Here is a 72089-nt window from a genome sequence, read left to right on the forward strand (position 1 = left end):
AGCTTATGAATATGTAAAACTGTTTACAAAAATGATGGCACATTAAAGGTAGTTGGTGTTCTCAGTAACTTGAACCAGATCTGAAATTTGAGCAGTGAGGTTCATTTATTCCCACGTTCTGCTCTTTTCCTCCTCAGGTTGAAGCACATCCCTAACACCATACAGATCTACAGAACTTGGGAACCTCCCAGCCATCAGGAAAATAATCTTGTTCTTGGATTTTATTCACAAGGTTCGATAGAAATAGATCCACACATGTTAAATGCTATTGTGCAAACCTGTCGCTTAAACTTGTAACTTGGGAAGCTCATTCAATAATACAGACATGGGTGATTTATGTCCCAGGGGACTGAACTGTGTGCGAGTTTTTGTTAGATTTTGACCACAATTAGTTGATTGAGGTGTTAGTGAAGTGCTGGAACAAAAAACACTTGGCTATGGCTGTCATGACTTCAATTGACTAAATACAGTTACCATTTTATTGTGTTAATCTATGCAGGTTTGTCATATGATTTCCAGGAACCTGGTGAAGATGTATACAATCATAATACAAGACAGGACATTTCCCTGCATCTAGTTTGAGGCCTGCTACCAGCAAGAACATGGAGCACTCTATGTCAGTAAATCATGCATATTGTTTATATACTGTATATATAGCTAATACTCCACTCATATGCAGAGTGAGAAGCCCTACGCACCATACACTTGTCTACTCCTGGAGTAACTCCCTGTCCGAGAGATTGATTAGAGAGTTTTGGGCCATTGGGAGGTCAGGGGTGAGGTCTTAGGAGTGAGAGTGAAGTTACAGACATGAAGATACAACTTGAAACCCTCTGCCCCTTTTACTCATCCAGTTGACTGATTGGAAGGCACCCTTATAGTCCTCAATAATCAACATATACATCTTAACTCTCTTGCAAGAGCATTCAGTACCTCTATCCATCTCTCTACAGGTGCTAGAGACAGAATATTCCAAGGACCTCCAGAGCCTTCAGATCAACTACCTGCGATCTCTCCAAAGAAGTAAGCTCCACTGGTGCTAATATACTTGATGCGCTATGTAAACCTTCTTCACTATTGTTGTCTGTCTGTGTGATGACACATATCATATTATTGTCACACCCTGACCATAGAGAGCCCTTGGTTCTCTATGGTGTTTAGGTCAGAGCGTGACTAGGGGGGTGTTCTAGTTTTTCCATTTCTATGTTGGTGCTCTTAGTATGGTTCTCAATTAGAGGCAGATGATGTTCATTGTCTCTAATTGGGGATCATACTTAAGGGTTCCCTGTTCCCACCTGCTTTGTGGGATATTGTTTTTGTGTGTGTGAATGTTGCACCCCGGCTATCACGGTCGTTGTCTGTTTATTGTATTTTTTTTAATGTTTCACTTTAAATTAAAGATGTGGAACTCAACTCACGCTGCGCCTTGGTCCGTCCATTATGACGATCGTGACAATTATCCAGGGCCACTGGTTGGATTTACTGTACTCACTCCAAAACACATGTACTCTCCTCCCACTAAAAGTCTCCCAGACTTTAAAAAAAACGAACGTGTCCATCCCTCTGTTCCCAGGTGAGTCTGCCGGGCCATGGAACTCTAGAGCAGAACATCAAGAAACCTGCCACCACGTTGTCAGCTGTAAACAGTTCCCTGTGGAAGGATGCAACTATCAAGGCTTCCAATTTGGGGGATGACCATCAAATGCAATAAAGTTTTGTATAAACTACTTGTTCATTTTTTTTATAGGTTACAAAACAATTACTGTTTCTTAGCCTGTTCTCATTTTTACTAACTACTATGGTAGCTTAAACATCTGACAATATGCAGACTTTATCCATCAAGACAACACTTAGAGCTTATAATTCAAAAAGGTTAAAGTCTCATATCCAGGGTGAAGAAAATGTTTTATGTATAAAGGACATCACACAGGTGTGCCAACTGAAATACCCTGCTCAAAAAAATAAAGGGAACACTTAAACAACACAATGTAACTCCAAGTCAATCACACTTCTGTGAAATCAAACTGTCCACTTAGGAAGCAACACTGATTGACAATACATTTCACATGCTGTTGTGCAAATGGAATAGACAACAGGTGGAAATTATAGGCAATTAGCAAGACACCCCCAATAAAGGAGTGGTTCTGCAGGTGGGGACCACAGACCACTTCTCAGTTCCTATGCTTCCTGGCTGATGTTTTGGTCACTTTTGAATGCTGGCGGTGCTTTCACTCTAGTGGTAGCATGAGACGGAGTCTACAACCCACACAAGTGGCTCAGGTAGTGCAGCTAATCCAGGATGGCACATCAATGCGAGCTGTGGCAAGAAGGTTTGCTGTGTCTGTCAGCGTAGTGTCCAGAGCATGGAGGCGCTACCAGGAGACAGGCCAGTACATCAGGAGACGTGGAGGAGGCCGTAGGAGGGCAACAACCCAGCAGCAGGACCGCTACCTCCGCCTTTGTGCAAGGAGGAGCAGGAGAAGCACTGCCAGAGCCCTGCAAAATGACCTCCAGCAGGCCACAAATGTGCATGTGTCTGCTCAAACGGTCAGAAACAGACTCCATGAGGGTAGTATGAGGGCCCGACGTCCACAGGTGGGGGTTGTGCTTACAGCCCAACACCGTGCAGGACGTTTGGCATTTGCCAGAGAACACCAAGATTTGCAAATTCGCCACTGGCGCCCTGTGCTCTTCACAGATGAAAGCAGGTTCACACTGAGCACGTGACAGACGTGACAGAGTCTGGAGACGCCGTGGAGAACGTTCTGCTGCCTGCAACATCCTCCAGCATGACCGGTTTGGCGGTGGGTCAGTCATGGTGTGGGGTGGCATTTCTTTGGAGGGCCGCACAGCCCTCCATGTGCTCGCCAGAGGTAGCCTGACTGCCATTAGGTACCGAGATGAGATCCTCAGACCCCTTGTGAGACCATATGCTGGTGCGGTTGACCCTGGGTTCCTCCTAATGCAAGACAATGCTAGACCTCATGTGGCTGGAGTGTGTCAGCAGTTCCTGCAAGAGGAAGGCATTGATGCTATGGACTGGCCCGCCCGTTCCCCAGACCTGAATCCAATGGAGCACATCTGGGACATCATGTCTCGCTCCATCCACCAATGCCACGTTGCACCACAGACTGTCCAGGAGTTGGCGGATGCTTTAGTCCAGGTCTGGGAGGAGATCCCTCGGGAGACCATCCGCCACCTCATCAGGAGCATGCCCAGGCGTTATAGGGAGGTCATACAGGCACGTGGAGGCCACACACACTACTGAGCCTCATTTTGACTTGTTTTAAGGACATTACATCAAAGTTGGATCAGCCTGTAGTGTGGTTTTCCACTTTAATTTTGAGTGTGACTCCAAATCCAGACCTCCATGGGTTGATAAATTGGATTTCCATTGATTATTTTTGTGTGATTTTGTTGTCAGCACATTCAACTATGTAAAGAAAAAAGTATTTCATAAGATTATTTCTTTCATTCAGATCTAGGATGTGTTGTTTAAGTGTTCCCTTTATTTTTTTGAGCACTATATATATCCCAGACAAGACTTAAGAATAGGACAAATAGGCAGCCAAAGTAAGATTGTTTTTGCAGTAATTGGTCTTCTGATCAATCAGATGTGAACAGATCTGTTGTGATTGGTCAAAGGACCAATTAGTGGGGAAAAAAAGGTCAGAATTGGGCTGCCTGTCTAAACGCAGCCAGGGACAAGTGAATATAAGTCAGTTCTTGTATTCGCAGCAGTTTCCATGAATTTGAGTGGTTACATACAGTACATGTTAAATGGCTATGAGATAGAGATAAGAAGACTTGCTGTAATCAAAGGTAAAGAACCACTGAAGGCCCCAGTATTCAGGCAGGCAGCTTGTAGCAGATGCGTTACAGCATGCAGTGGCCTGATAGGGAGATGACAATAAATACATTATGTACGTTTCACCACCAAAGCCGTGTTAGCATTTACTGCACGTTGCTGAACGATCAAACCATTTTGTTAGTGTCATTGATATAAATGGGCAATTCAAATACAGTTCATAAGCATTGACTGTGATACCTCTAGGGTCCTTTGGTGGTCTGGCAGCATGCATGCTTTCTAGTAATCTTACTCCCTCTCCACCTGAAATGCAACAAAAACATGAACAACAATAATACTAGTCAGTCAGTAATTTGGCTAACAAGGCTAATTAAACACTCACAGCCAAATGATACCCAACCAGCCTAATAGTCTATTTGCAGTGAAATTTGGAGGGGCAACTTTTTCAGTCACCAATTAATCAATAAACAGTGGAATGAAGTAGTTTGACAAGTGTCAGTAACTCAAAACGTAAGTCAGTAACAAGCCTTTAAAATATAGCTTCAAGTATGTCTATATTGTTTTATAGAAACCTAGCTAACATTAGCTACACAGCAGTGACGATGATGGGAGTTAACTAGCTAGCCCGGTACATTTATAACCAACTTCATCAATCAGATGGTTAACTAACTAGAAAATATGTGACTGATCGGCTCAAATCGGTGTTATGTAGCAAAATTTGAAATAGTTTTTTTTACATTGGATAAAAGTAGAGACTCAGAGCTACAAAATTGTATATCATACACGGCATTTTTGAGGAACAATGGGAAAGTAATTCTGCTTTGAAAGTTGATAAACTTGTAAACTCACTTTTGAGAAAAGGGCCTTTGAATGTTTTGGCACCTACTGGAGAGTTCTCCTTTGTCTACACCCATTCAGCATTGTTCACACCCTCTTAAACTCTATGGGCTAGGTGGGACGCGGCCCACCTACTCAACAGCCAGTGTAATCCCGTGGCGCGATATTCAAATACCTCAAAAATGCAAAAACTTCAATTTTTCAAACATATGACTATTTTACACCATTTTAAAGACAAGACTCTCGTTAATCTAACCACACTGTCCGATTTCAAAAAGGCTTTACAACGAAAGCAAAACATTAGATTATGTCAGCAGAGTACCCAGCCAGAAATAATCAGACACCCATTTTTCAAGCTAGCATATAATGTCACATAAACCCAAACCACAGCTAAATGCAGCACTAACCTTTGATGATCTTCATCAGATGACAACCCTAGGACATTATGTTATACAATACATGCATGTTTTGTTCAATCAAGTTCATATTTATATCAAAAACCAGCTTTTTACATTAGCATGTGACTAGCATTCCCACCGAACACTGCCGGTGAATTTACTAAATTACTTACGATAAACGTTCACAAAAAACATAACAATTATTTTAAGAATTATAGATACAGAACTCCTCTATGCACTCGCTATGTCCGATTTTAAAATAGCTTTTCGGTGAAAGCACATTTTGCAATATTCTCAGTAGATAGCCCGGCATCACAGGGCTAGCTATTTTGACACCCAGCAAGTTTAGCATTCACCAAAGTCAGATTTACTATAAGAAAAATGTTATTACCTTTGCTGTCTTCGTCAGAATGCACTCCCAGGACTTCTACTTCAATAACAAATGTTGGTTTGGTCCCAAATAATCCATTGTTATAACCAAATAGCGGCGTTTTGTTCGTGCGTTCAAGACACTATCCGAAAGGGTAAAGAAGGGTTACGAGCATGGCGCATTTCGTGACAAAAAAATTCTAAATATTCCATTACCGTACTTCGAAGCATGTCAACCGCTGTTTAAAATCAATTTTTATGCAATTTTTCTCGTAAAAAAGCGATAATATTCCGACCGGGAAATCGTTTTTTATTACAAAGAGAGTGAAAGTAAAAGCATGCTATCCCCTCATGCACGAGCCTCAGTCTAATGGCCCTCTGATAGAGCACTTGCCAAACGCGCTAATGTGTTTCAGCCTGGGGATGGAATTACATCGTTCAGCTTTTTCCCGCCTTCTGAGAGCCCATGGGAGCCGTAGGAAGTGTCACGTCATGCCAGAGATCCCCTGTATTTGTTAGAGATGATCAAGGAGGGCAAGAAATTGTCAGACAGGCCACTTCCTGTAAGGAATCTTCTCAGGTTTTGGCCTGCCAAATGAGTTCTGTTATACTCACAGACACCATTCAAACAGTTTTTGAAACTTTAGGGTGTTTTCTATCCAAAGCCAATAATTATATGCATATTCTAGTTACTGGGCAGGAGTAGTAACTAGATTAAATCGGGTACGTTTTTTATCCGGCCGTGCAAATACTGCCCCCTAGCCCCAACAGGTTAAGCCAGCACCACCCATCTCTTTAAGGATTCACATGTGAGATCATGTGCTAAACAGTGAGTAGGGTAGTAAAGATTAAGACTAAACGTATTAGTAGCCTACAATAAAGAACAATTCCAGGTAAACAGAAAGTATCCAGATAAAAATATTTTATAAATATTAGATGACGCTGACCGAGACACATTTGTCTAACTTAATGGGTCATGTGAAAGAAATGCTATAACCCCCCAGCCACATCCAGATGTGGAAAAGTACTAACCAGCTGTGGGATGTTAACCCCTGTCACAGTGTTGTCGTTCACAACACCAGCAATCTAAGACAAAGTGTTCACTCTGGTCTTTCTGAAGCGCTGCTTGATGAGGCCGAGGCACCAGTCGGGAGCAAACTTGGTGTGGTCTGTGATCAGGAAGTGAAGGTTAAGACACAAGATGCTACACCGCAGACCAATCTGAAACTCATCTCTTGGCATGTTCAGCCCACTCATTATCTCAGCCAATCATGGCTACCGGGAAGGCTCGTAAATGAACAGCTTTATTCGTATTTACAGATGGCATAAAAGTTTGTTATTAAGGCACATGAAAGTTTACCTGTTCGAGAAGTTTACCTGTTCTGCATTTCTGCCAAACGGCTCTCCTGTGAAGTTGTGACTTTTGACATACGCCCAGTTTCCTGAATCAGGTCACATATATTTGTTTTCCCCTCACATCTAAAGCTGCCTGATAAAGCTAGCTAGTTGATAGTAAAGCTAGGATGAATGTCAGAGGCCAGCTAGCTAACGCAATAGCGGCTGTCAATGCACTGGCTGGTCTGGAGTTCGTCTGAAATGTACCATTATGTTTCACATGATGAGCAAACTACTGTCATGCCTTTTCACACACAAAATAGATGAATAAAGATAAGAGACAATTACTTTCAAGTACATTGTTTTCATTTAATTTACCTCATCCTATCTTGCTCATGTGGGGAGCTACTTCCTGAGATTTGATTGATGGAACAATCCAGCCAATGGTTCAGCAGTTGTGGTTTTGGGGAACTGATTGGTCAGGAGTAAAATGTCCTGCCCACAGAGTGCAAATCAGATTTCTACTTGCAAATCTCTTTCTACAAACGTACAAAACTTTGTACAAGCTTACAAATCTCTTTTTAAGGTGACAACAGTGACAGAACTCCGAGTATGCACAGATTTAAAATCTGCAAGTGTATTTTTTATTCACAACAGAATCATTCATACTTGTAAATGGATTTGTAATAATTCTGAAAATAAATTAAACTTGTAACTTGAAATAAATTCAAATGTCAGGTAACAAGTTTGTAACTATTGTTACATTTTTCATACATCATGATACAAGCTTGTAAAATGAAATTACACATCTACGAGTCATACTTGCAACCACGGATCTCAATCTGCCACCACAAAATTCAAAATACAAACTCAAGTAGGTCTGTCATCATTATAATCCCATACTACTGAAAAGTGCGTAGAACATTTTACATTTACATTTTAGTCATTTAGCAGACGCTCTTATCCAGAGCGACTTAGAGTAGTGAATGCACACATTTCACACATTTCATTTCATGCATTTTGCTTTTTAAAAAATATTTTAATTTATTTTGTACTGGCCCCCCGTGGGAATCGGACCCACAACCCTGGCGTTGCACACACCATGCTGGCGTTTGTCACGTCCTGACCAGCAGAGGGAGCAATTGTATTAGTTTTGGTCAGGACGTGGCAGAGATTTTGTGTTACGTGTGAGTTGGTTGTTGGACTCCCAATTGAAGGCAGGTGTGTTGAGTTGCCTTTGATTGGGAGTCCTATATAGTAGTGTGTTATTCCTTGTGGTTGTGGGTAATTGTTTCTGTTCAGTGTGTTATGCTGTCAGTACTGTTTAGCTGTCGGTTGTTTATTGTTTTGTAAGTGTATAGTGTTCCGTTTTGCATTAAAAATTATGAACACTAACTCCGCTGCACCTTGGTCCATTCCTGACGACAGACCTTACAGAATTACGCACCACAAAAGGACCAAGCAGCGGAGGAGGAAGGAGCCACAGGAGAACAGCGTGATCGACTGGACATGGGAGGACATCCTGGACGGCAAGGGATCCTACACTTGGGAGGAGATCCTGGTCGGAAGGAATCGCCTCCCATGGGAACAGGTAGTGGCACTCAGAAGAGTGGAGGCAGCAGGAGAGAAGGAGACAACGGCGACGGTATGAGGGAACACGGCTGGGAAGGAAGCCCGAGAGGCAGCCCCAATAATTTTTTGGGGGAGGGCACAGGGGCTGTTTGTCGGGGCGAGGATGGAGCCCCAGGCCAGCTCCCCACACTAGCCCTGAGGTGCGTCAGCCCAGTCTGACTCGGCCTGTTCCCGCTCCCCGCACTAGCCCTAAGGTGCGTGTCTCCAGGCTGGCACGTCCTGTACCAGCCCCACGCATCAGGCATCTAGTGCGTCAGCCCAGCCTCGCCAGTCAGGAGTCGCCAGAGCTGCCCGCCAGTCAGGAGTCGCCAGAGCTGCCCGCCAGTCAGGAGTCGCCAGAGCTGCCCGCCAGTCAGGAGTCGCCAGGGTGCCCCGCCTGTCCTCCGGTCCAGCCCGAGTGGCCCGCCTGTCCTCCGGACCAGCCCGAGTGGCCCGCCTGTCCTCCGGCCCAGCCCGAGTGGCCCGCCTGTCTTCCGGCCCAGCCAGAGTGGACCGTCTGCCCGGGTCAGCCCGAGTGGCCCGTCTGCCCAGTGCAGCCATCGGCGCCACCGAAGTGGGTGACGCCGAAGGTGGAGCGAAGTCCACATCCCGCACCTGAGCCACCTCCAGGATAGGTGGGTTGGGGAGGGAGGGTGTAGCACAGTGCCGTCATTGACGGCAGCCACCCTCCCTTCCCTCCCTTATTGTTTAGGGGGTATTGTTTATTGGTTTTGTTGGGGTATTGGGGATTTTTTGTGTTTTCTTATTTAACCTGTTGGGGGTAGGGGCAGTATTGACACGGCCGGATAAAAAACGTACCCGATTTAATCTGGTTACTACTCCTGCCCAGTAACTAGAATATGCATATAATTATTGGCTTTGGATAGAAAACACCCTAAAGTTTCTGTGAGTATAACAGAACACATATGGCAGGCAAAAACCTGAGAAGATTCCTTACAGGAAGTGCCCTCTCTGACAAGATCTTGTTCTTCTTGTCTCTGTTTATTGAAGACTGAGGATCTTTGCTGTAACGTGACACTTCCTACGGCTCCCATAGGCTCTCAGAGCCCGGGAAAAAGCTGAATGACATCGAGGCAGCCCCAGGCTGAAACACATTATCGCTTTTGGCAAGTGGCCGATCAGAGGACAATGGGCTTAGGCGCGTGCACGAGTCGACCCCGTGCTTTATTTTCTTTCGTCTTTTTACCTAAACGCAGATTCCCGGTCGGAATATTATCGCTTTTTTACGAGAAAAATGGCATAAAAATTGATTTTAACCTGTTAGGGCTAGGGGGCAGTATTTACACCGCCGGATAAAAAACGTACCCGATTTAATCTGGTTACCACTCCTACCCAGTAACTAGAATATGCATATACTTATTACATATGGATAGAAAACACCCTAAAATTTCTACAACTGTTTGAATGGTGTCTGTGAGTATAACAGAACTCATATGGCAGGCAAAAACCTGAGAGATTCCTTTACAGGAAGTGGCCTGTCTGACAAGGTGTCGTTCTTCTTGTCTCTGTTTATTGAAGAGTGAGGATCTTAGCTGTCCCGTGACACTTCCTACGGCTGCCATAGGTTCTCAGAAGGCGGCAAAAAGCGGAATCGTGGCTTTGCAGGCTCTGGCTGAAAAAAAGTAGCGCGTTTGGGTAGTGGCTGGTTACAGTACTGTGAGACTCAGGCTCGTGCCCGCGTCGACCGAAAGCTGTGTTTTCTTTCCTCTGTTTAGCTAAATGGACATTCCTGGTCGGAATATTATCGCTTTTTTACGAGAAAAATGGCATAAAAATGGATTTTAAACAGCGGTTGACATGCTTCGAAGTACGGTAATGGAATATTTAAAAAAATGTTGTCACGAAATGCGCCGTGCTCGTCACCCTTCTTTACCCTTTCGGATAGTGTCTTGAACGCACGAACAAAACGCCGCTGTTTGGATATAACTATGGATTATTTGGGACCAAACCAACATTTGTTATTGAAGTAGAAGTCCTGGGAGTGCATTCTGACGAAGAACACCAAAGGTAATCAAACTTTTCCAATAGTAAATCGGAGTTTGGTGAAGGCTAAACTTGTTGGGTGTGTAAATAGCTAGCCCTGTGATGCCGGGCTATCTACTTAGAATATTGCAAAATGTGCTTTCACCGAAAAGCTATTTTAAAATCGGACATATCGAGTGCATAGAGGAGTTCTGTATCTATAATTCTTAAAATAATTGTTATGCTTTTTGTGAACGTTTATCGTGAGTAATTTAGTAAATTTTTTGTAAATTCACCGGAAGTTTGTGGGGGGTATGCTAGTTCTGAACGTCACATGCTAATGTAAAAAGCTGGTTTTTGATATAAATATGAACTTGATTGAACAAAACATGCATGTATTGTATAACATAATGTCCTAGGGTTGTCATCTGATGAAGATCATCAAAGGTTTGTGCTGCATTTAGCTGTGGTTTGGGTTTATGTGACATTATATGCTAGCTTGAAAAATGGGTGTCTGATTATTTCTGGCTGGGTACTCTGCTGACATAATCTAATGTTTTGCTTTCGTTGTAAAGCCTTTTTGAAATCGGACAGTGTGGTTAGATTAACAAGAGTCTTGTCTTTAAAATGGTGTAAAATAGTCATATGTTTGAGAAATTGAAGTAATAGCATTTCTAAGGTATTTGAATATCGCGCCACGGGATTCCACTGGCTGTTACGTAGGTGGGACGAAATCGTCCCACTGGCCCTAGAGAAGTTAAGGTGCATTCCGGGGTCTGCACTTTTAGGGGGGGGGTAAACATGCTCTACCAACTGAGCCACAGGGAAGGCCACAGAAAAGGCGTGAGTAAGAATGGTGTAATTTCGTAAGTCGGAATCGGGCCCATAGAGAGGAGTAGCTGCATCTTCGGTAGGGAATTGTACATTGACATTTTAGATTTTATTTTGTGATGATCAGTGAGTGTGTTTTTGCAGCAATAAATAGACCTATGCTCAACAATGTTATCGCTACGGATGCATTTGGAATTTTGTGAATTTCGAGATATTAATTCTGTGCACGGCCCTGCCCATGGACGATCAGCTTGTTGTACCACACCACCTCCAGCTCTACCACCCCTCCATCCCCTTCCTGTTTGTTATACAATGTGGTGGCATTATTTTTAGTGCAGTGGGCTAAATCAGGGTCACACAGTGATTCTTGGTAGTCTTAAACAAATCTACTTTGAAACAAAAGTATACACATCAGACACATGGTTATAAAATAAAACAAGATACCTGTACCATGACATAGAGTTGAAATGTATTACGTTTTGAGATTGTATTCCAATATTACACTTTAAATACATCACAGAAGACTAAAATAAAACAAAACCATTTGATATAGAAACACTGTATTTTTGGCGTAAAAGATTATCATGTGTTTATTAATTATGACATTTAAAAAAATATGAATCACATTCCACCCATGTGGCCACTAGAGGGCACTTTGGTAATTTGACTGCAGGAAAGGGCTAGTAGCGACAGTAACTGTCCAGTGAAAATGAAAACTCATACCCAAGTAAGGTTGCTGAATTTTCATATACTGGTATTTGTGGCCAAATCATAAATTGGACAAAAAATAAAAATAATCTGAAATATTCAAAATGTCATTGCCAAGTTGGTTTGTTTGCAAACATCTGTCCTAGGCAATCACATCACCCTTGTTTATGACTAACTCACACAGATGAGACACATGGCAGCAAACTCCCTTTATGCGTCCAATCAGAAGGGCTTAATGAGGCTGCAGGTTCTGCTGAGGTCTGGACACAGCACATTGGCCCTTTGATCTCACTTGAAAGGAGTTAATTGATCTCTGTGTTGCAGGCACTTTGTGTTGTAGGCCTACTCTTTCAGGAGGGAAAAAAAGATTCTGACTGGTCATCTCACATATGGAGAAATATGAGCGAGAGAGAGATCACATCACACCCTGCTCCATCCTTGCTCAATTACAATAATGTGGCTCACATGGCCCAGATGCCGTGGCAGAGAAGTGAGGAGAGCTATGGGGGGGAGAGGATAGGCCCTGCTCTCCTCTGTGAGATCAGTCATTGCACCACAGCACTCACTGCACTTGGCCAAGATGGTTTTGATATCCCTCTCCCCCTGAGTCCTGTTGGGGCTTGTTAAGGTAGAGGTGTAGGGAGGACCACACGTTCAAGTTCCCCACTAAAAGGCTCAGTGGGACATTCCACTACCTGACGACACTCACAAAACAACAAAGAGACTAGAGGCCTCTAGGTCGACTTCAACCAGTCTTAAAGTACCAGTTAGTGCAATACCACCTCCCTCTACCATGGATGGCCCTATCTAGGTACACAGCTCTAAGGCCATTAAAATAAAGTACAGTGTCAAGTGTGGCTGCAGGTAAAGCAGAAAACATTTATAGATAATATCTATGTTGTTAACCTAAGATAGTAGTTCATAGAACACGTGTAAAGCTACAGTATGATAAAAGACAAAGCTAAACTTTTTGTTTATTCATTTCTATCCTTAGCGGACAAGATAGTACACGTACAAAAGTGTACCTTTGGAAAATAAAAATACTTTTTTTTAGGGTACCACAACAGTGACAATGCTCTTTGTTCCTTTTAAGTGACAAAAATGTACCTAGAAGTTAGAAGTTTTTGGGTGTTGTTTTAACACTGTTGGGTATAAAGCCTTATTTGCATATTTCCCAGGGAGCCTTTCAAGTGAATTTGAGTTACCAGTAAAACCCATGACTGTGTTTGCTAGTGACGAAGAGATGGTTGTTGCATTCAATGGCTTTCAGTCCTATATCCTTCACCAAGTGAGTGTCTAAGTGAACATTTGATCATTGAAATGAAATGCTTTATCACAATTTATTACATACTGTATATCATAAGGCTATGTTTTGACAGCCTAGTTTTACCCCTGTTGGAATCCAGCAAGAGTTAGGATATTCAAAAATGTAAACTTTTAATCACAATCAACCAGTGGTGGAAAAAGTTACTAATGTTCATACTTGATTAAAAGTAAAGATACATTAATAGAAAATGACTCAAGTGAAAGTCACTGAGTAAAATACTACTTGAGTAAAAGCCTAAAAGTATTTGGAATATACTTAAGTATCAAAAGTAAAAGTATAAATAATTTCAAATTCCATATATTAAGCAAACCATTTTATTTTTATTTCTGGATAGCCAGGGGTACGCTCCAACATTTAGACATCATTTACAAATGAAGCATGTGTTTAGTGAGTCTGCCAGATCAGAGGCAGTTTGTGATGACGAGGGATGTTATCTTGATAAGTATGTGAATTAGACCATGCTAAGCATTCAAAATGTATTGAGTACTTTTGGGTGTCAGGGAAATGTATGGAGTAAAAAGTACATACTTTTCTGTAGGAAAGTAAAAGTTTTCAAAAATATAAATAGTAAAGTAAAGATACCCCAAAAAACTATTTAAGTAGTACTTTCAAGTATTTTTAATTAAGTGCTTTACACCACTGCAAACAACCTGCATTTAGAATGATTGTCAATGTAGGGAAAATGTATAATCCATCTAAACGGGAACAACCACCTCAGTAAAGGGTGCAATAATTGACTCTGTCAATCACCACATCCTCATCGGCAGACTCAATAGCCTTGGTTTCTCAAATGATTGCCTCGCCTGGTTCACCAACTACTTCTCTGTTAGAGTTCAATGTGTCAGATCGGATGGCCTGTTGTCCGGGCCTCTGGTAGCCTCTATGGGGGTGCCACAGGGTTCAATTCTTGGGCCAACTCTTTTCTCTGTATACATCAATGATGTCGGTCTTGCTGCTGGTGAGTCTCTGATCCACCTCTACGCAGACGACACCATTCTGTATACTTCTGGCCCTTCTTTGGACACTGTGTTAACAACCCTCCAGACGAGATTCAATGCCATACAACTCTCCTTCCGCAGCCTCCAACTGCTCTTAAATACAAGTAAAACTAAATGCATGCTCTTCAACCGATCGCTGCCTGCACCTGGCCGCCCGTCCAGCATCACTACTCTGGACGGTTCTGACTTAGAATATGTGGACAACTACAAATACCTAGGTGTCTTGTTAGACTGTAAGCTCTCCTTCCAGACTCACATCAAACATCTCCAATCCAAAGTTAAATCTAGAATTGGCTTCCTATTTCGCAACAAAGCATCCTTCACTCATGCTGCCAAACATACCCTCGTAAAACTGACCATCCTACCGATCCTCGACTTCGGCGATGTCATTTACAAAATAGTCTCCAATACCCTACTCAATAAACTGGATGCAGTCTATCACAGTGCCATCCGTTTTGTCACCAAAGCCCCATATACTACCCACACTGCGACCTGTACACTCTCATTGGCTGGCCCTCGCTTCATACTCGTCGCCAAACCCACTGGCTACAGGTTATCTACAAGACCCTGCTAGGTAAAGTCCCCCCTTATCTCCGCTCACTGGTCACCATAGTAGCACCCACCTGTAGCACACGCTCCAGCAGGTATATCTCTCTGGTCACCCCCAAAGCCAATTCCTCCTTTGGCCGTCTCTCCTTCCAGTTCTCTGCTGCCAATGACTGGAACGAACTACAAAAATCTCTAAAACTGGAAACATTTATCTCCCTCTCTAGCTTTAATCACCAGCTGTCAGAGCAGCTCACAGATCACTGCACCTGTACATAGCCCATCTATAATTTAGCCCAAACAACTACCTCTTCCCCTACTGTATTTATTTTGCTCCTTTGCACCCCATTATTTCTATTTCCACTTTGCACTTTCTTCCGCTGCAAATCTACCATTCCAGTGTTTTACTTGCTATATTGTATTTACTTTGCCACCATGGCCTTTTTTGCCTTTACCTCCCTTACCTCACCTCATTTGCTCACATTGTATATAGACTTATTGTTCTACTGTATTATTGACTGTATGTTTGTTTTACTCCATGTGTAACTCTGTGTTGTTGTATGTGTCGAACTGCTTTGCTTTATCTTGGCCAGGTCACAATTGTAAATGAGAACTTGTTCTCAACTTGCCTACCTGGTTAAATAAAGGTTAAATAAAAAAAATAAAAAAAATAAAAATGGACCAAAGTGAAGTGAAATGAAAAAAATGTAAAACTGAAAAGAGGTGCGTGCATATGTATTCACCCCCTTTGCTATGAAGCCCCTAAATAAGATCTGGTGCAACCAATTACCTTCAGAAGTCACATAATTAGTTAAATAAAGTGCACCTGCGTGCAAACTAAGTGTCACATGATCTCATTATATATACACCTGTTCTGAAAGGCCCCCAGAGTCTGTAACACCACTAAGCAAGGTGCACCACCAAGCAAGCAGAACCATGAAGACCAAGGAGCTCGCCAAACAGGTCAGGGACAAATTTGTGGAGAAGTACAGATCAGGGTTGGGGTATAAAAAAAACTAAACTTTGAACATCCCATGGAGCACCATTAAATCCATTATTAAAAAATTGAAAGAATATAGCACCACAACAAACCTGCCAAAAGAGGGCCACCCACCAAAACTCATGGAACAGTCAAGGAGGGCATTAATCAGTGAGGCAACAAAGAGACCAGAGATAACCCTGAAGGAGCTGCAAAGCTCCACAGCGGAGACTGGAGTATCTGTCCATAGGACCACTTTAAGCCGTACACTCCACAGAGCTGGGCTTTACGGAAGAGTGGCCAGAAAAAAAGCCATTGCTTAAAGAAAAAATAAGCAAACACGTTTGGTGTTTGCCAAAAGGCATGTGGGAGACTCCCCAAACATACGGAAGTAGGTACTCTGGTCAGATGAGACAAAAATGTTGCTTTTTGGCCATCAAGAAAAACGCTATGTCTGGCGCAAACACCTCCCATCACCCGGAGAACACCATCCCCACAGTGAAGCATGGTGGTGGCAGCATCATGCTGTGGGAATGTTTATCATCAGCAAGTACTAGCAAACTGGTCAGAATTGAAGGAATGATGGGTGGCGCGAAATACAGGGAAATTCTTGAGGGAAACCTGTTTTAGTCATCCCGAGATTTGAGGCTGAGACGTAAATTCACCTTCCAGCAGGACAATGACCCTAAGCATACTGCTAAAGCAACACTTGAGTGGTTTAAGGGAAAACATTTAAATGTCTCGGAATGGCCTAGTCAAAGCCCAGACCTCAATCCAATTGAGAATCTGTGGTATGACTTAAAGATTGATGTACACCAGCGGAACCCATCCGACTTGAAGGAGCTGGAGCAGTTTTGCCTTGAAGAAAATGCAAATATCCCAGTGGCTAGATATGCCAAGCTTATAGAGACATACCCCAAGAGACTTGCAGCTGTAATATATGAAAAAGGTGGCTACACAAAGTATTGACTTTGGTGGGGTGAATAGTTATGCACGCTCATTGTTTCACAATAAAATATATTTTGCATCTTCAAAGTGGTAGGCATGTTGTGTAAATGAAATGATAAAACCCCCCCCAAAAAATCTATTTTCATTCCAGGTTGTAAGGCAACAAAATAGGAAAAATGCCAAGGGGGGTGAATACTTTCACAGGCCACTGTAATAATGGGTGTGATTTCTGAGAGCGTGTGATGATCGTACCATTATATTCAAAATATTGAGCACAGAAATGTACCATTGTACTAGATTATCCGCACATATACCCTAAAAGGTACCGAACAGTACCATGTGAGATTTTATGTGTACCCCTGAAGGTACATTATGTGTATTTTGATATTTTTGTACACCTAGGAACAATACTGTACCCTAACCGTACTCTTTTGTCTGAGAGTGTAGGATGGGTGTGTTGGGTGTTTGCGTGTGCCGATGCTATAATCAGATTTGTGGTGTTTCGGTGGAAGTTGTGTGTATGCCGTTGCTACATGTCCCTCCAGTGGGACGGACATGTTCTCTGCAGCACATCAAATATAAAAACAGCCCCACATGCTCTGGGATTAATGGCTCCCTATGCTTCTGTTCACATTGGAGGCGGAGTTTATCAATGGGCTGCTATATCACAGGAGACCTGAATGCCTAGCCACCTGCCTGCCTGCACTGGGCCTATAGGGCTGGCCGCCCCTGACAAGCCTCACACCGTCACTCTCTTTACTTCCCTCTCCCTGGTCACCGCAGCACAGGGGAAGCAGGCTTGTCAGAGGGAGAGCGAGAGGCTAAGCCAGTCTTAACACAGCCCCTCAAACCACCTCATAAATACAGACTTCCTTTTCCAATTTCCAACTGGCAGATCCACCTCTGTCTACTAGCTTACACACTGTTCCGTGCCAAAGTCTTGGGTGTGAGGTTAAAAATGACTGTGGTGCATCTGGCCTGACTCTCAGAGGGTGGAGCTTTGAAGTGCTGATCCAGAGTTTAGTTTAATCAGTCAAATCTCACATGTATTGTAGCTGAAAAGAAGATATCACCATGACAACTGTGGTATATAGCAGTGACAGGCATAGCAGGGGAGTTACAAAGAGATGCCTTTAAATAGATCCACAATATGTGCTTAAATCTGCTTAAATACACAACAACCCAAAACCTCTCCGCTAAAGACACATGTGCAAGCCTCTACCCTTTTAATTACAGCATGAGTTTACACAAAACAGGGACAAAATGAAGGCCTATTCCTTTTTGATTTTATAGTGTGGTTTCTGCATATCATTATTATTTTTCAATATCATAAAGTGGAGCCGAGAGAAAAGTGAAACCATATGAGGCAGCTTTTTGAAAGGGCGCTGGGCATGGCTTTTGAAGGAGCTGTGGTTCTGATGGAGGGCCCATTCTGAGCCAATCTGCTGGGCTAGGCTGGCCACACTCCCAAGCTCACCAGCAATACGCCCCCACAAAATTGCCCAAGTGACATGGGCAACCACAGTCTAAGGGTACAAATTCAGCAGGAAAAATCACATATGACCTGCTGTGTTTCTATTCTGGTCTACTTGGATCTATGTTACAATTATTACCTTTCAATCCATGAACAATTAGAGAACAATAGGCTTCTTTTAAAGGTGTCAAGAAAGAAGTCCACAGTCACACTCATGTTGTTTGCAAAACTCTGGGTTTTAACCTGATGGACCAGGTTAAAATGGGTTTAATGCTGACCAGGGTATGATACAACAGATACCATGGCAGGCTGATAGTAAGCATTTATTAAAGGGAGCACATACCCTTGTCATTACCGCTGCTCCATTGTCACATAACAGTGCTCATCCTGCCTTCTCCCAAACTGTATAGAGAGCTTCTCAAACTGTGAAGAGAGCAATGTGGTGGCATTAAGACCTAACCCCTGCTTACTTCTAGAGTAAAACATATGAGTGTGCGTGAAGTGTAGTTGTGTGTAGTTCATTGGGGAGGTGCGTGAGGGTTCTGTCTCGGGCTGTCACTGTACTTTAGGGCTTCACTGATGTGGGGTGATGGGTGTCAACTTCATGAACAACAACAACCACAAGATGTAACAACGGTTCTCAGCGGAGTGTTCCTGAGTCACCTCTATTGGTCAGGTTCAAACCGCCGAACAGGAGACAGACAGCCACAACACAGAGGATTGTCATCTGTTGCACACACCGCGAAACACCTGGGAATACTAAAATCCATTAGGAGTTTTGGTAGAAATGATATTAACACTGCTTACACAGAAATCATACATTCATAAAGGTAACAAGCAAGTCTAATTAAAGAAGCAAGTCATTAGATTCGTGTAATTTCAGAAACTAATTAAATCTGCAGAGATGAGCAAATAGATTCTGATATCTCAATTTCTTCAGAATGACACATTTCAGTAGTTGTTAAATTATATTGATGTAAAGAGACAGAACATGTTATGGAGAGGGGGGGGCATATTTTTGATAACATATTATAATAGGGTCTGGAATGTGGGTGGGGGGGGGCTCTAATGTGGTGGCTCTGATGTCATGAAGCTTTGCTCGTTCTTACTGCAAAGTGCTCATGATGGACTGACTCTGTGATGGATGTGTGTGCTTGCTGAAACAAGTGTTCCTCATACACCTTCAAAGAGAACTGACTACTTGACTAGATCTGTCAGTCTGTCAGTGGGAGCAGAGCAGAGCAGTGAGGCAGCCTCCCATTTATTCTCTGAAGTCTCAGTCACTGCTACACAGCCTCAAACCTACATGTGACTCTGACAACCAAAAGGAGACATGAGATTCAGTGGTAGTCATGAGATTTGTAAGGTGTTTATTCATTCTTATACATCACATAACTGAATAATATGATAATATACTGAATAACAATTGATTTAAAACAAATCAACAATCATATCAATTTAATATGTGTATGACCTATTTGATTGTACTAACTTAGCGTTTCCCAGGACCCCAAGGGGTGCACGTTTTGGTTTTTAACTGAACACTACACAACTAACTCAAATGATCAACGCTTGATGATTAGTTGATTATTTGAATCAGCTGTGTAGTCCTACGGCAAAAACCAAAACATGCACCCCTTGGGGTCCCCTGGACAGAGTTTGGGAAACCCTGTACTAACTCATTATGACATATTTTCCTAAATAAAAACTAGAAAAGGTATCAACGTATTTGGAGATGTGCTACAGGATTAAAAATACGTTTTCTGATAGCTTTACAATATATGAGGTAATTTGGTTACTTTGGCTCTCATCACGCAAACAATAAGTGAGCACAAACAATTAAATGAGCATTAAGCAGAGTTTGCACAGTGTTGTTATGATCACAAATACAAACATTTGACCACAACTCTGAAACATACAGAGCTATGGAGAGATTAAAAATGCACATTTAACAACATTTAGAATAGTTACCTCCAATATTATGATACTTGGAATTTTATGTTACTAACTTCCCATCCTGTTTGTGAGATTTCTGTTAGCCGTTAATTTGAGATAGATTAGAATCCTGTTGACTTCTGATATGAGGGACTACTGTGAATGTGGATTCTAAACTGGACATCAGAGACATCATTCCAGTAAGTGCTTCGTTGTTGTGGAATGAGTGAAGGTGCTGTAGTCTTTTACTCTGTCCCTGTTCCTCTAGAGCGTTCCTCACTCAAAGGCTCTCTCAGTACTGGCTCTGGGTGGGCCTGGGAGGCAGGGAAGTGCTGATGCTGTGCTCCATGTTGAAGTTGTACTCATACTGCCACAGGATAGAAGTATAAAGGGATTTAAAATACAGTATATCCAGTATAAACTGTTTGTATATGAAAACACTTCTTCACCAACAGCATTGAGGTTTGTATAAGAAGCTCTTTCAGTAACAGATCATTATGCCTTTAAGATTACAAGCTGGGTATGGGTTTGGGTATGAAGAAAGCTGAAAGGAGAAATGTGTGCAAATACTGTCCCCTTGTGGAATAAGATGAAAATGTATAATACGGTTATAAAAGTTAAGGGGAAAACCACAGTACTTATGAATTTTCTTCACACCACCCATCTCCCAGATACATGCATCTAATGCACAGTTCTTCCTGGCTTTCTCAATGGATAAAATAATATAAATAACCATTGCAATGAAGGAGAGCAATTCAAATCAGTTTAGAATATATTTTGGGGAAAACAATCCTCCAGTAATCAATTGTGATGTTGTGGTCAAAATATATTTCAAATCATTGTTGAAAGAGTAGTACCACATATCAACTTTTACCATTGCAATTTTACTAAAACAAGCAAGCGCATACCAACTCATCACTTCAATACACTCTGATCTGCAATACTGAATCACTGCACTAGGTGATGCTGCAAGATCATCAAATGCGTTTTAATATCTATATTCAAAGATCCCAACTAAGCACAATGGATTTATTGGGGATTTCCAACCAACACCCCTCTGTCTTTCAGGAAGCTATAAGTTACGAGTCACATGCCACAAGACGGTTAGTTATAATGAAATTCAGCCACAACACCTGGCAAAATAAATAAACAAATAGATGTAAGTGTGAGCGTGTGTGTGGATGATGGATGGGGGAATGGGGTGTTATCAGGGAGAGCATGTATCACTGTCTGCCACTTTTACACACGGGCTGACAGGACAGTGACACACAAGAACATGGGCGGCAATCACCCAGATGAACAGAGCTTCATTTCCTGTCCCTGCTCCACTGCTAAAAATATGTGACATGTTGTCTTCATTAATTCCACCTCTATTTGGAGCTCTCTCTCTTTTCTCTCCTCTCCTTCTCTCTCTGTCTGTCTCTCTCGGTCTCTTACACACTACATGCACCCAGGCACACACACACAGTTTACTGCTGAAACACACACACGTCCATAGGTGCAAATGAAAATGTCTGTCAGATTCATACACACATATGAAAAGACATCCACACTAACAGACACACTCTCACACGCTAACTCTGAAAATCATTAGGCAGCCGCCAAAAACAAACATTTTTTAGCAGTGCAAAGTACATAAAGACGTCAGCTCAAATCGCTTACTAATTAACACTTAAAAAGACACAAATTAGATATGCGTGGATAAAAGCAATTATAATCTCCACAAGTTTGCGAATCATTTGGGAAATGAAAAGAATGCCTAATTGCTGGAACCAACATCATCTGAGAAGTGAGAAGTGATGCCTGTTAGGAAACGTTCTTATCTGTAACATTGTATATGATTGCAACAGTTTTCCTCAATTACACGCGCAAATGTCAAATACCACCTCTCTTTTATGTATGTCTTTAAAGAAATGTATTGGACATCAGTCAGTTAGAATGTCCTTTACCATAATACTCTTTCTTCGCCCTGAAGAGAGAAAACAAACTCCTCCAGTGTACACTGACAGTGACCTCTGCTGGACAACTGAACACCACTCACCATGAACAAGAACGGCCTGTTTGTGTGACTGCATATTATAAAGGCTGCACTAAATACTGCACTGTTTATTCATAGTGGTATTGGATTTGATCCACTGAAAACAAAAAGATCTAGTGCATATTACAAATACTACTTAGCTTTTGATAACTGTAAATATCTGTACATATATGAGCAGGTGTTACTATGTAGTAACTCGAGGTGCTCAGTGACTACATATTTTGGCTTCAACCTTCAACCTAGAACAGAAAACCAGTATCTACATTTTAGAGCCTAAATTTGTATATATATATTTATTTTTTTTACAAAAAAATAAGCACTCCAAAAGCCCTGAATATATATTTGGCATGTGTAATATCAAACTGAAATACGATATTAATTTCCCATCTCTAGAGATATTGTAGTGGGATAATAATGCGAGAGGAGAGAAGTAAAAATAACACAATGGTGAGGGATGTTTCCTCTTGGAAACTAATTATCAAGCTAAGCTGTGACTTCATCCCCATCAGCCTGGCCCCACCATTAATCTTGTGCTGTCGTCCACTTCACTAAATCCTGCGTGTTACACTATCTCACATTTACTTCATCAGTTCCAGCTACCGCTGCGGTAATTAATGATTCCTAGCACTCTTCCCTTCCCCTCCACGGCTCAGCTCGCCATGTGTCCTGCTGCTAATCACACTAACTGAGAGGAGAGGAGAGCTAGCCTACGGGACGAGCTGCCAGGCTGTCTCCATCAGCAGACCGCAGTGGCCACACACACACGCACGCACACACACACACACACACACACACACACACACACACACACACACACACACACACACACACACACACACACACACACACACACACACACACACACACACACACACACACACACACACACACACAATATTAGTACCTGAGTTGACAATGACAATGAGCTCCATTCTCAGAGACCAGATGACAAGATGGCGACTGTGTGATTTCTATACTATGTGACAGTATACAGAGCCAGGGAGCAGAACAGACACCCAGTTTGATGAGGGAGTGTTTGCTCTGTAACACATCTCAAACCCAACAGCACCTGTTCTTTTACAGTGGTCTGTCACTTCCTGGCAGTTCTGATACCCAGATATCGTGCTAATGAGAGAGAGGGGGAGGGGTTTACTCTCCTTCATGCACACACAATAACTGTGTGAGAACACACACATGCACACACACACAGGCACAAGAACACATGCACGCACACACAAACACACACACTTTTCAAATTTTTTTCTTACTAGGAATGCCTGTAGGGTAGCTAGTTGCTCTGTAATAATACACTGTCTGTATTCTTTTCATTTACTCTGCATGAACTTGTATCTCTACTGTCTGTATGCTGGCTGTCTCATTGGGTAAGAAAGATCAAGTAAGGCTAATTGAAACCAAACACATGCAGTATGTGCATCATACTGGCAATCAGTTTCAATAGTGAGAAGACCACCAAAAAAAGAAAAGAACACCAAATGGAATCCAGAGTGTTTTTGTGCAGGACACAGTGAGACTAGTCAGTTCTCAGAGAGAGTGGCTGACCAGGCCCAGTCTGGGCGGGCGTTAATTCAATCTGGGTTTAGTGGAGCCAAAAGGGCCTTGCCCGTCTCAGACACTTAATTACAACCCCCAAGAATGTTTGCTTTGCATTCTGGGCCAACGGTGTCAGTGGCAGCCGAGCGTTGCAGCCCCTACTCACTTCCTCCTCGATCTCTGCCAAGGATTTGATCGTAATGCCCATTAAATTGACTCGCTGCATCTGAAATCAAAAGCAGAGAGAGAAAAAAACAAGAAACACGGCGTTAGGCACATGGCTAAGTAAGCATGCTTAAAATCTTTAATCCTCTCCCTCTCTGTTTCAATACAAAAGGTGATATAGTGACAGCCGCCGCCAGCCAGCCAAATGGACTGCATTGAGCCAGCTCTGCCTGGCTGCATGCATTCATCACTCAGTCTACACTGGAAGAGAAGAGAGGAGAGGAGAGTGCAGGAAGCTGTGTAGAACTGACTGGGGATCAGATCCTGGAGAAGGAAGAATACAGGGTACATACAGTATGTCCTCAATTGAAAAGTGGATGGATAAAAGCTACGTGTAGAGAGCACTTTGTACCTCACAATTTAACAAATTAGAGGCGATGAAAATAAAAAGGCTTTTTAGTTAGCATAATTCAAAAGCTTTGTGTAAACACTCACTTCTTCAGGGGTTCTTGCAAATTTCTCAGAGATTGTGAAGGGCACATCATCCATTGCTGAAAAGAGAAAATAAAATGTTGAGTGGAAACATAAGAGAATAAAAACATGACAACAGGTTTCATACATTTCATACAAAACCAATCATTCCATAATCTTCATACTGAGTATCTCATCCTGGCTAAGTGTAATTTTTTTTATTGAAGAACAGCTCCCCTCAACCCCCCTCCCACCCAACCCTTCCTCAATAGCTTGAAGATGAAAGGTTTTTTTATTCTCCACTGTACTTGAGTACCTCCACCCACCCCCTTCCCTCCTTCCCTCCTTCCCCCAAAACCCTCACCAGCCCGACTCCTCTTTAATTACTCTTGATTATTCCTGATTCTGTCTTGCCAGAGAGATGTTCCACTCCAAAACAAAGACACTCGCGCAGAAAAAGGGGAAAGAAGTGAGACAAAACATTCACCGGATACTGATTTGCATGAAAATAAGCCACAGTGTTTGGCAGGCAAAAAGTGGATTGAAATGAGGACTTGCCAAGAGCGTGGTAGTGTAATTAGCATTTGACCAAACAAACGAGCTTCAACAGAGCTATAATTAAGCAGGCCTGTAATTAAGTGTATGCCCTTTATCATAATGATCATGGTTAAAATGGTGTGATGGCTGCCAGTTGATTATTAATGGTGCAACCCCATACTGTACGCAGCCTGCAAAGGAATCAGAGTGTCACTACTGTCAGGCTAGAGAGCAGCCCTTTGTTTATAAAATACATTAGGGCCCAAATTAACGCAGGGTGACAGGGGACACAAAGGCTCTCGTTCCTTTCCAGACGAGAGGTGGTGACTAACTGCCGCTGCTCGGCTACACCAAATCACGAAGCACACAACTTCTAGCTCCCCTCTCTCTCGCGCTTTCTCTCTGAGGGGCCACAAATATCAAGAGGCCAACCTTCCAACTGCTGTTATTTTACCCATAGTCCATCAGCCTGCTGGCACAGGAAAAGGAACTCAGAAATAAATGTAACCAAATGCTTCTCATGAGTCACAGTTTTGGATCTGATATTAGTCTGTGGAGAATATAACTTAATAACGGTATTTCAAACAATGTCATTTGAATGTTCCTTCATTCTGACACTTATGACTGCCTTTTTGTGTACCTCAACAGTAGGGATCCATTATACTGTACTTTCCACCCATAAATGTGATTTTTACTGCTACAATGAGGTCTTTGTAATCTACCCGTGACCTCACATAATGTAATGACTACAGACCTCTGAGGGAAATACATTGAATATCACCCCTACCTAAAACCCACCCTCACCATTACAAACCACTACTGTAAATCTACACTATGAGTTAGGACGGATGAGAAAATAGACTTTGGCCTCCATTTAACTTCACCCTAAAGCCATTCAGAAAGCCAGCCCTGGCATGTGTGCTTCAACCCGCTCAGAGGAGGACTATTTAGCAGCGGTGCTAGCTGAAGGGCTATCTGCAGCAGCAGGGCTGGGTGATTGGGTGGATATGATGGCTTGTTTAAGCCCATAAAAACAAGTGAATAAACATGTGCTACTGTGTCACCGGGAGCAAAGAGGGAGGCGGGAGGGGGAATATATTAGAATCAATACCCAGCAATGGGAAGTGCAGATTGCACCCTGTTGATGGATCTGTGTGTAACAGACAGATTAATCTAGAGCTGAAGGCTGGGGTGCTTCTTTGTTGTTCAAGGATTACATTTTAAATCAGATCTCACTTAGTATCCCCCCACCATCCATACTGGAGGGTCCATCTCACACCCAGACCAACGGAGGAACTTGGAGACGATTTTACTGGGCGAGAAATTGATACTTTACCAGGCACACGTACATACAGTAGTGGAAAGTGCTGAAGTCATGTTAGTCCAATCTCCTGGTTGAAACACTCCCAGTCTAAAGCATTCACTACCTACTCAAATGGCCAGGGCTAGAGTCTGCTGAGCAATGAATCAAGTTCCAGCAATTTGTGTGAGGAAAACAAATATTTGACCATTGGTCATGTGGTCCAATCTATATTTGTGTAAATGGTGTAGTAAAAATGTGCGCGTTGTAGAGTGATTGTGTATTTGGTATGATGACATTTTCTATCAAATCAGAGTCCATACATGTGCTCTAATTATGACTCCCTAATGAAAATGATGATGGTTATGATGGTGATCATGGCGATAACAACAATGATGATGATGGTGGTGTTAGCGAGTAAGGGCCCTGTGGCCTGACTGATGGTAGTGTAAAGAACGGAGTCAGCACCGGCCCAGAGTGGATCACTGGCTTATTAATGGCTCTATCAGGTGAGATGAGGAATGGCTGCATTGTCATCTCCAGCCCCTGGGCACAGACGAATGGCTGTTTCAGGACGGGATGGGCTCCCTCGTCTGCTGCGCAGAGCACCAATCCCTCACAGTTCTGTAGTTGGATGCGCTGTCACTGTGGACTACAGCTTCAGTCCCGCTATGACCCGTAGCCAGGACTGTAACGCACACAGACACATGTACACACACACACGCACGCGCACACACACACACACACACACACACACACACACACACACACACACACACACACACACACACACACACACACACACACACACACACACACACACACACACACACACACACACACACACACACACAGGGTAATGCTCAGACATTGACTGATTGAGGACTGTGTGGGTGATCGAGCATACCTCACATTACCTGAACCGCAACTCTTAATTAACAATGAAAGAATGTTAAATAACTTTTCTTTCATGCTTCACTAATTCAACATACCTGCACTGATCTGTGTCCACTATAATTACTCAGGTGAATCAAACTGATTCCAGGACCATCTGGGAAAGTACTGAATATTTACTCAAATACAGTCTTATATGCATATCTATTTTTAAAGTGACCATATGAATCAGTAATGTTTGGGTTACTGTAACTAAGACTGTGGTACTTCTACAGAGATACAGTGAGGGGACAGCGGGAGCTGAGTATGAGAAATCTGATGGTAAAAAAAGAACCAGACTGAACCGTTCCCATTGGCCGAAATCTATCACAGACTCAGTTTGAAAAGTTATTATGGGAGTTTCCAGTTTCCATCTAAGCACTTCCCTTTAAAGACATGATATTAACTGTTTATCCTGCCTTGGGGATTTATGCAATAGAAACTTTGTGGACAACCACACCAGTGTCCAACTCCAAATACTTTATTCTAGGTTCCTTGCCATTGTCTCTGCCTCATTTAAGGTAAACGAACAGAGTTTGGATCCACATAGATCAAGAGGAGGAGGACCTCTTCTGCCCACTCACAGCCCTCACCCCGACTAGACACTGACATGAGAAATAGTGGCCAGTCCTGACAGCATCTCTGAGACAGATTGTAGTTTATTTTGTCGCCCGGGCATACCATCTGTGCCATTCCAATAGAGGCTGTTTTCTCAGGCTGCTGTAGGAGAGAGGGCACGAGGCGCAGGGTCCCTCAGTAGCTCTGCAGCCGCGGCAGGTCATTAGTCAAATTGCCTAATGAGAGAGAATACAAATTGCCCCCTACCCTGACAGGAGGTGTCAGAGCTCCTGACCAGTGCTATGAGAACAGATGATCGCGCGTTGCTATTTTCAGATTATTTTAATGACTGTGGCTCTATGATTTCCATTCTTTTCCCCCTATCTTTTTTTAAATTCCTCCAGACAGAATGGGAGTTTGGGGGGGGGGAATCCTATGAAGATTCTGAAAATGTCCCATTGAAAAGCAAAAAAGTGTTACTTTTAATGATTACAGCAAATGAAAAAAGGGTTGCTGGGGATGACAACTGAATATATTAACTTTATTCATATCCTTTTTCACATGCATTACAATTGAGACGTTATTCAAATGATATTCAGGATATAATTTACAACAGGTTCATTTTGGACATTGGACCCTATACACTTACTAATGTAACACTGTAACGCTAGTTAGATTGATGCAGTCACCAAAAATAGATACCAAAACAATATTTATGAAATGGAGACAATTGTAAAATGCCAACACCTATACTGAAAAGAGTGATTTAAATGGTTTTAAGACACACTGCTAGTCCCAGATAGCTTGGAGGGCATGATTCTCAGTGCAGCTAATCATTTGTACCGGTGGATTATATGGGTGTCTCTGTAGACTCCTCAGGGGCAGCAGTGGGGCTGCTAAACACCCAGGTTTACACAGAGAAAGAGAGGAGGGAAAGCGGAGGAGTATTTAGCAAGGAGGGAGTAGAGTTATTTTTCCATCTGTGTGACAAGCAGCCCTTGAAATCTGGTTCTGGGTTGGGAGCCAGGAGGCAGTCCCAGTCGGGCGCTGGTCCATCAGTCTTCCAGAAAGTGGGCACACCTACAGTGACTTGGCCACAAACACTACGGCACAACAGTGGATATTTGGATCTCCACAGTCTAATTTCTCATCATTTCTTCTTTTTGAGGGCCCATATTTTTCTCTCTCTGTTATGGACACTAAATGCATATGATGATACAACAGACACCTACAATTCTGTTAAAGGGTGGCTATAGCATAATGATCAATCATGCATAGAGGACTTATCTGGTCGCACAATCTATTTGTAAAATGCTGTTTGTATTGTGCTACATACTATTTGTATTGTGCTCCATGCTATTTGTATTGTGCTACATGCTATTTGTATTGTGCTACATGCTATTTGTATTGTGCTACATGCTATTTGTATTGTGCTACATGCTATTTGTATTGCGCTACATGCTATTTGTATTGCGCTACATGCTATTGTATTGCGCTACATGCTATTTGTATTGCGCTACATGCTATTTGTATTGCGCTACATGCTATTTGTATTGTGCTACATGCTATTTGCATTGTGCTACATGCTATTTGTATTGTGCTACATTCTATTTGCATTGTGCTACATGCTATTTGTATTGTGCTACATGCTATTTGTATTGTATTTAGGGGACTCCCGAGTGGCGCAGCGGTCTAAGACACTGCATCTCCGTGCTAGAAGCATCACTACAGACCCTGGTTCAATTCCAGGCTGTATCACAACCAGAAATGATTGGGACTCCCATAGGGCGGTGCACAATTGGCCCAGCGTCGTCCAGGTTAGGGTTTGGCTGGGGTAGGCCGTCATTGTAAATAAGAATTTGTTCTTAACTGACTTGTCTAGTTAAATAAAATGTACAAAATTATGCCGTTTGTATTGTGCTCTGTAATTGCAAAGTCAAACATCCCTTTCAAAGTTTCAAAACTCCAATGTAGGCTAACCACGATGATCACTGAGCACAAGTCTGGGAATTGAATAAACATCAGAACTTGATAAGCAGTACATTGTCTTTAAAGACTTAACAGTGACACCAGCATTGAGCCCCAGCTGTGGTTGCTGGTAAATGTGCAGCAGAATCTGTGTATGAATGGGGTACGCCTCTCTGGACAAGTGTTAAAGCTGGCAGAGGGCTGACAGTAAATTGCATGCGCCGGATGGGACACAGCAGAAGGCACAATTACACAAATCCCCTCTTAATTAGCGGTTCTGTGGGCAAACTAACCTGTAATGATGCAAGGGATGTGGTGAGCCCAAAACAACTAACTAGGAACACTCCAGAACACTGGTGAGAGGGTCACATGGCCATGTGCCTTCTGAAGAGGATCAGAGAGTGACGTGTGATCCGTTGTGATCAAAGCAGCTGTACACTATGATAAGTGATGGTCCCCATGCTGCCCTGCTCCCCCCGGCTCCTAGCACTCTCTAAGCGCCTTGCCCTCTGGACTGTGGGCAGAGCAGCAAGCCCTGCGAGGTTGTGGGTGGTGTTATTAAGTTTTCGATGCTCACAGTACCAGGCAATGTAAAGTGGCACCTCACATGGTGAGTAATGAGCTGTGCCAGGGCGGAAGCAGGAGGGATGACAGCCAGAGAGGCTTCCTTGGCAGCCACTAAGCTGGGCCTCAACCAATTCATCATCCGCCTAAACCAATCCACCAATGCCGCAACGCCATTTGTCATTAATTATGCTAATAAACACACCATTACTCTCCTGGTGAAACAGGCAACGGTTATTAGTTAAGGCCTTTCGGATAGGTTGACACATTGAGGCATGTTTGTACACATCAACGTGTACACTCTTAGAAAAAAGGTGCTATCTAGAACCTAAAAGTGTTCTACGGCTGTCCCCATAGGAGAACCCTTTGAAGAACCCTTTTTGATTCCATGTAGAATCCTTTTCCACAGAGGGATCTACATGGAACTCAAAATGATTATACCTGGTACTACCTAGAACCAAAAAGGGTTCTCCCCGGAACCAAAAAGGGTTCTACCTGGAACCAAAAATGGTTCTCTTATGGGGACAGCTGAAGATCCCTTTTGGAACCCTTTTTTCTAAGAATGTAGGTCAGTATTGTTCCCATATTGTTCCCGTATGTGGGTGAGTAGGCCTATAGTGTTCAAGTTGGAGAGACAAAACAGTTGATTCAGTTGAAATGTTACAATAAGTGAGTGTATGGTTCACCCAAAAAGTGACTTACTGATTTTCATCCAATCATATGGGAACAATTTCTTAATCAGGCTCTTTGCTATGCTCACAAACATAATGACTCCATCTTTGTAAAAAGGGCGATTGTTTTAACATTTCTAAAGCATACTTCATAGGTCCTCTTAGAGAACCAGTCTGAGCAGAACTATTTAATATAGCTTCTGGGAGCCCTAGATGCCCTTTTCCAAAACTACTTCATTTCCAGAATCTCAATGTGCTTTTTACATCACACTACAGTATGTATTATGAGCTCATTAATTACAAACTTAACAAGTCAGCAGAGCCATTAAAAGATCTTTAAGGCATATTTGTCCATAAATCTCCTTAAACTATATTTAATGACTGGATTTTGGGGAAATATTTTTTATCAAGTTCTAATTAGATGTGTGATAACAAACCCTGCTGTACATGGAGGGAATGAGGGAGCTGTGACAGGCCATCCATTGATGGTCTCCATGTCTGGCCACTGAGAATAATGGAGCCCTGCTTTTATTCCAGGGAAGAATAGAGAGCAATGAGGAATGTGAGTTCAGTCTGGTCTGCAAATGCAAAGCTATTCAAAGTCACTTATTTGAGTCTAATGGGGTTCTGAAAGATTGCATTCATATAGTTTGTTGGTAAATATATTAATATGTTTACATTTATGGACTTTTGAAATTAGCAGATTATCAAAACACAAACAATTTGTATTAGCTATCTAGGTAAAATGTGTTGACAAAAGAACATCGTTGTAATATTCAAGATACTAATAACCAAAATGTTAAAATTATCACCATCTTTTGGGGATGTTCACTGTGTGCATAAGCATGCTTAAGCACTCTCTTGCTTCTCTCTCCACACTGACCATAAGAATAAATCATTAATGGGTTTTAGAGAAGAAACTTCACAGTTTTTCATGCCTTGATGCAAGCCCGAACCCTTTGGCTTTGTTTCAGACATTTAGAATAGTTTTATCGTACAGGAATGGCATACTTTAAATCTTGTACCATCTAAATTAAAACACAGCAGTAAATCTGCCCAATACCTCCCCCCATTAAATATCCATGCAAGATTCATTTGGCTCAATTTACTTGATCCAGGATCCTTTGGATGGATGCCTTACAGGAGAGGAAAACACCACTCTGGTTAGTGTTTTAATGACCCACCAGAGGTGCCACAAGGCCACTGAATAATAAAAACCTGCCGATGACTTTTGTGTCACTAGGCAGAGGTTGTTTTTTAATCCCTCAGCCTAAAGAATGTTGTTATTATAAAATATAACCACACTGGTGCAGAGGCTGTGGAGATACATCATAGCGTGTTGAGATTACAGTTGGAGATTAGCGGGGCTGAACTCCTCCCTCTGCAGAGGCTAGCCTGCAAGCCCAGCACCACAGAGAGAGATAAGATGGAACTTTTGTTTGAAACCTGATGAGAAGCCTCTTAATGAAAGTGCTGGGCCAAAAATAATCTTTTTTCTCAATGTTAGTCAATCAAAAAATGGTGTAGTTGGAGAAAAAGAGGAGAAAGAAAGTAATTTTGTATAATCAGTGAGCACCATCTGGAACAATTAACTGGATTCCACAAAACTCAGAGGATCAGTCATATTGGCTTATTAAAGATCCGGAATTATACAAGTAATAAATCCTTGGAAAAACGAAGCATAGACCCCTGCCTGTCACGACTATTTTAACTTCAAATACAGTGGAATGCTTGATAAGGCTGAAAAGAGGAGATTAATATATGCAAATTATGTCGAGCATTTAAAAGCCCCCCAACAACTGTCTCCTTTTTTTCTGTCTCTTATTACGGGGCTTTATGTTTTATTCATACACCAACTCACCTGTCATTTCATAAGCTATAATATTATGAGGGTATTATTAAACAGCGCAAAGTGGCGCTTTAATTGGAAAGCCCCATTGCATTTTCCAGACGCACAAAGTTTAATAAGGATTCTAATATCGTTCCGGAAAATCAAAAATCATTGTCATCCTTCTGCCATGATATTTTGCAAACCCAAGTTAATTTTGAATCTTCCTTTTTTCTTTCTCCTCCAATGGATGAACTGTCTCCTGTCTGTTAATTGAGCTTCTTTTAATGGATTGGGAAATAATTGCACTCCATATAATGTTATATCTGGGCCAGCGTCAGGATTTTTTGATTAATGCAATAGATATGTTAATGTATTACTTTTTATCACTAGGATGTCTGCTAAATATGTCATGCTGCTCAATGGATACACAATAAAGCAAATAGTATATGAACTCCATTCAAAACACCATAATCTTTTTGTGCTATATAGTGAAGTAAAGGGAAATAAAACAGTACTTCTAATTATGTAAATTAATAGAATACTATATACCAGGGGTATTCAACTCTTACACTACGAGGTCCGGGGCCTGCTGGTTTTCTGTTCTACCTGATAATTAATTGCACACACCGGGTGTCCCAGTCCCTGATTAGAGGGGAACAATGAAACAAAATGCAGTGGAACTGGCTTCGAGGTCCAGAGTTGAGTTTGAAGGCTAAATACCTTTGAAGATGCATTTTGTTACAATACAATACATTTCCTAACACATTTCATAAATGCACATTTCATTATAATTACATGCACCAGGAATAACTTTCTCCCCTGTCAATAGTATAGGAAATAATTGGCAAAGAAACTTGCCTTGGATCAAAGAGATACAGGTGAAATAAACAAAAGGTTGGGGCTGTTGTGAAAACTTCATAACTGTCAAAATGAGCTTGAACTGTCAAGTGAGAGAAGCTTGAAAATCTATATGAATTAGTTTTTAATATTCTGGTTATAAATGTCAAAGCGTCTGCACATCACATCTCCACATAAAGTGACTGAAGATGACAGATTTCCCAGACATGTTGCCTCTCCTCCCCTCTCGTTCCTTTTTTTGTGTTGGCGTTTTTGTTTTGTTGGGAAGTGACGGAGGGTTTAATCAAGAAAGCAGGCAATTCATCAATCCTAAAGAAGGCGCCTGTACAACCCTGACAGAGCGCACATGGTTTTAGACCAACGTGAACCTGGCCAGCTGTCAACACACCACACACACCGCGCAGCTCACAATTAACACAAACCTGTCGTCTGCTCCGACCCCACACTTGGTCTGCAGGTCGTCACACTGTTAACGAAGGAGGAAAGATACTGCCTCTCACAATCTAAATGTGTGGGTGGAAGGCTCTCTTTTCAAGACAAATGAAGCTGAAAGAGAACGTCTTTGTACAGTATGACTGGGAAGATGAACCCCTCTCTTCAAACCCCACAAAGTGATTCAAAGAGAGAGCAGGGCTGGAGGATTTGTGACATTGTGATAAAGGAGCAGACACGAACGACATTCGTATGATTATAGAGCACAGCCTCTATTGATAAATGATGATTGCTGGCAGTGTACTGAATCTCTATGGTTCTTATTGTCACTCAAATACTGTCCTAACAGAGCTATAACGCATGGAAGGCCACAGACCAGACCAATGTAGGCAGCAGGTACTATAGATAGGTATTACAAACAGTAACGTTATCGTTCTAAATAACATAGAACAAAAATGATCCCTAAATCAGTAATTATATGTTATGAACTTTGTGTGAGATCGTATAATAGTGGACTGGTAGACTTGACTATCTTTAAAAACTTGTAAGGACACGGTCAGTGTGTGACAGGGATAACTGGGATGATAAGTGCATGCCACAGCCACGCTATCTCGCCACTGTGGAACAAGAGGAATCCTCACCACATGGTGTCTCTCTCCAGCTGGATAAAACCTGCCTGCTCTACTCTCCACACTCCTCGTCTGGAGAAGTACCACCCCACACTACGGTGTTTCAGCAACTTCTGACTCCATAGACCAAGCCAAGTTTAAACTAAGTTCCAGTCCAGATCAATTCCATTCCACTTTCCACTCTATTATTACTAAAAGAGCATTCAGTTTGCATTTCTCCTACAGCAGAAAACTGCAGGTAAATGTGAGCGTGGCATGTGATGAATCATATTTGACAGCTGTTAAACGTTCTCTTGAGTGTAATGCTGAGCTCCTCTGGGAAGCAGTGTTCACTCTTTCAGATAAGCACAGCTCTTTACACGTCTGTGATAAAAGACATGAAATGTGTGCATAGATCAATTACCAAAGGAGCAATCTACACGTTGGTGGAAATTAAATACTTTTATAACAACATATGGCTAGAAATATTAAAAAACCTTGATTCTGCAATGAATAGAAGTGATAGGAATTTAAGTCAGCTCACTGGGGGTCAGGTTGGGGCACAGTGAGAGAGCTAAACTGATTTAGAATACAGTTCAGATCATTTGCAAGATGCCTTACCATACTGTATAATTTGCACAATCCATATCATACACAGTGAGACTCCCTATGTGTAGTTGAGTTTGGTGCAGGAAAGATACAGTTTACCTGATATGGTATAGAGACTGGAGCTCTCTGAGTCAGGCCTGCTTGTCCTCCTCCTGTAGGGGCTGGTGGGGAGCGCTGCAGGTATTTGCCTGGAGGAGATAAAGCACCATGTCATGTCAGACAAGCGTACCACAACATTGAAGGTGACATGTTCTCTGAGATCTGGAGAAGAACGCCAAGGCGTGGATTCAGTGTCAGGAGGAAAGGGGGTTCACTGGGGCAGGATCTTCCGATTCCAACCCCATCATCCCCATGACGACACCCCCACCCTCTTCAAGTCAGACAGCGCGTTGATCAGGACACATCTGACAGAAAAGGGGCTGGATATGGAGACATGGAATAAAAGCTAACCTGTACGTGAGCTGCCCAGGGGGCTTTAGTAGGTCTTTAAGGGTTTGGGTCTGGGATTAGGGCCTGGTTAGTACTAAAGGAATATAAATTATATTACTCAAGGGAAGTCTGTTTTACCATACTACAGACTTGCATTACAAAACAAAAAACAGCATGCAATGCACTTCATGGGCAGTTGGAGCTAACAAACCGTATAAGATTGCAATCCTCATCAATCAAGCTATCATGAATTACACCCTGTGACTAAGCCCTACTGATCGATAAATCCACAGCAAGCGCAAATTATTTCTCAGCTTCAAGAGAGCTGCATAATGTGACTTTGAACATGCATTGAAGTTAAAATGAGTTCCTCCAAAACTCTGATGTAGCGATAGGCTACAGTGTGTCCAAATGTAGGGTAATGCTGAGCAAGGTGTTCATGTAATATGGGAACTTTAAATACCCTTAGCTAGGGTCACATGGATTCAAACAAATAACTCAAATACTGTAGTTGTGTATTGTGTGTATGTTTACGTGTGCTTGCCCATTTGCAGTTTGGACAAATCATCTTCAGGGAGCTACAAAATTAATTTCCAAAAGCCTAGCGACATATCTGCACATCTGCATATTCTGATGGCAACACTGCATGAGTTGTGGCCATTCTACATTTCTATCTCTTTTGATTAGATTAATAAATGCTATCATTTCTATCAAAAACAATAAAACAAACTCCCTGACAGGTTGTGGTATTTATGAGCTAAGGCTTGCAACTCAGATTTATTTGCCATGATAGGGTCGACTTTTCCCCTGTTCATTTACATCAGCATTTGGCCATCTTAAATCCAGGCCAATGGTGAATTTTTAAAAGGTTGGCATCAATCTTGTGGAACCGATTGCCACATTTAATGAAGACTTCCCTTACCTTGCAAAGGTTGACTCCAATGCTGAAAAGGGAAGGGACATGCCTCTCCAAGCAGTGAGACATTTCACAAACACTGATAAACTGAAGGGAGATTGTTTAGATGCTCTTTTGAAGAAATGCGCTTGAGCGGTTTGGTTCATGATATAGCATAGAACAATGAACCGATCCATTGAGATACACAAATGTAAATGAAGCATTCAGAGAAAACCTACTTTGAAACATCCATTTGCTCAAATATCACCAATTTGATAAGGTCAAAATGAAGATATGTTTAGCTGGCCTTTGAAAACTATTGTACTCAATATTGCATCTTTCCTGGTACAAAAACAAAGCACTTTCTAATGAAATGATGGGTTGCCACTAAATGAAATCAAGGGAAGATCAGACATTGCCATAGAATAGAGCATGGTTGATCCTCCCACACCAACAAACCTTCATGGACTAATGAAATGATCAGCAAACATAAAATCTACCGAAGAACTGTATTGAATGAAATCAGCAATTTGCTTACATAAAGTGCATCTCCTTGTTATAGTATCTTGTAAGGGGTCTAAGAGTTTCCATTTTCACATTAAACTTAAACCACAAAGAACTGTCTTATTCCAAATTCTGGGATTTCTAGACATGATTAGGGTGTACTGGATATAGGGTACCATGTGGCAAATCAAGTCTAATTCTTAAAATAAAAACATGGCAAGTGTATTGCTATGTAATCAACGGTAGCAGTTGGGCTCAGATTATGTTGGCCACTGGAGTTTTGACTACAATGAATCATCATTCTAGGCAACGAGAGCCATATTGACACTTGTTCCTAATTTGAATATTTAATTACAATGTAGTTCCTCATTAAATTACTGTGAAACTGGGAACATAGTCTGAAAGATTTAAACAATTACAACTTCACTCAGGAGCCCATTGGCCCAATGAAATCGATCCGGAATGTAATCACAAACACATATGCATAAATAACAACCTGATCCACTTTGAGCTGGATCACGTCTTCAAGTCAGAACGTTCTAAGTAAAACTAGAGTACTGCTGATTGCTTGATAAGATCAATTAGTTGTCTAAATCCTAATATCAATGTATGGTTTTATATATTTGTTCAGTGTGGTCGGTGAGATAGAAATGAGGTAAAAGAAAATGAAGCTGTCTATCTGAAAAGAAGAGGAGAACATCTGTTAGACAGTGGACAGACAAGTAGTAGTCTGCAGAGAGGCAAGACAAGGATAAAAAATAATATCAGTGAAGAGCCTGAGCTGCCATAGAGGGAGTTGGGAGCGCTTGTTTTGACACTCATCCTGCCTCTTCCATGACAACATCTCCACACCTTCCTCAATATGCAGACAGTCCTGCTTTGCAGGGGCTGCTTTCTCACCCATCATTATCTTCCTCTAAGCTTTGTGTCAGGTGCTGAAAAGAATAGCTGCATGAATTCACAGGAAAACCTCTGAGCACACGGAGCGCATCCGATTTCACTTGATGATTCTCTCGTTTGTGGCACCGTTCTGCATCCATTTGCTTGATTTGAGATATACATTTGCCAACTTTTTTAGGATTCCGCAAAGTAAAGAAAAAGAGTGCTTTCAGTAAGTTTGACGGTGGCATTATGGCTGGGGGCTCTGTCAAAACAGCACACTCACAGACAATGATGGCCTCCCTCAAGAATCAGGTACAGTGCTGGTTTAGGCAGCGAGGAATGGGGACAGGTATAATGCCACCGCACAGCAGCTGGGACACTGTGGAAAGTGCCAAAAGCAGAGGATAGGACAATATAAAAGCTAGAGGAGACTGCATGCATGTCAGTCGTGGCATTCAATTATATTTCCTGACCCCCGTCTGACAGTTACTTTATGAATAATGTTTTAAACCGCAAATCATACAAATATGGTCATGTTACGGTATGGAAAAGATGATTGGCCTTAACATTTTTATCGTTAGGCCATTTGATTTAGAAAGTGTCCAAGTATACAGTACATCAGGCTATTATTCCAAGAGAAATGTAAAAAAAAAAAATTGATTATGCAGGAGAAAAAAAAGACATTGCAATATTAGCACAAGGCTAATTTATGCCACCAGTCCATCTAGAGGTCAGATATCAGCCTTAGCAATGACAGTTTTATCAGGAGAACAAATAGCAGCGTTGGAAAGGAGGAGCGTAGATGAAAGGAGAGGGGGCTGCTGTAGTGGATGCATTAAAAGCCTGACAGGACGGTACAGCTTTTCCACATAAGGGAGTCAGGAAGTGGCTGACTGGCCTCTCTCAAGATGGAAAGAGAGCTGAAGTGGTTGACACCAGGCCAAAGCAATAATTTAAAACAGGACATGGCAGCAAGTAAGGATGTTCCAGACGAAACTTATCAGAAAAAGTACATAACAGCTCTCTTCAGTTTAGCTAAAGGCTCAGGTTATTCAAAACAAGGCCTGTCTGCTTGTTCTTGGATGCTATTATGGCACTCACTGAAGTGGAGGCTAACCACGTGCAGGGGAGGTCATACAAATTTATGATTCTAAACAAATGAATTGATTGTACAAATCAAATGAAAATGGAGGAAAACCACTCAGAATTCAGTACCACAGTACAGTAACTTTAACCTAGATGCTGACAGCTTTAAATGCTGACAAAAGTTTAAGTGGCTTAGTGGATTAAGTCAGAGCACAACTCTAACAGCTCACATTGCCTGGGGCAACCTAACATTTGTAAGGGATCACCAGCATTCAAAATTACAAGGGTCATAAAAAATGTACACAATATTTCACTGACTGTGAAAGGCACTTACATTTAAGGGGTGCCGTTCTCAAAAGGCCATAAAGTTGTTATAGATAGCTCCAAGACAGCACAGTGTATAGGAGGGAATTCTCAGATGCTGAACATGGATGAGGAAAGAGTTCAAGTGATGCAAACAAGTTTTCAGAAATGACAGTTACCAGATACTAACTGCCGGAGTAGTTCAAAAACATGGACATACTTATTTTGGCTGATTGAATAAAACATAGCTCATATGACACTGAGCACACACTAGTTGAATCAAATCAAATGTTATTAGTCACACGCGCCGAGTACAACAGGTGTAGACCTTAAAGTGAAATCAAAGTTGTTAACACATCATTTCAATGAAGTTACGTCGAACTAACATGGAATAGACGTTGAATTGACATCTGTGCCCAGTGGGATGCCTCATTAACACTCCAGAAATATTGCAATGTATGGTAGCACAAGGTACTCAGTATAATGAAAGTGTGGCCATTCCATGTGTTGGTTGTTTATCTGTCTATAATGAGGGGTCTGGAGCAGCCAACAAAGAACATACCAGCAATATACACTTCATAAAATGGCATTGTCTACTTTGGGTGGCGAGAGTTTCTTATTCAGTATATCATCTTGCTCCTATGTGTCTGTGCATTGTGGATGGAAATGAACTCAAGGGAAGGCTCTCAAGCTGTGGCATGAATTTGTTAATGTTAATACAAAAACATGGCCTGTGATCTCAGCAGGCATCAGAAGGGGGTTTGTTGCTTCGAGGTGCAATTTATTCTTACCCCCAATGCCTCAGCGACTTGAAAGTGGGCTTCAAAAGAGCTAAGGATTACTGGTAACAGTTGAGAGGGTACACGGCCTAGGCTTTCTCCATCGTTTCGAGACATCAAAGATTATTAACTATCTGCTCCCCAAATATTCGCGATTCACACAACTCTGATTTGTGTGTCTCTCCTCTCAAATCATAGTTTGCGCACTTCATACCTTGCCTTTAAATCAAACAGCTTTCTCTCATCACCAGTAGCCATATGAACAGTCTCACCTTTGAGTAGCACTCCATCAGTCTGGCCACCTTCACTCTGACCTCTGCTGTGGAGTGGAGTAGTCTTCATACTGCTCTCCACATTGAGCCTCGAACATTCCAGGAGCAGCACTCCAAGCCGGCAAGCCCATCGATACCCCTGCCATGCCCCCCTCTCCACCGCCATTCAAAAGGAATCTTGATTGTTTACTTACAATTTGCTCTGGAAATCCCCAGTACTTCATTGCAATAAATAATTAGGCTGTTGGATCTGGCCGCAGTACAAAGGCCTGCTCCTTCTCTGTGGGCCCCAGGCAGGGCAGACAGAGCAGCTGAGGATGGGGGTACGGTACAGCAACAGTATGGCATGGTGGAGCTCTCTGCACTACCTGCCTCTGTCTTCCCCTCCCTTCCTCTGCAGCTGTTTCTCTCTTTCTCTCTCCAGGCTACGTTTCTTCCCCTTTGTCTGCACAGTACAACAGCACTAATGTCACCACAGTCAGAGAGCGACCCGGCTCTCCAACTTGAGACAGAGAGCAAATAGCAGGAGTTCAGCCCTCGTTGAACTTATGTTCCCATTCAGGGGATCCTGTCTAGTTTCCCTTTCTCTCCAGTACTCCTTCACTGCTTTCTCTGACCAGGCACAGCTATCAGGACATATACTGTATGAGTGTGTGTAATAAACCTCATCACTCAAGAGGTATTGACTGACTAATGGATCACAAACATACCTAAAGGAACACAACACGGACAAATCTGAGCTTGGGACTCATGTTTCCAAATACTGTAAACACAAAACAATGGCATGGTCCTTCTGAACTAAAAGTTGAGAGAGATGGTGTTGATGCTTGGCTATAAAAGTATCATTAGGAACTTGGTATGTACCTTGTGGTGTTGGGCATTGAGTCGTAGATAGCGGTTTCGGTGGATGGATGGACATTTCCCGTTCGATACAAAATGTCCATATTGTTTAGCTCTCTGTAGAAACAAGAGTCACACACCAGTCAAATGGGAAATTACTCCTAAATTAATGAGCAACACTGTCACAAGGACATTCCAAAAAGATTCCAAGACCAAATCCATCATTCAAATTCAATGACCTAATTGATGAGAGTACAGCTCATATATGGTTGATGAACAGCAGACGTGGATGATCAGAGCAGAAGACTGAGTGAGCCCTTTGTTTCTCTTGCATACCTGTGGTGAAATGAGGTACTACTGACAGACTGTGCACTGTTTATGTCCAGGCAGGTGCCTCTAGCAGGCTGCAGGCAAAGTATGTTTTGAGAAGGGAAATAGGGATCCTGCTCATTGGAGACTATGCAAAATCAACGAAAACCTACTGCGCACGTTGCCACAGAACTGCATGTCAAAACACAATGCTATGAGTGTCAGGTATTAAATACAATATTCCTTCTGCTTTTACAGGTCCGTCCACTCACCCAATACACGTGTAGTGTGGACGGGTGTGCTTGGACTTCCCCTGGATCTGGATGTCACACACAGCAGTCTCTGTGGCTAGGCGTAGGCCGAGCCTAACACACAGCCTCTTCTTCCTCAAGGCAGGCTCCTCTGACGGACAGGGAGAGAGACAGACCATATTAGGGATCATGAACAAGAGGTCAAATTCATCTCTTGGTCACGGCTATGCATAAAATAATGATATGAACTATAAACACACAGAATACTGCTAAGCGCTGACAAAATCCAATAATGATAAGTAGAAAACGAAAGACAAATGCTAACCCCTACAGTAGCCACAATATATGCTGCCAAATATGAATGTGTTTTTTTTTACTGGATGTGCAGGGTAACATTTCATACATCACGTTAGATGTATACACTAAACACGGATTCGCATAAAGTAATAAAACGTTACATTAAACCATAGCCCAACAACACATAATCTTTCTGTTCTTCATCCCAGCTACAAAACATAACCATGCTTGCCCATATTACTTCTCTGCCTCCCCCATTTATTTCCCAACCACTGATAGAAAGTGGAGAGTAAATGTGATGATAATAAAAATAATAAACATCTGTCCTCACTCACCACACCACAATATTATTACATTTTCAAGGCCTGGATAGTGAGGGGGAATACATAGCACTCAAAGAGCACTAAAGCATTGGGGAATGCATTTCATTAATATTAGATAACCCCCATCCACTCGTCCTCTCCCCAAATAAATACATAAATAAATAAGCCCCTCATAAAGAAAAGCACAGCTCTAGCTGAGATAAACAATGACTCATGATTCTCTTCCTGTGTACCTCGAGGGCAAAATGTTTCTTTTATTCCCACAGACTATCATAAATTAAGCTAACCTGCACCCATAAAACATTCACTATCTCAAGCTAAGCTGCCCCAGAGGACTTCCGCAGAGGCTGATTAAAGCAAAGTCAAAGCTAGTGAGGGGCCCGAAAAACCTTCAGAGGTACGATTGTGGTTTAGGGGGAAATGCTTACTTACTGGTGTCTATTGTTTCTTGGATGGGTATGAAGCCCTCTGGTAGAGTGTCCTTCAAATCAATCAACCTCATGTCAAGGAGCACATCTGACGACTGGCTCTAATGTACAGGAAAACATTCAAAATTACATATGCACGTTTCAGATGTAATAGATTGTAAGAACCACTTATAACAAAAGTGTAAGGGTTATTCCGTTTTTGTAATGGTCTGAAAAGAAATTACAAAGACAACTGAATCAATGATTTCCTAAAAGCTTGGGAAGTCTCTAAAGAGAGGAGTTGACACGTTGGTGAAAGTAATTACTCCATAATAGCTTCTTTTAAAAATGAGAATGCATCTGTGAACTTGCAATCATTCTCAACCCTTGGAGGGAAACAGCGGGGTTGTATGTGAGGCAGGCCGGATTGCCTGTTCATCAGAATTTGGTTAAAAACAATCAGGGACTGTTTAGTTGACATTTTCAAGCATGACTCTTCTCAGCCTCCCAGCCTCCAGTCATTATATTTCAATTTTTCGCCATAGTAAATTGCAATAATACACAGCGGCAGTGGAGAGTGGGGTGACCGAGTCGTTACTTGGCGCGTCCGAAAATCTGGATTCCACTGCTACTGTTGCCCAGCAGTCATCACCGTTCGAGAAATGTTGTATTGATTGTTTTTATTCTGACTTAGGGTGGAATATGGATGAATGTTATTACTATGCATGAAACCCTTTCTTTAGCTGATTTTTTCCCATCAGGACCTGACAAAAGGGCCATCTACCTCCAACCTAGAGTATAAATCACAAAGTATTTAACTTCCTTCAACGTAATTCAGTGGCTAATTTTGCAGAATCTGTTTTTGTCAACGACAGTTACAGAGGGGCTACATTGACTGGCAGACAAAATAGCCTTTGTTGATGGCTCTGTCATGTTTTATTTGTGCCAAAGCCTTTAAAACAACATGGACACACATTTTAAGATAATACACAGGAACATGGGCAAAGCTATTTGTGTGACATATACTAAACTGTGGACCAGACTGAGCTCTGTCCCAGGCAGACAGGCAGGCAGGCAGGCAGGCAGGCAGGCAGGCGCTAAGAGGTGCATTTACAAGGGCTGGCTTCAACCACTCTCACAAGGATACTAATGGAACTATTTTCAGAATTAGTAGTAGTATCCAACCACAAATGATTGATTTGTCACGAGGATATGTCAGAGTGGACACAGAGAAATAATTAATTGCTTGCAAAAATGCTATTATGTCTACAAATGTGGGCATGAGGTAAAATCATAGTTTTGTAAAATAAAAGTGTGAGTTTGACAGTATAAAATGTTCTAAGGGTGGGTGGAGTCGAGGACTGTTATATGGGGCATTCATTCAACTGATAAAGTGACCTCCTCTAACACCGCAAGGCTGTAAACTGAGACACTGACAGAAACTGTGAAAGGAACAAAGGTTGAAATGTCTGTCTAATCATTACAGTCCTGTTGACATATTATCAGTCTTTTGGGCTGAAGTATGTACATGTACTATATAGGTCCCAAATCATTGCTTGGTTAATGTAGGACCATTAACTTGATCAGTCAGATGAATGGAGTAAACCCATGTCATATATTTATCTGAATTTGTTCAAATTCTTTACGTTTAAGTTTAAAAATGATAGCATAGTAAGCATAGTTAAACCCTGTTACATTTTATGTAACTAATATGCCTTGATTAGATAAGCATTCACCCTCCTGAGTTAATGTTGGAAACACCTTTGGCAGCAATTAGGGCGTTGAGTCTTCACTCTCTAAGAGATTTGCACACCTGTATTGCGCAATATTTGCCCATTTTACTTTTTGAATTCTTAACGCTCTGTCAAGGTGTTGGGGATCATGGGCTAGACAGCCATTTTCAAAACTTGCCATAGAGTTTCAAGCAGATTTAAGTCAAAGCTGTAACTTGCCCACTCAGGAACATTTACTGTCTTCTTGGTAAGCAACTCCAGTGTAGATTTGGCCTTGTGTTTTAGGTTATTGTCCAGCTGGAGTGTTAATTCCTCTCCCAGTGTCTGTTGTAAAGCAGTCTGAAGAAGGTTTTCCTCTAGTATGTTGCCTATGTTTATCCTGGAAAACTTCCCAGCCTTTGCCGATGTCAAGCATATCCATAACATGATGCAGCCAACATCATGCTTGAAAATATGGAGAGTAGTACTCAGTGACGTGTTGTGTTGGATTTGCCCCAAACAAAGCTTTGCATTTAGGCCAACAAGTTTATTCCTTTGCCATGTTTTTTTGCAGTATAACTTCAGTGCCAATTTTCTGTATATTATATTGTTCTTTTCATTTTGTCATTTAGGTCACTATTGTGGAGTAACTACAATGTTGTTGATTCATCCTCAGTGTTCTCCCATCACAGCCATCTCCCATCACAGCCTCTGTAGCTGTTTCAAAATCACCATTGGCCTCATGGTGACATCCCTGAGCAGTTTCCTTCCTGTCCTGCAGCTCAATTCAGAAGGATGGCTGTATCTTTGATGTGTCTGGGAGGTGTATACATCATCCACAGCATAGTTATTAACTTGACCATGCTTAAAGTGATATGTAATGTCTGATATGTTACCTATCTACCAATCACTGCCCTTCTTAGGGAGGCTTTCGGAAAAGCTCCCTGGTCTTTGTAGTTTAATCTGTGCCTGAAATTCAATACTTGAAGGGTTAGTAATTGAAAAATCATGTCAACCCCTATTTTTTCACAGAGTGAGTCCATGTAACTAATTACATGATTTGTTAAGCAACATTTTACTCCTGAACTAATTTATTCTTGCCTGAACAAAGGCAGTGAATACTTATGCAACAACTATGTTTTAGTTATTTCATTGTATTAATTTGTAGATATTTGCAGAATAACATTTTTAGCTTTGACATTATGGAGTATTTTGTGTAGATCAATGATGAAAAAAAAAGAATTAAAACAATTTCAACCCCACTTTGTAATGCAAGAAAGGGGGGGGTGAATACAGATGATACCCAATGTTTTTCTATTTCATGGTAATTTATCAAATCTAATGTAGGTTTTATAGCAGGATAATTGGTGTTCTCTATCCTCAAATTTTAAGTGTAAAAAAAGACCATAAAAATGTGCCTACCAGTTGATATGTAGAGAACGTTCAAAGAGAGCTCAATTAACCGTGAAGTTATTACTGTTATTTTAAATAGGTGCCCCATTTCCAACCATATTGAACTGGCCTTTTGAAGTGTCATTTCTTATAAAGGGACCAACATTTTTGATGTGTGCATCATCTTTGAAGAATCACTGGGAGGTATCCAGATTCTCTACAGGGACAAGGTTAATTGGAAAAAGTGAAATAGTTTAAATAAAAGCTCATTGTAATACTATGAATAATCATAAATCTCCCTCTCTGGAGGACACAAGAACATCAACGATATAATCCTGGGAGCCCACCAAGATATCACACATCAAGAATATAAATGCAATCATATAATCAAAAATTCATATTGGTATTTACATTAATAAAAAAAACAGACTTTTAAAATTCATTGAACATTATGGCACTTTCAATTATGAAAGTGCTGCACAGGAGAACGCTAGAGAGGGCAAACCAAGCAAACCAGTGCCAAAAAAGGTGTTAGGGATGAGGTGTTATTGCATGATGCATAGGGAAATTGAGAAGTTTACATTTCCACTTACATTATCTCTGGTGAAACAGAGGTAGCGGGTGACCTTGGATTTGAATAAGCCGTCCTTCCACAGGTCAGCGTCGGAACCATCTGTTGTTTGTGCAACCTACGTGAAAAAAGGAAGAAAAAAAAACAACAAGGAGAGAAGAACATGCATGAGGTGGGATAAAGTTAATGTATGTACGCTGTGAGCGTGTTGCTTTTTGCCTCTTCTCTTGCATACTTTCCTTAATTAACGGTCGCCTGCTCTAGCGCTCCATCTCATTAGTGCCCTGTGTGGGTAAAGATGGAGCCTTAGCCTCCAAGTAGGTGTCTGAAAATATCATCCCCTGGAATGGGGCTGATTAAATAAAACCTGACAAAGATCTGCTCTAATAAGGAAAACCAAAGTTCACTGTGCTCCTAAAAGATCCTGATGGGGATGAGGAGATATTATTTGGAGGAAAAATAAAATAAGTGCCTGAATATGGCAACATAATGCACAAGAGCCCAGGCACATCATAGAAAAGGCTACGAAGGACAGTGTGGGCAGCATATCTATAAGTGTGCATGCACTCAACAATGATAAAGCCAAAACTTCCCTCACATGAGTGAGTCAGACATTTCTCCATAGCTACCAGCAAACAAGCTTGGCTGGAACGTCATGTTACATTGGCCATCGTCGGTAAATCACCAAAATGACTGCCAGACTTATTCTCAGAGAGGATCCTTTACAAAGACGATTCAATTTAATGAGGTTCATTCAAACAAAGAAGTTCTGGATCTCTGCCCCCACCCACACAAATTACCATCCTGACAATAATGATGAATGACCCTAGCAATTGGCTGTGGAAAACATGGCAGGGAGAGACTTATGCAAAACCACCAGTGACTAGAGGGAGGGGAGAGAGAGAGTGAATGAGAGAGAGAGTGCGAGAGAGAGAGAGAGAGAGAGAGAGAGAGAGAGAGAGAGAGAGAGAGAGAGAGAGAGAGAGAGAGAGAAAGAGAGAGCGGAAGAGAGAGAGAGGGAGAGAAAAAAAAGAGAAAAAGAAAGAGAAAGAGAGAGAAAGTGAGAGGGGGAGAGAGAAAAAGAGAGAGATGCAGGCATCTCAAGCGGGCGCAGTCCCATGAGGAGCCCATACATCACCAGAAGCCCCCACCTCCTTACAAGACAACCCGTCTTGGCCACTTTTTCCAGGTCAGTAGCCAGTGCATCCTGTCAGCGTAAACAAAGGGCTGGCTGTGTGAAACCCAAAGTCAAGCAAGGGAGTAATGAGGGCACAGCGCTCCTAGGAGGCACCTCAGGCGTCATCCTGCCACAGCTCCGGCAGCAGGGGGCGACGCGCCCAGAATGTGAATTGCCACCCGCAGAGCCGCAGAGGGAGAGGCAGGGGTAAAGTTTTGGTGGACTTACTCTCTATTTTCTTTTTACTATCTATTGTAATGTGGCTCCCATCTTCCAACAGAGCTCATTGCTGGAAGTGTTTCCGCTGCACGAAAAGTCTGAAGATCAGAGGAATCACAGGATCTGACTTTAAATCAATCTTTGAAATCTGATCTTGTCATTTAGATGTTCATGTACACATATCAAGTCGGCTGATTGACTGATATATCCAACTGCCGATTCCCAAAATCTGTACAAATGAAAATGATTAAAAACTGTCATGGAATAGGTAAGTCTATTGGGAGTACTGGTATTTCCTATGACAGATCTCAAAAGACAGAGAACGTCATTGAGGTTATAATGAGAGAGAGCACTAAGAAGCAGATGAAAGGCTACTGCTACTAGGGATGGACATTTGAAATGATTTTCATATTCAAATAATATAGTGACATTTTAGGATATCCGGATAGTCAAAATACATACAAAAAAAACACTCTTGACTTTCTTGACCAATCAAAATGACGCAAATGCACATCGCAGAGATAAACAGCGGACAGACGGCTCAATAAAATGTTATAAAAACTACATTCAAAAGTTGTTGTTTTATTAAACTAAGAATATCAAATGTCATGGTATATCCTTGTAGGTAACAATGTCACAAGGATAATTTAAATTACATTTAGACAAAGCTTTTTGATTGTTAATATAGACCCAAACATTTTTTATAAAAAAAAAAAACTCACTCAAGTTATCAAATACTAACGTCCGTTTGAATATTTGATTAAATTATTAACCATACCCATCTGAGGTTGGTAAACCGATTCAGAGGAGGCCCTAGCCAATTACAGTGGGCTCAGATCTCAGGCTGGCGCCACACTCCTTCAAGTACACGTATGTTAATGTATTCATGAGGGTAGCATGTTATAGGCTCAGGCAAATTTGAATTACACACAGCTTCCCTTTGCGGCCCTAAGTGTCTGTGTCACTGCCTGCTTAAGCTGTTTGATGTGGGGCGGCTGCTGCAGCCTGAGCAATGCTCCTGATTCCTGTGGAACAGTGTATGATTTGGGCCTGCTCTCTTGCGTAGGAACAACCTGTTCAAGTTCAGAGATGTGAGTGCACCGTAGTGGAGAGCAAAAGAGTTAATCAGCTCATTGATCTACGGCATAAAATGTATTTCTTAAAAGCAGTCATCGTTGAAGATGAATTCAGAAAAAGGAAGCAACCAAAGTAGGCCTAGAATATAACACGAACAGTAAAAGAACATGACTAAACATTGACATAAGCAGACTACCAAAGGGAAGCAACACCTACACTCCCTTCTGTAACAACATAGGGATCTATCCTACTGAAGAAACCAAGCAGGAAGTCTCATTCTCATTCACTGTCATGTGGCATGCATGGAGTCCCAATGCCAGTATGCAAAGCACCGTCACAATGCCAACCCACCAACACCCACCAGAGATTACAACAGTTGGGCTGTGTGGGGTGGGGCAGGAAGAGAGAGAAGGGGGTGAGAGGAAGGAAAAAGAAAAGAGAGAGGGTAGAGAAAGAAAAGGAACAGAGATCTGCCCTTGAGCCCACTTCAGGCTATATCACTGTGTTTGCTTTGTGCTTCGTTAAATTCACAAAACACATTCCTCTCTCCATCTCTCTCTCTCTCTCTAGCTCTCTCACTTCTCACTCTTTCACAAATACAAACATGGCTCCCACAGGCCAGTGATATCGCTGTCCCACTTTCCTCTCTCTCACAACCAGATTGTTCAAACTCGCTGGGGTGCCAAACAGCCGGCAACCCCTCTTCACTGTGAGAGTGTTCAACAAACATGGGGACACAGTGCCAGAACTGTGGGGGGCATCCACCAAGGGTTGTTAAACCATAGCCTCTGGTACGGCTGAAGGACTAATGGCAACAAATAAGCCTGCAGTAATCATCTCCATCATCAAAGTAAACTGCATGAATTAGTTAGTTATTCAATTCCTCACACAAAAAACTCAACACTACTCACAAGTGCTAGCCAAGTACATACCCAAGTGCTTCATGGCTACCCTCCAAAGACAATATTGTAGAATCCACAACAATACAACAATGTTATTAAGAACATGGTTTCGGGGCCGTCCCTAGCCTTTTGGGGGCCCTAAGAGGTGGCAAAACATTTGAGTGGCCGCCCTCTTGACGGTGGAGAGAAAAACACTTGAGTTAATTTCCTGCAATTCTATACATTTTGCCATGGGACGCAGAGAAAGTGTTGCCGTTTCAAAGCAAATTTTTACACTGACAAGTTTTAGCAGTTTTTAAGCTAATTTCCGTCAATTGTACACATTTTGCTATGCCTAATGCCATGTTAATATCATATCTGAGTGAGAATGACTAATCATCACTGTCAAACGCTCACTAAAACATTTTCTAATCAACCTGGCCCGGGTATCCTGGAAGGATATTGACCTCATTCCGTCAGTAGTGGATGCCTGGTTATTCTTTAAAAGTGCTTTCCTCACCATCTTAAATAAGCATACCCCATTCAAAAAAATTAGAACCAGGAACAGATATAGCCCTTGGTTCACTCCAGACCTGACTGCCCTTGACCAGCACAAAAACATGTTGAGGCGTACTGCATTAGCATCGAATAGCCCCAGAGATATACAACTTTTCAGGGAAGTTAGGAACCAATATACACAGGCAGTTAGGAAAGCAAAGGCTAGCTTTGTCAAACAGAAATTTGCATCCTGTAGCACAAACTCCAAAAAGTTCTGGGACACTGAAAAGTCCATGGAGAATAAGAGCACCTCTTCCCAGCTGCCCACTGCACTGAGGCTAGGAAACACTGTCACCACTAATAAATCCACGATAATTGAGAATTTCAATAAGCATTTTTCTACGGCTGGCCATGCTTTCCACCTGGCTACCCCTACCCCGGTCAACAGCCCTGCAACTTGCACAAGCCTCCCCCATTTCTCCTTCACCCAAATCCAGACAGCCGATGTTCTGAAAGAGCTGCAAAATCTGGACCCCTACAAATCAGCCGTACTAGACAATCTGGACCCCCTCTTTCTAAAATGATCTGCCACAATTGTTGCAACCCCTATTACTAGCCTGTTCAACCTCTCTTTCATATTGTCTGAGATCCACAAAGATTGGAAAGCTGCCGCCGTCATCCCCCTCTTCAAAGGGGGAGACACACTAGACTCAAGCTGTTAAAGACCTATATCTATCCTACCCTGCCTTTCTAAGGTCTTCAAAAGCCAAGTTAACAAACAGATTACCGATCATTTTGAATCCCAGCGTACCTTCTCCGCTATGCAATCTGGTTTCCGAGCTGGTCATGGGTGCACAGCAGCCACGCTCAAGGTCCTAAACGATATCATAACCACCATCGATAAGTGACAATACTGTGCAGCTGTATTCATCGACCTGGCCAAGGCTTTCGACTCTGTCAATCACCACATTCTTATCGTCAGACTCAACAGCCTTGGTTTCTCAAATGACTGCCTCGCCTGGTTCACCAACTACTTCGAAGACAGAGTTCAGTGTGTCAAATCAGAGGGCCTGTTGTCCGGACCTCTGGCAGTCTCTATGGGGGTGCCACAGGGTTCAATTCTTGGGCCGACTCTTTTCTCTGTATACATCAATGATGTTGCTCTTGCTGCTGGTGATTCTCTGATCCACCTCTACGCAGACAACACCATTCTGTATACTTCTGGCCCTTCTTTGGACACTGTGTTAACTAACCTCCAGACAGGCTTCATTGCCATACAACTCTCCTTCCGTGGCCTCCAACTGCTCTTAAATGCCTGTAAAACTAAATGCATGCTCTTCAACCGATCGCTGCCCACACCTTCCTGCCCATCCAGCGTCACTACTCTGGACGGTTCTGACTTAGAATAGGTGGACAACTACAAATACCTAGGTGTCTGGTTAGACCTTAAACTCTCCTTCCAGACTCACATTAAGCATCTCCAATCCAAAATTAAATCTAGAATGGGCTTCCAATTTCGCAACAAAGCCTCCTTCACTCATGCTGCCAAACATACCCTCGTAAAACTGACTATCCTACCGATCCTTGACTTCGGCGATGTCATTTACAAAATAGCCTCCAACACTCTACTCAGCAAATTCGATGCAGTCTATCACAGTGCCATCCATTTTATCTCCAAAACCCTATATACTACCCACCACCGCGACCTGTATGCTCTCGTTGTCACGTCCTGACCAGTAAAAGGGGTCATTTGTCATTGTAGTATGGTCAGGGCGTGGCAGGGGGTGTTGTTTTTGTGTGTTTTGGGGTTGGTTTGTTTCATGGGGATTTGTTCTAGTTTTCATTTTCTATGTTCATTTTCTATGTGTGGCCGAGTATGGTTTCCAATCAGAGGCAGGTGTCTTTCGTTGTCTCTGATTGGAAGCCATACTTAGGCAGCCTGTTTTAACCTGTGGGTTGTGGGTGGTTGTTTTCCGTTATAGTCGTTGTACCTTACGGAACTGTTAGTCGTTGTATTTTTTCTGTTTCAGTGTTCTCCTATAATAAATTAAGATGAGCACTCTACACGTTGCACCTTGGTCCCCTTTCATCGACTGCTGTGACACTCGTTGGCTGGCCCTCGCTTCATATTCGTCGCCAAACCCACTGGCTCCAGGTCATCTATAAGTCTTTGCTCGGTAAAGCCCCGCCTTATCTCAGTTCACTGGTCACCATAGCAGCACCCACCCGTAGCACGCGCTCCAGCAGGTATATTTCACTGGTCACCCCCAAAGCCAATTCCTCCTTTGGCCGCCTTTCCTTCCAGTTCTCTGCTGCCAATGACTGGAACAAATTGCAAAAATCACTGAAGCTGGAGACTCATATCTCCCTCTCTTACTTTAAGCACCAGCTGTCAGAGCAGCTCACAGATCACTGCACCTGTACATAGCCCATCTGTAAATAGCCCATCCAACTACCTCATCCCCATACTGTTATTTATTTTTTTGCTCCTTTGCATCCCAGTATCTGTACTTGCACATTCATCTTCTGCACATCTATCACTCCAGTGTTTAATTGCTAAATTGTAATTATTTTTGCCACTATTGCCTATTTATTGCCTTACCTCCCTTACCTTACCTAATTTACACACACTGTATATAGACTTTTCTATTGTGTTATTGACTGTATGTTTGTTTATTCCATGTGTAACTCTGTGTTGTTGTTTGTGTCACACTGCTTTGCTTTATCTTGGCCAGGTCGCAGTTGCAAATGAGAACTTGTTCTCAACTAGCCTACCTGGTTAAATAAAGGTGAAATACATATATATATATATATATTTTTAACTAACAAAATCAATGGGGACCCCCTGGAGGTCAGGGCCCCTGGGCACGTGCCCTGCATGCCCGGTCGATAATTCAACCATGATTACAACCAGTTTAGATAGCTGGCTAGATTAATTTACCAATCTAAAAATGTTTAGCTTACATAGGCTAATTGAGTGACTGTCAGTGACTGACATAACAAGATAAATGTCACCTTGTGTATTCTACTATTCTAACTCACAACAGTAAGACCCTGACTGAGTTCCCCATAATGTAATATTAATAAAGACCTGCATGGTTTTGATTAATCACTGATTAAAAAAATATAGAATTTATACATAAATCATAATGCATAAATCATACTGCATCTGCTTCACAACATATGCATAATGCAATTGATTTTCCTAAAAATTAGGTAGAATTCAAAGTAAGGGGAAAATGCGGAGCGAAGTATGGTAAAATCCATTTATATTCCATGATAAGCTATATGCTTTTATTTAATAATGTATCCTCAGTCTAAAAGAGTGAATGATGAAAAAAGCTCTGAGAAGTTACTCACAACAGAGTATTCAGGAGGTGCCTTGCTTCGGCACGCCACCACAACAACTCCGGTGATGGGCTCTGAGGTCAACTCTGGGAGAGCCTCAGACAGTTCCTGTACCTCAGGCATCATGCTGGACCCTTGGAAAGACAGCAAAGTTTACTTCAGGGCCTTACTGGGATACTAGCAATAGAAGTAATAGTGCCTTCACTCCCTCACAAAAGACCTGTGCAACACACGTGAACATCTGGGGGAAGAGGATTAGAATCTTAGCTTCTGAGTCAATAATCTTAATTTCCATGTATTTAACTATTTCAAAACCACTTTCCTCTCTCTTATATGGGTCTTTCCCATAGGGCTGCATGTAGTCTAATGCTGTACTTTCTGGACAGAAGATTTTGAGCAACAGCACAGCTCATATATTTTGGAGTAAAGCATACTACATCATGACTAAACCCATAAAGATGTTTATCTTGGCCAGAATGATAACTTTCGCCAATTATTGACTTCTGTCAGCTTCCTGGGATCCAAAAGAAAAAGTGGCCTCTGAGCTTTGCATCGAATGACAAGTGAGACCAGCATGACAAAAAGCAATTAAGGGTGACCCAGTGAAGTCACCCAATAACAACTTAGATGGAGTGATCACATATTTGCAAGAAAATCCAGATCAATTGTTATCTATTCCTGTCTAAAGAAGCTATAGCGTAATGTGTATGCAAGGCTTTTACAAGGTTAAGTGGCTTTGCAGAGGTTCCTTTGCCATTTTATTAAATTATGTTTAAAGCATCCTAGTGGGGTAAGTGACACAGTTACAGCATTCCATCTAAATGTTTACTGAATTTATTGTAATTAAGTCTATTGAATTTGGTAGATTTAATACAGGAATAGCTATTTATTTAAGAAATGTTAGTTGGATGGACTTATTGATGAAAGAGATCCAGGATAGCAAATTAGTTTAGGGAGGGAGAATGTTAATTTGTGGACTAATCAATCTAGCTTTTCCTAACTGCAGCGTAGTGGTTGGAGGCAAACTGCCATTAAGCCACACTCTGTAAAATGTGCACATATCAAAGAGTCGGCCACCAACAAAACTGTAAACAATAGAGCAAATTCAATACTGCATCCCATCAAATTGTCACATGCAAATGCACTTGTGTGATGGAGACGGTCTGGGTTAGAACTAGGGCTAGCTGAGAAAATCTAAACTCTCCATACACGAGTACAAGGGAGTTAAGTTGCGATGAGTGTGGGCAGACTGGAGCTCAGACTACATCGAGTCGCTGTAAAATCTTAAACCCTTACCATGTACCTATGTTTGTCCCGTGTAAAGTCAGGCTTGTCTTTGTTTGATGAAATCCATATTGTTTTATGAATTTTTCGTTAAATACAACCACCGACCGTTTCCTCGTTTCTGTTACTCTAAAATGGCTCTAAAACGTAGATTCCATGATGTAATCTGAGATTCAATTGGATAATGCGTATTCCCTCTGAATTGCCATATTAGAGAAACAGAAACATGTACATGGTCTGTGGTTGAATTTGACAAAAGTTTATTAAAAAGTATGGATTTCCAACGTGGTCTCAGGGCAATTTGTATTATTCTGTATGTAAATCTGTGACACTCCATTTTACTGAGCAAAAATATAAATGCAACATATAAAGTGTTGGTCGCATGTTTCATGAGCTGAAATTAAGATCCCAGAAATGTTTCTCCTTTGCCAAGATTATTCATCCACCTGACAGGTGTGGCATATCAAGAAGCTGATTAAACAGCATGATGCTTACACAGGTGCACCTTGTGCTGGGGACAATAAAAGGCCACTCTAAAATGTGCAGTTTTGTCACACAGCACAATGCCACAGATGTCTCAAGTTTTGAGGGAGTGTGCAATTGGCATGCCGACTGCAGGAATGTCCAACAGAGCTGTTGCCAGAGAATTGAATGTTAATTTCTCTACCATAAGCCACCTCCAACATCGTTTTATAGAATTTGGCAGTACGTCCAACTGGCTTCACAACCACAGACTACGTGTAACCACGCCAGCCCAGGACCTACACATCCTGTGGGATCGTCTGAGACCAGCCACCCAGACAGCTGATGAAACTGTGGGTTTTCATAAATTAATCATTTCTGCACAAACTGTCAGAAACCGGCTCATCTGTCTACTCGTCATCCTCACCATGGTCTTGACCTGACTGCAGTTTGGCGTCGTAACCGATTTCAGTGGGCAAATGCTCACCTTCGATGGCCACTAGCATGTTGGAGAAGTATGCTCTTCACGGATGAATCCTGGTTTCAACTGTACGGGGCGGGGCATATGGCAGACAGCGTGTGTGTCAACGTTGTGAACAGAGTGCCCCAAGTTGGTAGTAGTGGGGTTATGGTATGGGCAGGCATAAGCTACAGACAACAAACACAATTGCATTTTATTCTAATGCACAGAGATACCGTGATGAGATCCTGAGCCCATTGTCGTGCCGTTCATCCACCGCCATCACCTCAAGTTTCAGGATGATTATGCACACCCTCATGTTGCAAGGATCTGTACACAATTCCTGGAAGCTGACAATTTTTTCCATGGCCTGCATAATCACCAGACATGTCACCCATTGAGCATGTTAGGATGCTCTGAATCAGCATGTAAGACAGCGTGTTCCAGTTCCCAACAATATCCAGCAATTTCGCACAGCCATTGAGGAGGAGTAGGACAACATTCCACAGGCCACTGTCAACAGCCTGATCAATTCTATGCGAAGGAGATGTGTCGCGCTGCATGAGGTAAAACTGACTGGTTTTCTGATCCACACCCATACCTTTTTTAAGGTATTTGTGACCAACAGATGCATATCTGTATTCCTAGTCATGTGAAATCCATCGATTAGGGCCTAATGAAGTTATTTCAGTTGACTGATTTCCTTATATGAACTGTAACCCAGAAACATCTTTGAAATTGTTGCATGTTGCGTTTATATATTGTTTCAGTGTAGTGTGATATGTTACGTTATGTTATATTATGAATGGAATACCAATCGTTCAATATCTTACGAATTAGAGGACATTGTACAATAGCATGCGAATTGGATGATTTAACTCATCATAGGTCTTGGAGGACATATAGTACTATATGTCTTCCTCTGAGAGACCAGGTCATTTGTTGCATCCTAACAACAAAGGGGAATTATGGGGAGAATTTACATTGGTGGTTAGGTGAGCTAACAACAAACGTTAGTATAATTTATGTGAAAGTTTAGGGGAACTAAAACGACAAAGTTTAGGTGAAGTGCGTTCAATTTAGAGGGTTAGCTAAAATGCTGAAGTTGTCCCGACATTTCTACATTTTGTAGAAAGAAAGATACAGTTAAAGAGTTCAACCTGATGACGTCATCAAAAGTTAAAACATTTTAAAACAGTGATTTTCAAACACTGATATTCGCAGTTGCGTGGGGAGCTAGAGACTGGCTAGAGACTCACTCACTCCCCCCCGGCTAGAGACTCACCCCCACCATCCCCCCGCCCCCCAAGTTCGAGACTCACTCTCCCCCCAGCTCGAGACTCACTCACTCCCCCCGGCTACAGACTCACTCCCAACCACCCACCCCCGGCTAGAGATTCACTCCCCCCTCCCCCCTCCCCCTGGCTAGAGACTCACCCCCCCCCCATCCCCCCCGCCCCCCAAGTTCGAGACTCACTCTCCCCCCCGGCTAGGGACTCACTCCCCCCTTCCCCCCCTCCCCCTGGCTAGAGACTCACCACCACCCCCCCCACGGCTAGAGACCCCCCCCACGGCTAGACACTCACTCCTCCCCGCGGCTAGAGACTCATTACAGGTTTTGGAAATCACTGTTTATTCTCTTTCAATTCTACCCTGTGTTGTCATAGAGAAGCATTATTTAAACCTTTTTATCTTTTTAACCACCGATCATAGAAATGCCAACGTCACCAACGTGCTTAAAGACATTTTATGAGAGCAACATTACATTCATCAAATCAAATCATATTTTATTTGTCACAGCGCCGAATACAACAGGTGTTGACCTTACCGTGAAATGCTTCCTTACGAGCCCTAAACCAACAATGCAGAGTTTTAAAAAAGTACGAAAAATTTGACAGATCAACTAAAGGATTCATTATCTATGTATTCTATGTAGCCTATTATCGGTGAGTAATATTCCTTTCAAACATACTAATTTCCATTTGCAGAGCATGATTACCCAGATGGATGGTGATTTACAGTTTTTTCAAGCATTTGTCAACTTTCAAGACTGGACCAGTCAGCAACTGGGATTCTTAACACAGAATGAGACCGCCTGGTAAAAATGTCAAGTGTAGCTGCCATATGGAATAGGACAGAGAGGGACCCATGGTGCTAGACAGGTAGGCCTGTAATTCTTACCTTGGTCAATTGTTTTAAATGTCGTCCTGCTGTGGATCCTTTGAGGGTGCTGCTTGTGTCTTTTACTACAGAGCCAGTGTCAATGTTCTTATCATGGTTAAGAAATAATTAACTACAACCAGAGACGGTTCAACTTTTTTTCCTCACTACATAACTCAAATTTGTGTACCAATATTCCATTGATATTGTATGCAAGCATCTAGCAAAGCCATTCACTATTCTAGTCTCATTGACATGTTAGAATTTGACTTGTTTTGTGAGTTGACAGTATGGTTCGGTGTCACAATCCCACCTGCAATAGTAATTTGCAATCAGTTCAGTCAGTGTAGGTCAGGCATGGGCAACTGGCAGCCTGGTTGTGTATCAGCAGGTTTTTTCTTTATATGTCAGTCACTGATAGTTACTCAATTAGCCCATGTCAGCTAGCATTTTTTGGGATTAGTTAGTCTAGCGACCAGCTATCTAAATTTAGTAATCATGGTTGAATTACCGGCCGGGGGGCCCCCATTGATTTTGTTAGTCACTCTCACTCAGATATCATATTAAAAACTGCAAACATTTCTCTCCACCGTATGGGAAAATGTGTAGAATTGCAGGAAATTAGATGTAAAACAGCTCATTTTCCTCTTCCCCATGGCAAAACGTGTAGAATTGAAGAACACTTGCTTTAAAACTGCAACATTTTCTCTACGCCCCATGGAAAAATGTGTAGAATTGAACAAAATTAACTCTATAACCTAAAAATGCACATGTGGGTATGCAGACCCCCAAGCAATTGCAGCCCCTCATGATGAATTCAGGTTTTTTGTGGCCCCACCCCCATCAAAGTTGCCCATCCCTGGTGTAGGTTATAGGCTCGGCCTGTCTCTATAGGTCTATCTAACCTTATCACACATAATCTTGTCCCATGCTTTTGGAAGGACCTTGGGAATACCCATTTCAGGCATTCATCTGATGATGATGGAATAACATATTCAAGAATTTGTAACTATCTAAGTAGAAAAGCTTGTCGAAACAGCATGTAAGCAGGTAAGAGTCCTAGAATTGTTGTAGGCCTACCTTAAGTCAAAATTCAGAAATTCTGTTCCCCTTTGCCGTCGTGTTGTGGATAATAATTACATCAAATAGGGCCTGCACATAATTGGGGGTGTGCTCTATGTTAATATTTTCTTGTCAAGGTTTAGGCCTAATGATTTCCTGCTTCTCCAGTGGTCTCTAGTGTCTTCCTGTCATGTACTGTATTTGTGCTTTGGGCAGAGTTAACAGGTTTTAATTTATTCTTATGGCCACATTGATCCCTTTTCACCATTCGTATGATGAAAACCATTCAGCCAAGTCAAGCATAGAAACAAACAGGCTGTAATCCCACCCAAGCACTTTCTACGATGAAACCTTAACGATAGAAGTTGAAACAGCCATACTGGAATACAGTGAGATGGAACAAATTGTGTTGCAGCCAATTGAGTGGTATAAGAATACATCAATCAACATATTGTAATGGCGTGCACACAGGGCCATAACACTGATTGATTCAGGCCTGTCATTTCTAGGAACAACTTAAGAACTGTACAGAGAGCAATGTGGTTGTGAGCAAGAAATACGGTAAAAGCATCTGTTACAGACCGAACATCCTATTTGAGTTAATAACGCACAATGAGATCAAGCACACAGGAACTAAACAAGATTTAATGAACATAATAAGGTAATGAGACCTCTTATGCTCATCATTATTCATGACAAACTGACAATGAGTCAATGCCAATAGCTCATAGGAGCAGAGTGCGTCACTGAGAGAGTAATGGCAGTCGTCGTTGAGACCGTCGTTGACTGTGTCAGGTTGGCAGAACACCAGCACTAAAAAGCCCCAAGATACACATGTCAGACAACATACACCGGTTCAACTCCCAGACTACTAAACCCTTTTGTCCTACTCTCTCTATGTCCCAACTACGGGAGGCACGCTGACAGAGAAATCCAAATGATTGTGCTAGCTAGATCACACCAATGATCACGCACACATCCCTGTCCTTATACGTTATGTACAGCTTTATGCCAGCGTTGTTCTGTCAGCTTTTCCCAACCAATCTCACACCAGGATGTTTCGACAACCCCCAAGAAACAGGCATTCTCACTTCAGCTAGATTTTGCAGCAAGGCTAATTTGCTCAAATAAAATCTCAGGTATAAGAGAAAAAAGCATTTGCAGTCTGAGGAAGAGAGGTGCACCTGTTAAAGTAATGGTCTAGTTAAGGAAAAGGTGATGAAATGCTCAGTGCGAAAGTCTCAAGATATCAGCAACACATGCTAACTGTGAAAGCCATCAGCTGTTACTGTGTTTTTGATGTGCGCCACGTCACACGCTGAGGATTGTGGGGTAAGATGAATGATGGCTATGGCTGATTCTGTGGGGGAGCAGTGCACAAATAGAAAGTATGCAGAGCCTTACAGATGCCATGAGGCAAGGGGTAAACCCAGGCCCCTTTGTTCATGCTCTTTAATAAAGGCACTATTATTCCTCTGGTCCATGCTAAATATCATTTCATTGCCAAATCAAACGTAATTTTGGTCCCCATTTTTGCAGTAGCTGGAATTGAGTGATCAACAATGCCTTCACATTAACATATCACCACTATTGATAGCTATCTCTCTAAATCAGCTAAATCGCAAAATGGTTATGAAGTAGTACTCTGTGAACTGTAATTGGTCAGTGAAAAAAATGGCAAAGCCAAAAATACATGCTTCGTTAAACCGCCCTCATAGTTTCACTGCTTTCCTCCTTGTGTGTAAAGGTCATCTGCTGTGTTTTCTAATTTGGTGGCACTAGTCTGGGGACTTTAAAGATGGAGATTCCTTTGTTACCACGGATGGTAATAATATCCCTACTTTGACCTGGGAAATCTACAGTGCCCCAATGCCCCCATCACCCGTTCGAACCCATTACTGACTGATGTGTTGAAATCTGCAGGTCTCATATCAAATATAATTACATTTCCCCATCTTCTGTCTGCCCATAAAGAACCCCCATGTCTCTTGAATAGCTTATAATAATATGTTTAAAGAAGCCCACACTTAGTGCCCCAAAAGGATCCGGAATTGCACTTAACTGTTTGCTGTACTGTATAATATCCTTGCTTTTCTGATAGTGTAAAGGTTTGTGTGGGCTATCCCTGTGTTGCCCTGAATAACAAATCTCCCATGCTTTCACTCTCCTCCATTGCCTTTGCCAAATGCGCTTAAATCTCTTTTGGCACCATCTGTTTTCTTGGCACTAAAATGCATAAATTGAAAGTGTACCTCTTACCAGTACACTAACATGTCTCACCAGTAATGGGGTTGTTCACAGTAGCTATTCAGAGGTACAATAGAAGATGAATGAAATCCACCAATTACATGTTTTGGAGGCCGAGTAGTATTTTGTTTGGTTAAATGTTGAGGTCTGACAGAAGATTTTCACTGTGAGTACATTTTTCAGATGATGTTTCCATTGGGGATTAGATCAACTCTAATCTCATTGTCATGACATCTCTTGACCATCTCAATCCACACTGGCTGTGTTCTCATCCCATTGCAGAGTTGTCAAACTCAACAAAACTCTTAGGGGACATACTGGGTGCCTCACTTATGATTCACCATCACCTTATACTTCATCACCCTACACCATACACACCATACACACACAAAACACACACAAAACACACACACACACACACACACACACACACACACACACACACACACACACACACACACACACACACACACTCAGACTCAGACTCAGACTCTTACTCCCGTCTGGTGGGGAGTCTGGCCTGCTCCAACTGACTGCGCCTCACTGCCCTCGTGCAGTGGTGTGCCAGTTGTGCCTTCCCCCATCGCTGTGAATGCCACCATCTGGTGTGCCACGTGGACATCATAATCTCTCCTTAATTACATTAGCAGCGCAATCAGTTACTGCATTACAAGGCCGGGCGAAGAGCTTTTAAATCTTGGAGGAAATCATAAATAATTGCACTAAGTACCCGGCACCAGATGTGCGTGCCAACTTGGCTGGCATGAGATAAATAGTAACCTCGACAACAGTGTTCAATATCGTCTCTGCAAATGTTTTTTGGACAGTGTCATCTTTTTACCCTTTGCTCTGCTCATCTCTATTTAGTCATGGGGTGTTGGCGAGCCTGCCTCCGTGTGATAAAACCCAAGGAGTGTTTAGTGTCCATTCACACTGCCATACCTGTTGCTGCAGTAGTTCTCTTCAGTATTGAATAGCACAGTTCACAAAGTCTGTGACGCACACGTTTGGTCTCACAGTCCCTTCCAAAGCCTTTTTATCCCTTGCTCCGCTCTGCGTTAGTGTCAAACATAACTCACTGTATGGAATTGGATTTTGATCCATGGTTTATAGGCTTCATTCTTGAATCGTTTGCTCTGGAAATGCATAGTTATAAATGGTTGTGTTTATTATTATCTAGTTAGTGTGTGAGGCTGGCCTGCCTGTTTATGTGGGTGTCTGTCTGTGTTGAAATTGAATGGGCTGTGCACATTATTAGCTAATGCTATCATGTCTCTGGTCGCATTGAAGGGAATGTTGGTTGTGTCAGATAGCACCTCTCACTCGTCTTCCAGCCATCTCCCCTGTCCTGGGGACAGCTCATAGCGAAACATATCTCACAAAGTTCATTGTCACCCCAGAGCGAATCCATATCTCCAAATGACAACAGAATGACAGTGACATTCCTTTTGTGTTAGACCATAAATTAACTACATAGTTTGAATCCCCAAATTCCAATAGTCGCTCACCGATTCAAACTATATTATTGCATAAAGTTCCATTTGACTGTGTGGATGGGATCAATGGAGAAAACAATAATGTATGTAAATGTCATAACTTACAACTTAAAACTATAAAACCTTCACTTGAAAACTAAAACTGAGACAATGAATAGAGTCATTCATTGTATCCAAGTCTTCAGAGCCGCAATTATTTGGTTGTTTTAAAAACGTAAACGGCTGCGGCATTCATCATATTCAAATGAGGCAGTAAAATAAATGATGCCCCTGTGTTTATAAACAGGCACTAGAGCAGACTGTGATTTCTAGATGGGCTTTCTTAAACATGTAAATGAGATACAACATTTGCAAAAAAGACCCCTTTGGTGATTTGTCTCCTTGATAGAGTTATTGATATTGACCTATCAGATGTCCATTATCATTTCATCAGAACATGGCCTTCAATGAACTTTTTTTCAATGAAAACGTGTCGTTTAATTTGTTTCTATTTAAACCAACCCTTGTGAGAATAAAACAGAGTGAGGTGCAAAAAGATAATTACAGGTAAATATCTTATCATTTATCATCATTTCTCCATCCCCCTTGTTCGCAGTTTCCGTATTTAAGGAAGATAGATGACACAAGATGTTGTCTTGTCTTTCACACTCTCTCTGCTCTGTGAGTGTGTCCGAATAGGGAATTGTTTTACTATTTTACTATTCTCTAGTATGTGTTTCGTAACAATGTTCGCACTTCAGTCAGTTTTTATATATATTTTTATTTACTTCTACTCTTCAGTGTAAGATGTTCACTTAGTGGCCTATGCAACCAAATATGACATATTTGTGACTTGTCAATACTAGGATATCAGGGTTGGGATTAGCCCAAAGGCTGGCAGATGGCGATATTGAGTCGTTTCATCATACCGTCCAAAGGGAATCCATGCAGCCGGCTATAGACTTGTCTCCCCCGTGGACCGGTTCGTACATTCTCCATTCAGGCGTTGATTTCTTCCTTAACTTGATTTAATGGCGAGAAGGTGGAAAAAAACAGGGAAAATACTGTATGTGTACTTTCTTTATGAAACGGTGGCTAATGCTACTTCTGAACATTGCGAAACAGCATGTGATATGCAAAAACATCCTGGACTAGCTTTTAGCCACCAGAATGGTGGTGGAGAATGGAATTTCATAAAAAAAGTATTCATATTTTCACCATTTTTTTTGTGCCTTCTCACTATTAAATCGAGTTAAGGAGGAAATTGATGCCTTGGCAGCCTGAGTGGAGAATGTTTTATGTACGAACCAGTCCACTGGGGGATACGAGTGTATAGCCGGCTGCATGGACTCCCTTTGGACGGTAAGATAAAACAACTCAATATCGCCATCTGCCAGCCTTTTGGCTCGGTTGGGGTCAATACCATTTTAATTCCAGTCAATTCAGGAAGTACACTGTAATTACAATTACAAGTTTCTTCAATGCTTTTCAATTAGGAAAATCTGGCATTGGAATTTGGTTTACTTTCTGAATTGACTGTCTCGTTGAAATGTAATTGCCCCGACCCTGTAGGATATTAATGGAAATGCATAATCGTGTGTCTATAGCGGACACAGCCCTTGAGTTTGTCTTGTTAGGAGAAGGCAACTTGCAGTGACTTTTTTAAGTGTGAATAGAACTTCCCAGTTTCACTGAAGCCATAACATCTGAAGCTGTTTTTAAACTCACACAAGAATATGTAAGAAGGCAGTGGCGTTGGAGGTTGTGTCTATGAAGCTACAATGTTGCCTACTGTAGGTGGCCATTAAGGAGTGAGACTTTGAAGGGTGTGGCATTTGCGATGCCTGGTGGGCATTCTGCTGAGGTGGCCTGCTCCACAAGGGCAGCCATTAATATCTCAGTGGTTATATTCCCATGGTGAAGTGACTCGTAGGAAAAGGTCCCGCTCCACAGTGTAGCATCGACACCTATGAGCACAAAGTTCAAAAAAGAGCTGACTTACTCATAAACCTGGATGGACCCAACCATCTGCTCTCTCTCTACTTTAGTCTCTGTGTGTTGTTAAGCATATTTAGTATTTTTTCAAATTACAGTGAAGAAAGCACACAGCACACGTCAGTGGACAACGGCATTTGATTAATGTTAACTCTTAAACGTAACTAAATATAATCGAACATGTAATCTACCTAATTCCCCAAAGTTATTATTTATCATGAGAGGGCCATAAACAATAACTAGTAATGCTGCATACTCCAAGAAAGGTTAAAATCTCACCTTTCTGGTAAGAATAGTTACAAATTGCTGAGGTGTAGTCATTTTGGGGGGCACAATCTCAAGTACACAGTATGAATGTGATACAAATATATAAATATGAAATATTTTATATGATGCATTTCCTATTCAACAGAACAGTATAAATAAGGCTTGAAATGACTTATGTGCTTTCTAAATATAGCATAATCAAATTATAAAATGACTCACTATAAGATTTCACCTTCCTCATAACTGTAAAATGCATATTTGTATATTTAGTGTTAGAGAAAATGTGCATATTTTCAAAGGGTCTCTCTTGATCAAAACATCTGCCCCCATCTCTGTGAATGTCTCACAGAGCTCTGGCTTGGCTTCCTGAACTCGTTAGAAACTCTCCTTTCATCTCATATAAATCGATATCTGAATGTGCTATAGCAACAAAATCACTCTGTCCTGCTGCGTTACGTTGTAACGATTCCAGGCATATGCGTTCTTAGTGGCTATGACATAGGGTTCAGCCAGGAGTTGATGGACAGTTGGAAGAGTAAATTAAATGGTAGGAGGGACATTTTTTTTCTTTTTATTTCACCTTTATTTAACCAGGTAGGCTAGTTGAGAACAAGTTCTCATTTACAACTGCGACCTGGCCAAGATAAAGCAAAGCTTTAAAACAAACAACAACACAGAGTTACACATGGAATAAACAAGCGTACAGTCAATAACACAATAGAAAAAAAAGAAAGTCTATATACAGTGTGTGCAAATGGCGTGAGGAGGTAAGGCAATAAATAGGCCATAGTAGCGAAGTAATTACAATTTAGCAGATTAACACTGGAGTGATAGATGAGCAGATGATGATGTGCAAGTAGTGATACTGGTGTGCAAAAGAGCAGAAAAGTAAATAAAAACAATATGGGGATGAGGTAGGTAGATTGGGTTGGCTATTTACAGATGGACTATGTACAGCTGCAGCGATCGGTTAGCTGCTCAGGTAGCTGATGTTTAAAGTTAGTGAGGGAAATGTAAGTCTCCAGCTTCTCCAGCTTTTTTGCAGTTCATTCCAGTCACTGGCAGCAGAGAACTGGAAGGAAAGGCGGCCAAAGAAGGTGTTGGCTTTGGGGATGATCAGTGAGATATACCTGCTGGAGTGCGTGTGAGGTGGGTGTTGTTATCGTGACAAGTGAGCTGAGATAAGGCAGAGTATTACCTAGCATAGACTTATAGATGACCTGGAGCCAGTGGATCTGGCGACAAATATGTAGCGAGGGCCAGCCGACTGGAGCATACAGGTCGCAGTGGTGGGTGGTATAAGGGGCTTTGGTAACAAAACGGATGGCACTGTGATAGACTGCATCCAGTTTGCTGAGTAGAGCATTGGAAGCTATTTTGTAGATGACATCGCGAAGTTGAGGATCGGTAGGATAGTCAGTTTTACAAGGGTAAGTTTGGCGGCGTGAGTGAAGGAGGCTTTGTTACGAAATAGAAAGCCGATTCTAGATTTGATTTTGGATTGGAGATGTTTGATATGAGTCTGGAAGGAGAGTTTACACTCTAGCCAGACACCTAGGTATTTGTAGTTGTCCACATATTCTAGGTCAGAACCGTCCAGAGTAGTGATGCTAGTCGGGAGGGCGGGTGCAGGCAGTGAATGTTTGAAAAGCATGCATTTGGTTTTACTAGCGTTTAAGAGCAGTTGGAGGCCACGGAAGGAGTGTTGTATGGCACTGAAGCTTGTTTGGTAGTTAACACAGTGTCCAAAGAAGGGCCAGAAGTATACAGAATGGTGTCGTCTGCGTAGAGGTGGATCAGAGAATCACCAGCAGCAAGAGCGACATCATTGATGTATACAGAGAAAAGAGTCGGCCCGAGAATTGAACCCTGTGGTACCCCCATAGAGACTGCCAGAGGTCCGGACAGCAGGCCCTCCGATTTGACACATTGATCTCTGTCTGCGAATTAGTTGGTGAACCAGGCGAGGCAGTCATTTGAGAAACCAAGGCTATTGAGTCTGCCGATAAGAATACGGTGATTGATAGAGTCGAAAGCCTTGGCCAGGTCGATGAAGATGGCTGCACAGTACTGTCTTTTATCGATGGCGGTTATGATATCGTTTAGTACCTTGAACGTGGCTGAGGTGCACCCATGACCAGCTCGGAAACCGGATTGCATAGCAGAGAAGGTAAGTTGGGATTCGAGATGGTCGGTGATCTGTTTGTTCACTTAGCTTTCAAAGATTTTAGAAAGGCAGGGCAGGATGGATATAGGTCTATAACAGTTTGGGTCTAGAGTGTCACCCCCTTTGAAGAGGGGGATGACCGTGGCAGCTTTCCAATCTTTAGGGATCTCGGACGATATGAAAGAGAGGTTGAAAAGACTGGTAATAGGGGTTGCAACGATGGCGGCGGATTATTTTAGAAAGAGAGGGTCCAGATTGTCTAGCCCATCTGATTTGTATGGGTCCAGGTTTTGCTGCTCTTTCAGAACATCTGCTATCTGGATTTGGGTGAAGGAGAAGCTGGGGAGGCTCGGGCAAGTAGCTACTGGGGGTGCGAAGCTGTTGGCCGGGGTGGGGGCTTCCCAGCTTTAAGTGGTCAGATTTCACATCCTTCTTCACACAGGCAGAAGAGACAAACTCCTGTCTCCGTGAGAATCAGGGCTTCCGCTCAATGCAAGCCATTTCAATCTATGGTGTCCACATATCAATTTATAAGCGAAAGTGTCGGTCAGAACCAGTACCAGAACCATGCAGGTCCCCAAAACAAGGGAATTTACATCTAGGAGGATGTATTAGTAGTTGTACTGCCTACAGTTTGATGGATCCTCAGTTAAGATATCTGCCTTACAATTGTAACTTATAATAGCTATTGCATTGGCTGTTAGCTATAGCTTGTAATAGCTGTAACTTTAAAGGTAGACTCGCATTTGTGTTTAGTGAGTCCGCCAGATCAGAGGCAGTAGGGATGACCAATGATGTTCTCTTGATAAGTGCGTGAATTGGACCATTTTCCTGTCCTGCTATGCTTTCTAAATGTGATGGGTACTTTTGGGTGTCAGGGAAAATGTATGCAGTAAAAAGTACATTATTTGCTTTAGGAATGTAGTGAAGTAAAAGTTGTCCAAAATATGAATAGTAAAGTAAAGTACTGATACCTCAAAAAATGACTTAAGTAGTGCTAGTATTTTTACCTAAGTACCTTACATCACTGACAACTAAGAGCATTGAAGTGCGAGGCTCAACTTCTCCACTGTTTTGGTCCCGTGGCTACCACGCTGTAACAGCGTGAAGTGAACTCTTGCATGTGTTCAGATACTGTGTGTGAGAGCGACGTCTTGCATCTTGATCATCTCAATATCGGCGGGGGTGCTCATGGCAACGTAATTTTGCTGAGTCTACCTTAAACATCTTGAAAATCTTAGAAATCACATGGCTCCCCTCCCTCTCTCTGAACTCTCTGATCATCCATCCAGCCCATTCACAGCTTTCTCTGTGGAATTGGAATAGTGAATTATCATAATCACTCATAGGAACAGAAACAAAGATTAAAGGGTGAATATAAAGAGTTATTAGTTTAATAAGAAACAACAATAGTATCACAAAGCCAGAGTTGCCTCCCCTGTCATGTTTTGATTCACTGATATTCATAGCTATGAAATACACCCAGGACTTTGTCACTCAACTCTCTCATGTATTTGCATGTGCTGTTGGCCCTGGTCGGGTGATTTAGCGTGAACCTTTTATCAGAGCTCAGGCAAGCAAACTCCACTGGGGTGCCCACTGTTTTATAAGGGTATAAATAATCAATGACACTGCATCTGTAATTGGCCTGTAATGCTGTTTGTTTAAGCTCCCACCAGAATGGTATGTTGTTCGCAGTACAAACAATAGAAAGAGATATTCACTAGTGACTGAAATGAGGGATATCTTTCACTTTGCCTTTCATTTCTGTTATTGCCTCTCCTGCTCTTCAAATTTTGACAATGTCAGCTCTTTTACATTCAACTATAGTGGATTATAATTTGCATTACTTTCTGATTGAGTGTAATTTATGATTTATTTTTACTTTGAGACATGTGACTTGCCCACATCAGCACTGTTCTATCAATCAAGAGGTTTGGCAAGTGGGAACACGTCTCAACCCAGTTTTATTTTCAAAAACAAGATCTAAACAGGGGTCGGCAACAGGTGGCCCACAAGCCAAAACCCATGAGGGATTTTTCAGTTTTTGGTAAAAAGAAGACTGTAAATCACCAGGAATTTATCTGAAATGATTTTAATGTTGCACTTTGTGTTGTAAATTAGCATTGATGCACTTAAATTAAACCATTGCTTTTGTTTATCTGGTAGTCATCATTGATAACAGTGAGATGTTGGAATATAAGAGGTGTTATATATCTACTTGCCTTCTGTCAAAATATTATCCTTACACACACACACACACACACACACACACACATACACACACATACACATACACATACACATACACATACACACACACACAATGAGTCTCTCATTCCCATTATTATTAATATCTGCCTTTTTAATTTTCGACTCTGTCATAATGTGTCGGCCTAAACTGCAAGAGACAATCCCTTATTGATTACTTTCCCAGCAGACCTGGCGCATGCGTCAGCTGATCACGCCTCTCACGCACAGACATCTCATGCATTTCAGATAATAAGCCGCTGCTCCGGAGTTGATACAAATTGGATATGCAGTCAGTCAGTGTCCAAGTGAATCATGTTGCAGTCTGTCAGTGGGCTAGGCCTGGATTATCATTTTACCCAACCGAGGCAAAGGGAGGAAAAAATGCCATGAGCACCTGTTATAATGTGGTGATGGTATACGTAGAGACACACATGTTGGTGGGACTATTGATGATGTATCACAGCTGAATCTTATATTTCTACAATATTACAAAGTAGCCTATGTGAATTTGAATGATGTTTAAAATCCTCCCAAAGTATTATCCTGTAACATGAAATACAAGTAACATGCTAGATAGTCCACATCTTTGGACCACTTTACGGGATAGACAAGGAATGGGTATGGGGTTGTGAAAAGATAAAGAGTTTGTCAGAGCTCGGGTATGACAACCAAGCATTGTTTTTGTAGGTATCCTGTTAAGTTAAATCTATTTTCTTCTGTCAACAAAATCAGTGTCACTCAAAATAATAGTTGGATAGATTAATTCTACTTATCACTGTCAAAATCAAATTTGATACATTATGCCAGTCATGTCATGCCAGCATTTTACTAATTGTGAGGCCCTTTCAACTGCTGGCTTGTAGAGCCATTTGACTTGTATAAACATGACTATTGGAAGTTAGTCCAAACATCTTTAGACATTGTGTTCTGTTCTAAACCCATTTTACACAATATTTAGCTTTTGGATTTGCTTTCTTAGAATTATAGGAAAAAAATAAAGAAAGATTGCTGTCCCACTGGACTTGGTTCCATCAAATTTAGTGTATTTTCGGGTTAAAAATCAAGAGGGAAGTTTTTAGGAGTTGTGCCGAGGAGCACAGGAAGACATGATTAATAATACAACAGGATTATAGAGCACAGACTGTGCAGTTCCGACTTTAATAAGCCCATGGAGGGAAAACAACACCAGACCAGGAACATGCACTTAGCACTGGCATAGCACACACCCAAACAGCCCCCGCAGTGCTAGCGGGGGCACGCGGGCTCTGTGGGACCCAACCCAGAGCTGTTTCTGTGTTTTTCTTCATAGAAAGAATAAGCTATTAATTGATAGAGTATGGTAAAAAAAAAAGACTATTCTAAATGTTCTTGATCACGGTCATTTGTCATCACTCTTTTCAGGTGTCATCTGCTGCAATAGCAATGGAAAAAGAGCCTTATTTAAAAGAACAATACCTGAGCTGCTGTGCTGTGGTTCGGTTTGCTCCGAAGCCCTGAGAAGTTGAATAATTGGCACCCCAGAGTAAGGCTCCCTCTGTTAGGCAGCAGCTGTTTAAAATATGGATGATATTGTGGTCATTGTTGGGTTTTATTGGGTTCTACTGGGGACGTGCAGCATAATCCTCCCACTCTGACCTTTTCTGGCATGCAGAAAAAGTAAACAAACACAGCACTGATGTATTCTCTCTGTCACCAGAGGAGCTGAGCAGCCTTTGAATTGATCACATTCAGGTGTCTGCATTGTGGAAATCAACTGTGAGGGCCTGGGAGATAGGCTAGCTAAGAGGAAACGTCTCCAGTACAGTGTAGAAGCAGAACCATGGATGAAAGTTATGAATGTATTGACAACTTTGGTCAACAGATCAACTCTCTATTGGCGTGGTTCCCGTGCAAACAGAAATAGATACAGCAAACACTACATATTGTATTTCATTATTGTGCATGCTGCAGCAACAATAATATTTCTCTTTCAGTTTTTCCTCCCAGTATGTATCAATCCCACTTACTTCTATTATGGTTGTGGGCTGACTTGACCTAATCCTGTACATTGTGATGGGAGCAGTGCTGCCACAGATTCAGTCATATCCTGTGTTGGATATGACATGCTTGGCATAGCGCCTGTGCAGCCCTTACACATGTTTGTCACACTAATCCTAGTCTCATTTCTTTATTACACTCTGGACATCCATTGTTAACTCTTGCATAAATACATAGATAACAAAATTATTAAATTAAAGGCTTTCCCGTTGCACACTGTCGCCTTAAATCATGCATGAACGTGATAATTACCAGGGCTAAGCCAAAAGGGCCCATCACTGCTGCTTTAAATCCAATAAACGCCACGACCTGATCATTATAATTGACCATCTATCAGGGTCATTGAGGAGTCCACTGTCGTTACCCACTGCTTATAATCCCTCTTGATCATTGCTAATTACGCATAGTGGGAGAAACCAATATCCCGCCACTACACTGATGGTAGGAAGAAGCCAGCCAATTGAGATGATGGTGAGGTAGGATAGTCTACTAAGGAAATAAGACGGTTTGTAAAGTGACATAAAATTCGACAACTTGAAATAGAAACTGAAAAAGCATTGTGTTTCTTAGCATTCTTGTGAGACTGT

At 41.9% G+C, this 72089-nt stretch overlaps 1 protein-coding gene and 1 long non-coding RNA gene across 2 annotated transcripts; one reads left to right on the forward strand and one right to left on the reverse strand.

The window, feature by feature from the left end:
- Window positions 1–951: 951 nt before the first annotated feature.
- On the forward strand, window positions 952–1727 carry LOC106579896 (uncharacterized). Its single transcript, XR_001322766.2, has 2 exons — window positions 952–1023; window positions 1574–1727. It is a non-coding gene; the product is annotated as an uncharacterized lncRNA (long non-coding RNA).
- A 17778-nt stretch (window positions 1728–19505) lies between these two features.
- Window positions 19506–58276, reverse strand: LOC106579894 (multivesicular body subunit 12B). The gene is made up of 10 exons (XM_014160243.2): window positions 58021–58276; window positions 53646–53767; window positions 46456–46551; window positions 42784–42880; window positions 41753–41882; window positions 41196–41288; window positions 35281–35369; window positions 24337–24392; window positions 23843–23902; window positions 19506–20454 (listed from the first exon to the last, which is right to left on the reverse strand). Exons 2-10 carry the CDS (start codon window positions 53757–53759, stop codon window positions 20380–20382), a joined length of 810 nt encoding a protein of 269 aa, XP_014015718.2. The 5' UTR covers window positions 53760–53767; window positions 58021–58276; the 3' UTR covers window positions 19506–20379.
- Window positions 58277–72089: the final 13813 nt, after the last annotated feature.

Source organism: Salmo salar, chromosome ssa20 (assembly GCF_905237065.1).
Source record: "Salmo salar chromosome ssa20, Ssal_v3.1, whole genome shotgun sequence".
Lineage (NCBI taxonomy): Eukaryota > Metazoa > Chordata > Actinopteri > Salmoniformes > Salmonidae > Salmo > Salmo salar.

Excerpts from the sequence above, each read along its gene's own strand:
- LOC106579894 (XM_014160243.2), bottom strand. The coding sequence starts at position 53,759 with ATGATGCCTGAGGTACAGGAACTGTCTGAGGCTCTCCCAGAGTTGACC. Across the intron at positions 46,552-53,645 it reads CACCTCCTGAATACTCTGTT|GTTGCACAAACAACAGATGG; the intron begins GTGAGTAACTTC and ends TTTTTCACGTAG. Across the intron at positions 42,881-46,455 it reads TCTGTTTCACCAGAGATAAT|AGCCAGTCGTCAGATGTGCT; the intron begins GTAAGTGGAAAT and ends CCTGTACATTAG.